A 62,055-nucleotide genomic window follows, 5' to 3' on the forward strand; every position below is an offset into this window, starting at 1 on the left:
CAATGCAGGAGACCCAGGTTCAATCTCTGGGCCAGGAAGATCCCCTGGAGAAGAGGACGACAACTCACTCCATTCTGTAGCCCACCAGAGGAGCGTGGTGGGCTGCAGTCCATGGGGGCAGCAAAGAGTCAGACACGACTGAGCGACTAAGCACACGTGTACACAAGCAAGGAGAACGGGCAGCTCATGTTCAAAAGACTCAAACTCTCTGATGGTTTTCAGGGGAAGGTTTTTAGGGAAAGGGGTCCTAAGATGAATGCTCAAATGTGGAGTTAACGGGGTGATGTTTCAGGAATGTCAATCATCAACCTTCTGGTGGTTCCAACCAGTCTGGCTCTACATGCCAGAGGACAGCATGTCATCACCAGCCTTCACCTGGAGGAGGGTGGGAGGTCTTAATTTCTGCTGAACAACTCAAAGATATGTGTCAGATGTTATCTATATCCCTTCAGAAGGAACTAGGAGTCCAGTGTCTCTTTTTTTCTCATCATTAACTGCTTAAGCCTGTTCTTCCTGGGGAAGGCCCAGGAGACTACAGCCTTTTTCCTACAAATGAGTAAAGAGGGGCATTGGAGGGGCTTTTGTACTGGGAAGACCTCACAAGTTCCTGCTTGGTTTCAATTCCCCCTTTTCTTGATGATCCCCAATCCTGAGGGGAACAGGGCCAGGATAGGACGAGGAATAAAGTTTCCAATAGAAAGATTAATCACAAACTTGGGAAACTGGGTTATTAGGGGAACTCGGTTTCAATACGGCAACATGACAATAGCTGTCCAGTACAGGCAGAGGTTATAACAGGTATTCATTTTACTATTACTGTTAACTATTAAGTTTTTGTGTGTTTTTGAAATTTTTCACTTAAAAGTTGAAAGAGGGCTTCCCTGGTGACTTAGTGGTAAAGAATCCACTTGCCAATGCAGGAGACACGGGTTCAATGCCTGGTCCTGGAAAATCCCACATGACACATAGCAACTGAGCCTGTGTGCCACAACTATTGAGCTTGTGCTCTAGAGCCCAGGAACTGCAACTACTGAGCCCATGTGCTGCAGCTACTGAAGTCTACATCCCTAGATCTCGTGCTATGCAACAAGAGAAGTCACCACAATAAGACGCCTGAGCACCACAACTAGAGAGTAATCCATGATCGCTGCAACTAAAGAAAAGCCTGAGCAGCAATAAAGAGCAAGCACAGCCAATAAATAAATATATACGTTTTTAAAAAATTGAAAGAAAATTTGCCTTCAAAGAAACAGATAATAAATAGTGTTTGCATGTGTGTGTGTGTGTGTGTGTTCATGCATGTCGCTAACGAGAACATGAAACAGGATGAGAATAGGAAAGAGAAAACAAGTCAGAAAGTATATATGGAGATTCCAGTTTTAAATAGGGTGGTCCAGGGACTTCCCTGATGGACCAGTTGTTAAGAATCCACCTTCCAGTGAAGGGGACTCAGGTTCGACTCCTGGACGAACTAAGATCCGACTTGCCCATAAGGCAGCTAAGTTTGAGAGCCATAACGAAGACCCAGCACAGCCAAAATGTAAGAGTCGGACACGACTTGGTGACTGAACAGCAACAACAATATACAGATAGATAAATACAGGATGATCCAGAAACTCCACGCTGAGATGATGTTTGAATAAAACCCTGGAGGGCAGGGAGTGAGCCAGGCTGCTTTCTGGAGGAAGATATGGCCTGCCTGGCAGAGGAGACAGAGGAAGCAAAGGCCCTGAGACAAGAACATGCCTAGCATTTTCCAGGAACAGTAAGAAAGAAAGTGTGAGGTTACAGCAGAGTGGGTTTGGGCACACAGAGTAGGGGACAAGTTCAGAGAGAAGAGAGGGAGGCAGGCAGATGACATAGGGCGTTGAAGCCACTATAGTCGCTATGGCTTTTACTCTGAGTGACAAGGGGAGCTACCATAAGGAAATGAGCAAGGAATGACTTGGACCGACTTGTGTATACCTAAACCGGATGCATTTTACAGGGTGAAGGGGCTATTTATAGCTTCCTTCAGCTTCTCAGAGGAGTCTAGTAGACCACCATAAAACAAAGAGCAGGTGTAATGATCTGTCCTTCAAATCTGTCCCTTTGTTTTTTCAATTAGGCAAAAAAGCTTGTGATCCTTTTCTGCCAGGTTCGGGCGTGGTATTTGCCAAGGGGAACCCGGGGCAGGAGGAAAGGCGAACCTCCCGGGCACACCGTGCCCAAGCTCCAGGATATGAGGTCTCCCAGGCTCGCCCACCTGCCTTTGGCACCAGGCCGGTGCACGAACAGGCACTCGACCTCCACGGGCCCAAAGACGTCCTTCCTCGTCGCGGGGGGATTTGAAGCCTTCCCCGTCCGCGGTCCCGCGAGTTCACAGTCTCCGCAGGAAGGGGAGGGCCCTGCCTGTTGGCCTTGCAGAGGCCCCGCGTTGCCATAGCGACCCCGGCCGGGCTCTGGACGCCAGAGCATGAGCCACAGGCAGTGATAGAAGCTGGAGACTGCGGGCGGCGACCCCCATAGCTGTTTGCCTGGGACTACAGATCCAGACTCCGCCCCCCAGGAGAGCGCAGGTGAGCGGTCGCAGGTGTGACGGGGAGGGGGCGAGCGCCTAACTTTCAGCCGTCTGAGCCCCTCTCGTTCCACCTTCCCTGGTGGTAATTATTGTTATTCAGTATCAAAACAACCCGAGCAGAGTCCGCATACCGCGCTGTAAAACTTTTTTCCTTTTTTAATTTTTATCCTGGCCACGCTGCACGGCTTGCGGAATCTGACCAGGGAGCCCACCCGTGCCCCGGCAGTGAAAGCGCCTAGTTCTAACCATTAGACTACCAGAGAATTCCCCAAAGCTTTCTTTTCCTATCAGAAACTCTATGTATTAAGACCACAGCCTCCTCTAGCGTAGAATCTAAGTTCTTGAAAGTTAGGACGGAGGATATGTTACACTGATGAAGGATAATCATCCAATGATATAAGAAAGTTGTTAAATTTTGGATTCTCTTACAATTCTGAGTAAGCCAAGGAGAAAGTGTCAGCTTGAGGCTAATGTGGCATTAACACCTTTCTTAACATTTGCCAATCTCAACTGTAAGCCCCAGTCTAGCTAAGGCTTAAGAAATGATCATAAAATCTCTTTCTTGGATAAATGTATTGAATTTTAAAGTGAATTAATTTCAATATAAAGACTAATCATGGACCACCCTGATGGTCCAGTGGTTAAGACTTCAAGCTTCTAATGCAAAGAGAGTGGGTTTGATACCTGGTCAGGGAATTAAGATCCCACATGGCCAAATATATATTAAAAAAAAAAAAGATTAATCACAGTACTCATGGTACACGCAAATGGGAGGGAAAAAAAGAAAAACATTAAATTTAGGACCTGAGACTGTTTCCCTCTGTCCAGTTCATGCCCTGGCTGTCTTCCTTGCTTTGAGTGCCTTTCCCAATTCCTGGGCATGATTGTCAAAATACTTACTAGCCAGTACAGTTGGCCAGCTTAGTCAGACTTCTGAAGGTCCCTGCTGTGTCCCTACAGGGAACTCCTTGATGGACAGGGCCCAGTACAGAGTGAAAATGAGGTCCTGGCTCAGGAACTTTTAGGAATTTTAAACAAGTGACAGCAGAGCCAAGACCAAGCACATACCTTTCTAAGGACCAGGTCCTGTGCAGCTATTCAGGTTGGACATCTGTGATGCTGGCCCTGAATGGGTGGATGCCTGGAACACCATGACCTCCGGAAACCTGCTCACTGAGGTCATACTCATTGGTCAATAACTCTGCCTGCTGATGGTTAAATAGTTTTCTGCACTGGGCAGGCAGGGTAGGAGAGCCCTGGTCTGATGGAAAAAACCTAACCAGGCAGACAGGAAGTGTACCCAAGCAGAGGGCAGAAGTCAGAGGTAGCAGGATGATCAATCGTCCTGGTGTGTCTGGGGCTGTCCCAGTTCCAGCTCTGAAAGTTCAATGTCCTAGGAAAGCCCTCAATCCCAGGGAAACTGGGACAGGTGGTCATCCTAGAGACAGTATCTTTAGTTGATGGGCTCTCCTGACAGCTCACAAACCCCTGCAAAGCCAGCCCCTGGGCTTTTCCACCAGAGGCAGGACCTAGGGCCTAAAGTGCTGGATACTGAACCAGTGGTGGTAATGGGATGTTCCTGGGGGCTGTGCCACAGGCTGTCTGCCCACCCAGACAAGGGTGGCCTGGCTAGGTCCCAACTCCCTTGTAGTGTGTCCCAGTGCTCACCACTCCAGCATCCACTCTGATTGGTCATGAGTGAGTGAATGAGTGTTAGTTGTTCAGTTATGTCCTTTGCAACCCCATGGACTGTAGCTCATCAGGCTCCTCTGTCCATGGAATTCAGCAGGCAAGAACACTGGGGTGTGTTGCCATTCCCAACCCAGGGATGGAACTTAGGTCTCCCACATTGCAGGCACATTCTTTACCATCTGAGCCACCAGGGAAGCCCCTGATTGGTCATACTGGTTATTAATGTGACTTTCACCCTCTCCCCAGGGCAGCTTCTTCCTGATGTCATCACAAACCCCTCTGATCTACTGGTTTCCCTGGGTTCCATCCCAAGCAATTGTGCCATCAGGTTCCCTGCCCCAGGGGGCCCCTGGGAGGCAAGGGAGGAGACATCCGAACATCAGTCCAGCACAAAAGAATCCCCCACAAGGGCTGCTCATCTGCCCTGGGCACTCAGAACACACATGACTCACCCCACCTGACCTCAGACAAGTGTCTTTCCAGGAAGTCCCAGGGTCCCAGCATTCCTTGGAGCAAACTGAACCTCTGATGTCCCTAACCCTTTACTAGCACCCTCTGGGCTCCACAGAAGCAGCCAACATGCCTATTTTCAAGTGCCCGCAAAAGTCAGAGCCCCTGTGGAAGGAGTGGGACCAGAAGGCCCAGAAGAACGGACTGAGGCACCAGGTGTTCGCTGTCAATGGCGATCACTACGTGGGCGAGTGGAAGGACAACATGAAACACGGTAAGTGGGGGGCCCTTGGGGGCTCAGGGGTGAGTGTGGGGTCTGGGCCATGGTGGACCACTGGGGCCAAGGAAGCAGCTTGCAGAGCTCACTGGGGATATAAGATATAGCGCCGAGGGGTGAATGCTGACTAGGACCAGCCAGGGGCATCCTCATGCTGGGGCTCTGAAATCCAACTCAACCCTGGCTTCAGGTGAGCAGAGGGGCCAGCAGGGAACGAAGCTGTCTTTAGACACCAGCCACAGACTCAGCTGGGACTCCCAGGACAGCAGCTCATTCTCTACCCTCTGAGACCTGCACTAAGGATGGAGCTGGCTAGCAGGAGGAAAAGATGGCCTCCAGAAACCACCTTGCAACTGGGATTCTGGTCTTTAAGCTCAGTCCTTCAAACCAGCAGGGGGCGAAATAGGACATCTCCCACCACATCTCCACCCCGCAATGGCTGGGGCTCCCAGGGTGGAGTATGGACTCCTTGTGACACAAACTGAGCCCTGAAGAAAGAAAAACAAAGTTTTTATTCAAAAAAGGTGTTATGGCTTCTCTGTCTAGTCTTGCAATTCCAGATTCTTGGCTCTTGGCCACTCTTCTCTCCTGCCTTCCTGCGTTAAGTGCTTGAGTTCATAAACTTGGGTCAATCTCAGCTCCATCAACTGTGACTTTGAGAAATCTACTACACCACTCTGAGCCTCAGTCTCCCCATCTGTAAAATGGGAATAATACATATCTGTTAAGAGATACCATCTATCGAATATGTAGTCAAGGCTCTGTGCAAAAGGGGAACTTCTTGAATGTTCTCTGAGGGCTGAGCACAGCACAGGACATTATTCAGATTTTCCTTGTCCAAGAAGCCCCCAAAAGTTGAACCCACCCCGCACATAACACAACACCCACCCTCAGCACTGACTTAAAGGCCAAGTTTTACGCAGCTGCCTGGAGCTCTTTGTGTGATCAAGGATGACTGCCTGTGTGTTTCAATCTTTGTGGGCAGCCTGTGGTGTGGACAGAGCCCTGGACTAAGAGTCAGGACCCTGAAGTTCTGAGCCTGGCTCTATTACTGAGAGGCTATGTGACTTTGGGTAAGTCATTTTCCATTGTCTGAACTTGGCTGCCCTACCTGTGATATGACCTTGCAGACTGGTATAAACAACTATTCATCCCCTACAGTGTGACTGGACCCTGCCTCAAGGGCAGACATCAATGATAGCATCTTTTCTATTTTCAGGCATTGTCCTAAGTATTATACATATATTAATGAATTTAGTGTCCAGAACAACCCCATGAGATCTTCTTGCCCCCATTTTACAGATGAGGAACCTGAGGCCCAGAGAGTTAAATTACTTGCACTAGATCAAAAAGCTGGGTTTGTTCCTGAGCTACCAAGGACTGAGACACAAGTTGGCACGCATAGGTACTTCCCACATATTGTATTCATCCCTTTGTTTAACAAATATTGGTCACCTCCAACATGCCAGGTACTGTTCTTCTGTGCTGGAAATAGAGCGGTGAACAGAACAGACCAGTCTATGCCCTTGTGAAGTTTGCATTCTCCTGGAAGACACAGACAGTAGACAATACATGATAAATAAGTGAATTATCTGTTATGTTAGGAGTTGACAAGTGATGTGGAAAGAAATAGAACAGGGTAAGGGGTTAAAAGAAGCTTATATTTTTTCAATATTTATTTATTTGGCTGAGCTAGGTCTTAGTTGCAGCATGCAGGATCTTCAATCATTGTTACAGCATATGCGGGATCTAGGTCCCTGATCAGGGATGGAACCTGGGTCCCCAGCATTGGGAGCAAAGAGTCTTAGCCATTGGACCAGCAGGGAAGTCCAGAAGCTTATATTAAATAATTTTAAGTGAGATGGTCAATGAGTAAAGACTTGCAGGAGGTAGGGAGTGAGTGAATATTTGGGGAAGAGTTTTCCAGGCCAGAGGAGAAGCAGGTACAAAAGCCTTGAAGCGGAAGCATAGCTGGTGGGTTCCAGGAACAACAGGGCCACCAGGAATTGGAGGGCAGAATGGAAAATGGGAGTGGAGGACACAGAAGGGGTTGGAGTATAATAGTAGGAGGTGGGTCTCCATGTATAATCAGGAGAATTGAAGAAATGTGCAGAACATTCTCCAGAAATCCTGACCATCTGGTGTATACACTCAGTATTATTAAAAGATGAAGCTGAAACACCAAAGGGGAAAATTTCTGTTTGGGGTTTGCTCTATGGGTTTGGTGTCAGGGCAAAGCACTGGAGAAATAGACCTCTCTTGGAGTTTCTCTGGGTGCTAGGGAGAGGGTGGTCTACGTATGAGGTAGATACGCCTCTCAGGTCTTGAGAACTGTCCAGTCCAGGTGCCCGAGGCCCAGGCAGACAGAGCAGCTGTCTCCCCGCACCGGCCCCATGAAGGCCATATTTGCAGTGCTGGCCCACCTTTGTGTCACCAGGGAAAGGAACACAGGTCTGGAAGAAGAACGGAGCCATCTATGAGGGGGACTGGAAGTCTGGGAAGCGAGATGGCTATGGCACCCTCAGCCTTCCTGATCAAGAGACCGGAAAGTACAAGAGAGTCTACTCAGGCTGGTGGAAAGGCGATAAGAAATGTGTGAGTGGTTCCCATCATGCTCTGGGGTGTGGGCCAGGCTGAGAGAAGCCTTTGCGTGTGTGTGTGTGTGTGTGTGTGTGTGTGTGTTTGTGTGTGTAGGGGGAGCAGTCAGAGAGGCCTGGGAAAAAAGGGAGGGGGATCTGGGGGAAGAGAACAGGGTTCTGCGTGGGTGGGAGAAGGAAGGGGTGGGGGAACCATCAAGACTTCTTAGAACAAAACCCAGAAACAGGAAACAGGAGAGGGCCCAGGGAGGAGCTCATGAAATCCTGTGGCTACAAGAAGCCAGCCAGCCTGTGAGGGGCAAAGTCTCCTCCCCCACCTCCCCAACTCATTTCCTGGCTTTCTTTTCCCCTGGCATCCCTTTCTGAGAATACCCCTTCTGTTGGGACTGGATAAGAGGTGGGGGTGGGGGGTGGAAAAGTGAGAGCAAGCAGAAAGCAGATGCTACACCCTTTGTCAAGAGAAGAAGGTCCTGAGGGCTAGAAGGCAGCCAGAGGCATGCCCCCAACCCATAAACACCTCACTCCTCACCACAGGTCGTGGAGATAGACAATCATACAGTACTGCTATTGAACAACTGCTGTTATGACCCTGGAATACGATATATTGTCGAACTCCACATCAACGTCATCATCATCATCACTATTTTCCTCTCACTGATGAGGAAGCATGCTCAGAAAGGTGCTGTAGGTGAAGTGCCTCACCTGAGGTCACCCTGCTGGCAAGTTGTAGACCCCAGGATTTCATGACTTCTGCTCTCAAAATGCTTCTTGGCCAGTGGGGGACAAAGATCCCCAAATAAATCATTTATATTGTATAATACAGTGCTGGGATTGAGGTTTTCACAGAAAGTCCAATCGAAGTTCACTGAGAATTCAGGGCAGGCTTCCTGTAGAAGGTGACACCATAAGATGCAAGGTGTTAGGGAGTAAAAAAGGAGAAGGGGAAGTATAAAAGGCTGCAGAAGTTGTTAAAAGAAGGAAATATTAAACAGCAAGGTGTGTCTACCTGCAGAGGTGGCAGAGAGAAGACGGCTAGGAGGGGGCCTTGAAGGTTCTGTGGGGGATCAGGATTTTTGAGGAGTAGACTTGGGCTGCATAAGCTAGCCCTATCAGGTGTGATCTGTGGGGACCCCATGGTGATTCTCTGCGGTCACATGATAAGTGCTCATGTTCATTTTTCTGGGGAGAAAGTCCATAGCTTTGATCTCATTGCCAGGCATCTGCAACTTTTAATAGGGTCAAATCATAGCTGGGAAGACAGAACAAACGTGATCAGACAGGCCATGTAAAAGATCCTCCCAGCAGTCATATGGCAGATGCATGGGATGAGGGGGAGAACGGGAGAGTGGAGGAGGAAGATCAGTGAGAAGGGGCGAAATGATGGTGGGCTGAAGGAAGGCGGAAGCACAAGGGTAGCAGGAAATGGAAGACCTGGGTGATTTTACAAAACAGGACCGTCAGCTTGGATGTAGGGCTTGGGGAGGAAGGAGGGAAGAAGCCCAGGTGTTTTGGGTACCAGGGAGGATGCTGGGAGTTCCCAATGCTGTGGGGCCCCGTGAACAAGGTCACCTTCGTGCTTTCAGGGCTATGGGATCCAGTTTTTCGGACCCAAGGAGTATTATGAGGGTGACTGGTGTGGCAATCAGCGCAGCGGGTGGGGCCGCATGTACTACAGCAACGGAGACATCTACGAGGGCCAGTGGCATAACGACAAGCCAGAAGGGGAGGGCATGTTGCGCCTGAGTGAGTGTCCAGCCCCGTCCCAAAGGCCTGCTGGCCACGCCCACTCGGCCACCCCCTCAAGGCACAGTCCTCCGGGCCCTGCAAGGCTGAGCCCTGGCCACGCCCATCGGGCCACGCCCCCGCATAGCCCTGCTCGGGATGGGGGGTTAAGGTGAATGACAGGAGACAAGACCTGGTCCCTGCCCTCGGGGAGTTTATACTCTAAAAAGTGTGCCTAGCAATAAATATAAACAATTAAGACTTTGTCTTTTGGTCCATAGTAATCATAGCCCACACTTAGGCAGCCCTGAGCTCATTATAGTTAGTTCAGTCGCTCAGTCATGTCCGACTCTTTGTGACCCCGTGAATCGCGCAGCATGCCAGGCCTCCCTGTCCATCACCAGCTCCCGGAGTTCACTCAGACTCACGTTCATTGAGGCAGTGATGCAATCCAGCCATCTCATCCTCTGTCGTCCCCTTCTCCTCTTGCCCCCAAGCCCTCCCAGCATCAGTCTTTTCCAATGAGTCAACTCTTCGCATGAGGTGGCCAAAGTACTGGAGTTTCAGCTTCAGCATCATTCCTTCCAAAGAAATCCCAGGGTTGATCTCCTTCAGAATGGTCTGGTTGGATCTCCTTGCAGTCCAAGGGACTCTCAAGAGTCTTTTCCAACACCACATTTCAAATGCATCAATTCTTCGGCGCTTAGCTTTCTTCACAGTCCAACTCTCACATCCATACATGACCACTGGAAAAACCATAGCCTTGACTAGACGGACCTTTGTTGGCAAAGTAATGTCTCTGCTTTTCAATATGCTATCTAGGTTGGTCATAATTTTTCTTCCAAGGAGTAAGCGTCTTTTAATTTCATGGCTGCAGTCACCATCTGCAGTGATTTTGGAGCCCCCCAAAATAAAGTCTGACACTGTTTCCACTGTTTCCCCATCTATCTGCCATGAAGTGATGGGACCAGATGCCATGATCTTCATTTTCTGAATGTTGAGCTTTAAGCCAACGTTTTCACTCTCCTCTTTTACTTTCATCAAGAAGCTTTTTAGTTCCTCTTCACTTTCTGCCATAAGGGTGGTGTCATCTGCATATCTGAGGTGATTGATATTTCTCCCGGCAATCTTGATTCCAGCTTGTGTTTCTTCCAGCCCAGCGTTTCTCATGATGTACTCTGCATGTAAGTTAAATAAGCAGGGTGACAATATACAGCCTTGACGTACTCCTTTTCCTATTTGGAACCAGTCTGTTGTTCCATGTCCAGTTCTAACTGTTGCTTCCTGACCTGCATATAGGTTTCTCAAGAGGCAGGTCTGGTGCTCTGGTATTCCCATCTCTTTCAGAATTTTCTACAGTTTATTGTGATCCACACAGTCAAAGGCTTTGGCAGAGTCAATAAAGCAGAAATAGATGTTTTTCTGGAACTCTCTTGCTTTTTCCATGATCCAGTGGATGTTGGCAATTTGATCTCTGGTTCCTCTGCCTTTTCTAAATCCAGCTTGAACATCTGGAAGTTCACAGTTCACTTATTGCTGAAGCCTGGCTTGGAGAATTTTTAGTATTACTTTACTAGCGTGTGAGATGAGTGCAATTGTATGGTAGTTTGAACATTCTTTGGCATCGCCTTTCTTTGGGATTGGAATGAAAACTGACCTTTTCCAGTCCTATGGCCACTGGTGAGTTTTTCAAACTTGCTGGCATATTGACTGCAGCACTTTCACAGCATCATCTTTCAGGATTTAAAATAGCTTAACTGGAATTCCATCACCTCCACTAGCTTTGTTTGTAGTGATGCTTTCTAAGGCCCACTTGACTTCACATTCCAGGATATCTGGCTCTAGGTGAGTGATCACACCATCGTGATTATCTTGGTCTTAAAGATCTTTTTTGTACAGTTCTTCTGTGTATTCTTGCCACCTCTTCTTAATATCTTCTGCTTCTGTTAGGTACATACAATTTCTGTCCTTTATTGAGCCCATCTTTGTGTGAAATGTTCCCTTGGTATCTCTAATTTTCTTGAAGAGATCTCTAGTCCTTCCCATTCTGTTGTTTTCCTCTATTTTTTTGCATTGATCTCCAAGAAAGGCTTTCTTCTCTCTCCTTGCTATTCTTCGGAACTCTGCATTCAGATGCTTATATCTTTCCTTTCTCCTTTGCTTTTCGCTTCTCTTCTTTTCACAGCTATTTGTAAGGCCTCCCCAGACAGCCATTTTGCTTTTTTGCCTTTCTTTTCCATGGGGATGGTCTTGATCCCTGTCTCCTGTACAATGTCACGAACCTCCTCCATAGTTCATCAGGCACTCTATCTATCAAATCTAGTCCCTTAAATCTATTTCTCACTTCCATTGTATAATCATAAGGGATTTGATTTAGGTCATACCTGAATGGTCTAGCGGTTTTCCCTACTTTCTTAAATTTAAGTCTGAATTTGGCAATAAGGAGTTCATGATCTGAGCCACAGTCAGCTCCTGGTCTTGTTTTTGTTGACTGTATAGAGCTTCTCCATCTTTGGCTGCAAAGAATATAATCAGTCTGATTTCGGTGTTGACCATCTGGTGATGTCCATGTGTAGAGCCTTCTCTTGTGTTGTTGGAAGAGGGTGTTTGCTATGACCAGTGCATTTTCTTGGCAAAACTCTATTAGTCTTTGCCCTGCTTCATTCCGTATTCCAAGGCCAAATTTGCCTGTTACTCCAGGTGTTTCTTGACTTCCCACTTTTGCATTCCAGTCCCCTATGATGAAAAAGACATCTTTTTTGGGTGTTAGTTCTAAAAGGTCTTGTAGGTCTTCATAGAACTATTCAACTTCAGCTTCTTCAGCGTTACTGGTTGGGGCATAGACTTGGATTACTGTGATATTGAATGGTTTGCCTTGGAAACGAACAGAGATCATTCTGTCGTTTTTGAGACTGCATCCAAGTACTGCATTTCGGACTCTTTTGTTGACCATGATGGCTACTCCATTTCTTCTAAGGGATTCCTGCCCATAGTAGTAGATATAATCTGAGTTAAATTCACCCATTCCAGTCCATTTTAGTTCGCTGATTCCTAGAATGTTGACCTTCACTCTTGCCATCTCCTGTTTGACCACTTCCAATTTGCCTTGATTCGTGGACCTGACATTCCAGGTTCCTATGCAATATTGCTCTTTACAGCTCATTATATCCACACTACAATTCTGTACTGGGAGCTGACTGTGGTTCAGATCATGAACTCCTTAATGCAAAATTCAGACTTAAATTGAAGAAAGTAGGGAAAACCACTAGGCCATTCAGGTATGACCTAAATCAAATCTCTTACGATTATACAGTGAAAGTGACAAATAGTTTCAAGGAATTAGATTTGAAAGACAGAGTGCCTGAACAACTATGGACGGTGGTTGGTAACATTGTACAGGAGGTGGTGATCAAAACCATCCCCAAGAAAAAGAAATGCAAAAAGGCAAAATGGTTGTCTGATGAGGCCTTACAAATAGCTGAGAAAAGAAGAGAAGTGAAAGGCAAAGGAGAAAAGGAAAGATATACTCATCTGAATGCAGAGTTTCAAAGGATAGCAAGGAGAGATAAGAAAGCCTTCCTAAGTGAACAGTGCAAAGAAATAGAGGAAAACAATAGAATGGGAAAGACTAGAGATCTCTTCAAGAAAATTAGAAATACCAAGGGAACATTTCATGCAAAGATGGGCTCAATAAAGGACAGAAATGGTATGGACCTAACAGAAGCAGAAGAGATTAAGAAGAGGTGGTAAGAATACACAGAAGAACTATACAGAAAAGAGCTTAATGACCCAGATAACCACGATGGTGTGATCACTCACCTAGAATCCATAAATTTAGCATCATTGTCCCTCCAGACTGTGCCCTGCAGAAGGACTGGGGCTGTGTCTGTTTTCTTCCCCACTGTTTCCCCAGTGCCTGCTGTGTAATAGATACCCTTGGTGAGCACACAAACCAGAACCTAGGCTCCTGAAAACTGGGGAGGGTTAAGGCAGCCACTCTGTCATTCTCAATCCTCCCTGCACCCTGCTTCCACTCCTGATTTTAGTGCGTACCTCCTACTAATAGCCTGCATTTAGTGAGCGCCTGCTGTGGCCCCCACAGTGAAGGAATTCTAAGTGCAGGCTTTCTAAGGCTCGAGTCTGGAACCAGCTCTTACTAGTTGTGGGACCTTGGGCAATTAACCTCTTTCAACTCTCTATGCTTCGGTTTTCTCAATTGTAAAGTAAGGGAAAAATAAAGCTTACCTAAAGTTATTGTGAAGATTAAGTGAGGTTTATATTTGTAAAATGCTTAGCATGACATAGAATAAATAGTAGGCGCTCAGTATCAGTACATACTTGTATAGTAGAGCTCAGCAAACTATGGGCCAAATCCAGCCCCGAACATGTTTTTGTAAATAAAGTTTTGTTGGCACACAAATGTGCTTGTTCACTTATGTATTGTCCAATGGCAGAGGTGACCATCTGTGGCAGAGACCCGCAGTGCTGAAAATCCTATCTGCTACTTTGCAGAAAAGGTTTGTTGATCTCTGATCTGGAGTTTATCCAGTACTTATCTAAGTCCTTTTTGTGTACAGATTCATTTAATCTTTACAATAATTTAATGATGGAGGTGCTAGTCTGATCCTCATTTTACAAATGAGGAAATGAGACAAAATGGCTGCATGACTTGCTTAGGGTCACACAGCTCATAAGTGTCTGAGCTGAGATGTTAGATTTATCATTATTATTTTTACAGCATCACCACCATCCAATTGGAAGTGGAATTGATTCCCAGTTAAGAGCAGGGGCTCCTGGGATGAACAGGATTTGGTTTGAAACCCTTCCTAGTTCTGTGACCTTGAGCAAATCAATCAAATTTCTGGAGCTTTTCAAGTTTCATGTATAAAATGGAATCCTTTATCCTTCACAGAACTGTTTTTGTGAGAAGTGAGGTCAGAAGCAGCATGGAATCCGGCACAGAGTAAGTGCTGGAAATGCACTGCCTGTTAGTATCATTAGCTATATTTTTTATAGGCAGGAAACGATGTCGCTTATCTAAGTTCAAGTAGGTAGTCGAGGTGAGGTGATATGTGAGCCAGGTCTGAAACCACTGACACCCCGGGGCTCTATGGCTTTCTGGTGGGCGTGATGTCTAGCCTGGGAGTGGCAGAAGGTCCAGCCCGGGGTGGGGGGAATGTGTTGGGCCAGCACCCATGACCCCCTATCTTTTCCCCCAGAGAATGGGAACCGCTATGAAGGCAATTGGCAGAGAGGTGTGAAGAATGGATCAGGGCGTTTCTTCCACCTGGACCATGGTCAGCTATTTGAAGGGTTCTGGGTGGACGACGTGGCCAAGTGTGGCACAATGATTGACTTCGGCCGCGATGAGGCCCCCCAGCCTACCCAGTTCCCCATTCCTGAGGTGGGCAGCTCTCTCAAGGATCCTGGGACCACACCCAACCTACAGACAGGAAACAGCAGCCCCCCACCAGCCACACCCAACCTAACTGAGCCCAGCCCAGTCAGGAAATGGACAAGGTTTTGTTTTCAGTCAGGGCATCCCCAGGGAGACTGGCAGTACCCCCACAAAGCAGCCAGCATCCCCAAGGCTGGCAGCAGCCCCACAGGGCAGGCAGTGTCCCAAAAGCTGACAGCCTGGGTCTTCTCCACACTCCTCAGACCAAACCCTGCTACTTCCGTCCAGGTCAAAATTCTAGATCCCGACGGTGTGTTGGAGGAAGCCTTGGCCATGTTCAAGAAGACAAAAGAAGAAGGAGATTGATGCCAGGTGAGAGGCGGGCATGTCAGTCACCCTCTGATGTGGTCTGGGCAGCTCCTGGGCTCTCCTCTGACCAGGAGGGATCAGAGGCAGGACCATACAGGATTTGCCTCCAAAGTCCTGCTGGTCATTTTTGCTTCTTCTTGGAATCTCTCTTCCCTGGGACCTCTGTGGCGGTTCTGTGCATAAATAAGAATCTGTGCTCCCAATGCAGGGGGCACAGGTTCAATCCTTGGTTGGGGAGCTAAGATCCCTCATGCTATCTGGTGTGGCCAAACAAACAAGCAAACACACACCCTCTTTTCCCTATAGACATCCTGCCCAGACCCTCCCACTATGGGCTTATGGGATTGGACTCAGGTGGTCTGCTCACCCGAGTGCTCTTGAGTACCGATGTTTGCCCCGGCCCTCTACTTGACCATCTGTCCTGTGGGGCCTTGTTCTGTGCAGGCCCTCCTGGTGGGGGTATAAGTGGGGTTGAAGAGAGAGCACTGGTACGGCATCTTTGAAACGCCAGCTCCCACCCCTCCTCACCCTTGCAGAGGGAACACCAGCACTTCAGGAGGAATTCAAACTGGAGTCACCCAACTGCTCGGACCGGTGCGGCTCCTGTTGGAGGAGCAAGTGGGGACACACCCTTGGCACCCTCAGAAGACACCTTACTCCTCCCAGCACTGGCTCATTCCTTCCCAGGAGGAGGCCGGGGCTTCTCTCCCCTGCTGGCCCTTCTCTCTCGTTACTGCCTTTTTCCTTGGACCTCATCTCTGAGTGCACCAGAATAAAGGAGGACCCTGGTGGCAAGAGCCGGGTGCCTAGAGTGGGTGGCGGTGGGAGGGGCGGTGATGTGTGTGCAGGGTCCCTTGGGAGGGATTTCACGTGGAGAAGTGAAATGTCCCCATGGGCCACATGGATTTCCCTTGGGGCAAAGTAGGGTGGTGCTTCCAGGTCTCTGATCTCTGATGATATAACTGATCTCTGTCTCATTCCAGAAATGAGACAGAGCCTGCATCAGGCTCCACTCATCACTTAGATTCGGCATTGAAACGTGACCTGGCTTCTCACCCTAACATAGGAGCTCCCAACCTTGGAATCCTGTGGGAGATGTAAAAGCTAAGAATGCCCAGATTCCACACCCAGAGAGCCTCATTTGTTTAGGATGAGGCCTGGGCCTTCCAGAAGTTCCCCAGCTTGACTCTAGTGTGCAGCTGGGGCACAGAACCTCTGACTTACTGGCTTTGTGAATCTAAGCATGCGACCTCAGTTGCCCTGTCTGTAAAATGGGAACCTCAGAGATCTCATGGGGGTGGGGGGGTGTTGTGAGGATCTGCTGGCAGATATAAAAACAACAGATAACATGAGGTTATTGAGGTGAGTTGTAAGCAGATATCCACGAAAGGCTTTGCAAAATTTTGGACATTCCTGCAAGATAAGAGCAACTCTTACGTAACGTTTATGAATAGGAGTTGTGCAGTCAGACTGCTGCAGAATGTGAATCCCAGCACTGATTTCTTAGCTGTGTGTTCTTGTGTACGTCACCCACCCTGTTCTCCAGGTTTCCTCTCATAGTCTGGGACAATAATAGTACTTACCACCCAGAGTTTACTGTGGTACTGGAAGAATGGAATAAGGTGTGGTTCTAATCTGAGGGTGATTCTGTTCCCCTTCCTTCCCTGGGACATCTGGCCAAGTCTAGAGACACTTTCGGTTTTCACAACTGGCAGGGAAGAGTCCTACTGGTACCCAGTGGGTAGAGGTTGGGAACCTGCTGAACATGTTATAATGTAAACACTCCACAGAATTCAACCCAACCTCACTGGTATAAAACCATGAAAGAACCCTGAAATATGTGTTCATAAAGCCCTTGGCAAATGCCCACCACATAGTAAAGGGCTCAGAAAAGTGTTCACTGATATTATTGAGATTCTCTCTGCCATCGAAACCCTAAGCAGGTGGTCTGATCCACAGCAGGGTTCTCAGTCGGTACCTCTGAGGCCAGGAAGCTGAGCCTGGTTGCCTCTGGACATACCATTAACCAGATATAGAGCCACTCACTGCCAGGCCCAGTGCTGACAGCTTTACATGAGTGCTCTCTCATGATCCCTCAATGACCTATGAGATGTCCTGCTATTATTCATGTCATTTTAGAAGAAACTGACGTTCAGGGAGGCTCATAAGTCACCAAATTAGAAAGTGCCTGTGCTTAAACTTAGGCCTGTCTGCTCAGACAGTTGAGAACAGGTGGCGGGGAGAACAGTAGCAATGTGTATAGACTTTTTTTTTTTTTTTAAGAAGTAGGGTGTGTTCTTGTTTATGTATAAAATCTCTAGATGGGATCAAAATATACTGGCAACTGTGATTATCTTTGTGGAGAACTGGGAACCTGGAAACGGGAGCAACAGCAATTTTTCACTGCTGCATTTGAACCTATGAACATATTATCTATTCCAAACATCCAACTGAAATTAAAGACTGTTCTTTTAATTGCCCATGGAGAATCCTATGGACAGAGGATTCTCTGTCCCTCACAAGTTGCCTGTGTTTGAGTACCTGGAGTGCTGGTTACAGAGAGATTCCAGGGAATTCCCTGCAGGTCCAGTGGTTAGGACTTGGCATTTTCAAGGCAAAAAGATTCCAGAGACATACCCAGACCAACTTAAATTGGAATCCACAGTAGGGCAGATTCCAATAGATTGGAAATCCTTTTACAAGCCAATCTGATGATTCCTGAGTTCAGCCAAGTTAAGAAAAGAAAACCAAACACTCAGGAAAAACTCCACCCAGACCACAGGTCTCTGCAGAAGCAGAGAGGTGGGAATCTCAGAGAAGGATGGAAGAAGATGCCCAGGTCTTCTCTGGGGAGCCAGTGATTTTTCACACAGGGGTACCTGCTCCACCCTACTTAGTCCCAGTCAGAGGGCCATCTGGGGACAGAAGAGGGGGTGGGTCTTGGTACATGTGATACAGGATGGAGGCTAGAAGCTGCAATAGGAAAAAGAAGGGCTCCCTTCCCAACTCAGCCCACCAAGCTGCTGTTGGCCACGTCCAAGTTTATACAGAAGGACAAGAGCTTAAGGAAGCCCACATATGTGCATGTGTGCTAAGCTGCTGCAGTTGTGTCCAACTCTTTGCGACCCCATGGATTGTAGCCGGCCGGGCTCCTCTGTCTGTAGTATTCTCCAGGAAATACTGGAGTTGGCTGTCATGCCCTCCTCTTGCAGATTCTTTACCTACTGAGTCACCTCGGAAGCCCAAGGAAGGCCACGCTTTCCTCCATGAACTCTCACTTCATTCAGTCAGAGCACTGTTTTTGTAAAACCACTTTCTATGTCAGGGTTATGGGCCGGACAAGTAACATAGGAAGCTGGGCTGGTATTGTGGTGGGGGCTGTGGCAAATTCATTTCCTGGGAAGAAGGAGCTGCAACTCAGCTCCTGTTCATGGTGGCTCTGCAAGAAGGTAGGCCAGTAATGCCACTGCTGGGTCTTCCAGTTTCTTCAGCAATGCCAGAATCAGCCGATGTAAGATTTCTGGGAGTGTCTAGGCTCCAAGCCAGACTTACTTCCAGGTTTGAATTCTGCCCAATAATTACCCTCTTTAGACAACAATTTCTTGTCATCTGCAAAATGGAGATAAAATTCCTGCCAAAATGCACAACCTGATTATAAAAATGAGGAAAGACCTGAGAATCTAGATGGAGGCTGCATTCTACAAAACCACTGGCTTAAACTCTTCAAAAATGTTATTAAAGAGGACAAAGAAAGGCTGTTCCAAATTAAAGATGACTAAAGAGGGACTTTCTTGACGGTCCAGGGGTTGAGACTTCGCCTTCTACTGCAGGGGGTGCAGGTTCAATACCTGGCTGGGGAGCTAAGATCCCACATGCCTTGGGGACGAAAAAGCAAAACATAAAACAGAAGCAATGTAGTAAAAGCGACCAAAGAGACATGACAACTTATTGCAACGCATGATCCTGGATGGGAAAATCACTGCAAGAGAGGACAGGATGGGGATAAGAGCAAAATTGAAAACGTTGTATCAGATAACAGTATCACATCAATGTCAAATTTCCTGAATTTGATCACTGAACTGTGCTTACGTAGAGGAACGTGCTAGATCTTAGAAGGAAATCTGCAACTAACGCATATGGTTCAGAGGGAAACACATGCTGTCATCCTCACTATTCAGTTTTGGTATCTGCAAATCTGTCTACTTGCTGAGGTCAAACAAGGTGACCCTCTGCCTTAGTTTCAACTCATGCTGTAAACATCTGTCCTTTTCGCAGCCTATTTAGCGACTGGGGGTGAGGGGACGATGGGGCCCCCTGAGCCACCTTCCCCACAGGCCTTTCCAGTCGTCCCAGAGTCACCAGTGGCGCATTGCCATGGTAGAAATGCGCCCAGTGGCGCCTGGTCGCCTGTCGGGGGGCTGCTGACACATCCCCCTGGCCACCACTCACCTCCACTTGGAGAGGAGAGAGGGGCGAGGGGCGGAGGGAGGGCAGGGTTTTGGGGTTTTAAAAGCCCTCATATTTTGATTTCACTATTAAAATGACCCCCAAGGGTAGCAATGAACCACTGTCTATGGTGTTCGGAGCACAGGAAGAGTGGCATGCCTTACGGAGAACATACGTGTGTGTTACAAATAAGTGACAGTGCTGTTGTGATAAGTTCAATGTTAAGGTATCTTTAAAAAATATATTTTAAGAAAGGTGTCTTTAAAAAGAAACATGCAGCGATTTCCCTGGTGGTCCAGTAGTTAGGACTTTGCCTTTCAATGCCCACAGAGGGTGCAGGTTTGATCGATTCCACATGCTGCCTGGCCAAAACACCAAAACAGAAGCAGTACTGTAACAAATTCAGTGAAGACTGAAAAAATGGTCCATATCATCAACAACAACAAAAAACCTAAAAAAAAAAAAAAAAAATGTGACCAGATGCTTGCAGGAACCTAACCCCTTTCTCTTAGGAGCAGTGGTTCAGCATTCAATTAATTCAGTGTCCTGTAACTATAAAACAGAACAACTGTGAATGATAAGAACTGCCTACATAGACATTTCAGTTACTGCTCATGCAACTTTTTCAGATAGGTTGGAAATATCCCAAAATGTTGAATTTTTTTTTTTTTTTTTTTGCTTAGAAGCTCACCTGACTGGGCCACTGGGAGAAACGCCAGGCAGTTCAGACCCAACAAATACAGACACAAGAGGAGGTGTCCCTCATGAGTATATTTCTGTGTTCACACACGCGCACACGCACACAACTGACGCTGAACGGGAAGGGAGGGCAAGACGGAAAGAACAGGAGGCATCCAGGTGGTACCTGCTCGGGGGAGGAGGAGGGACAAAGGGAGCGTTTGTCCCCACTCTGGCTCCCGGTGGTGGCCTCTGAGCAGGAGGTGACCCTGGAGCTGGAAGAACAGGAAGTGCTTATTCTCTTAGAGGAAAGTTTCAAAGTGCAGTAACTTCTCTTAAAAAAAAAAAAAAAGCCTCTTTCCTCCACTTTCTGCGCCCCCTCCCCCCGCCCCGCCCCGACGAAAGCCCAGCCCCCTGCATATGCTGTCCTTGAGGCTGGAGCAGGACAAAGTCATGGGGAAGGGCATAAGGCCAAAGCTCTGAAATGCCCAGCCCAGGGAGGCTTAGGCATAGTGGCTACCCGGGGTCAGGGGGTGGTCCCCTCTGTGGTCTAGCTGGTCCTGCAGGCGGGCAAACTCGGCCAGTTCGTTGAGTTCCTGGAACTGTCGGTCCGTCTTATGGCTGACCAGTGAGCGGTAGAAGTGGACGGCAAAGACGATAAAGATCAGGCCGAAGGGGACCATGATGGTGGTGGAGGCGATGGCGGCGGCCTGGCCTGGGGTGATGCCACCAGTGCTGCTGACGTTGGCGGCCGCCTCGCCGGCTGGGGGTTTGCTGGTGGGCCGCAGCTGGCCTGGCTGCTTTTTGAGGGGCAAGAACTTGACCCAGCAGAGCAGCACGACCTCGGCCAGGAAAAGCAGCGTGCCGATGACGGTGGAGAAGGCCCAGGCCAGCTCGATGTGGCGGTGCATGCGCTCGTGAGGTGACTCCTTGACTGAGTTGAGGTTGTGCACGTTGCTCACGGCCTCGATGTTGGGCAGGATGCAGGTGCTGATCATGAGCGCAAACAGGTGCACAGCCACCAGCACCGTGGTGCAGGCGCTGAAGGCGATGAGCAGCCCCGGAGGGTAGTCGTGCTCAGCGTCCAGTTGTACCTCCACCATTGCTACCTGGTGGGGAGGAGCAGGGAGAGGTGGGCTGAGTGACAAGGACGGTCAAGGCTCAGAGGCTCTCCTCCCATCAGGCCCTGGTCCCTGGGTAAGTCCCTCTGAGGCCTCTCTGAGCCTCAGCTTCTGTTATCTGTATAACGGGGATGACAGACCCACCCACTTAGGTTTGAGAAATGGCAGAAAGTACTGATAAAGAGAAAAGGCTCGAGGCCAGGCTGCCTGGATTTGAATCCCAGTTCTGCTACTCTTGAGCTGTTTATCCTTGGGAAAGTCACTGAACCTCTCTGAGCCTCAGCACTTTTATTTGTAAAATAGGGATATCATATCAGTTCATAGGCTCATTTTAACAATTAAATGAGAGTTCCTAGTACTGGGCTTCCCTGGTGGCTCAGATGGTAAAGAATCTGCCTGCAACACAGGAGACCTGGATTTGATCCCTGAGTCGGGAAGATCCCCTCGAGGAGGAAATGGCAACCCACTTCAGTATCTTGCCTGGAGAATTTCATGGACAGAGAAGTCTGGCAGGGGATAGTCCAGAGAGTCCCAAAGAGATGGATACAACTGAGCAACTAACACTTGCAGTACGTGACAAACACCCTCCAAATAGTAGTCACCACAAATGGTTAAAATGGTAAGTTGTATGTAAATTTCACTATGACTAAAAAAAGAGTTTACATTAATGAAAAAAGGGATCCTCCCTATTGCAGCCACACTCCCACCCCTAAGGAGAGGTTTCTTCTTGCCTTGCTCTGGGCATAAGAGGAGGCGTGGGGTGAAGAGATGAAGGCCCTCCCAGGTCATACCAGGCCCTTTCTGAGAACACAGAGCACCAACCACAAAGGAGTCAAGAGAGGCTTCCCAGAAGAGACGGGCTGTGACAGGGTGCTGCAGTGTAGACTGCAAGCCCTGGGGCCATCTCCTCCTCCGGCCCCAGAACTGTGCTCAGAGCCCCACGGCTGACATACTAGCTGCTCCCCAGTTCCTGGAGACCTGTGGATCTGGGGTTACCAGGGGCATGCTCCAGGCCCCGCCACCTACCTCCTCTTACCTGGGCCTTGCAAATCACCCCCATGTAAAGAAGCCAGCTCATCAGACCTGGGCTGGGAGAAGCGGGTGGTGGGCACACCGCCAGGGGCTGCCTGCCGAGGCCAGAGACTGGGGCGCAAGTGCCAATGGCAATACCATTAAGGAGAATGACCCTTTATAAAGGGTTTGCTGTGTATGTGCCAGGCTCAGAAGGGGGAGGTCTGAGGCTAAAATGTACCCACAAGCTCCATACCTGCCCTGATCCCTCCTTACTCCTGGGGAGGGAATGGGCTCTTTCCTTCCAGCTTTCTTGTCTGTAATACCTGGCCCTGTCTGCTTTCATTTCTTGTACCTCCTCAGCCTTCTGAGGCCTGGAAAGGCAATGTGGGGCAGTAGTTAGGAGCATGGGCTCTGGAGCCAGGCTGCCTGCTTCCAGCCCTGACTCCTCTGCCCTTTATTAGGCTGTGTGACTCTGGCAAGTTCCTTCAACTTTCTGAGCCTGAGTTTCCTCATCTGTGGGGGAAAAAAAAAGGGGGGGGGGACTATAGGGGCAATTCCCTGGCACTCCAGGGTTAGGACTCAGCAATTTCACTGTCAAGGTTTGATCCCTGGTCAGGGAACAAAGATCCTGCACGCTGCATAGCATGGCTGAACTACCAAAAACCCAGGGACTTCCCCGGTGTTCCAGTGGCTAAGACTCCATGCTCCCAACGCAGGGGCACTGGGTTTGATCCCTGATCGGGAAACTAGATTCCGAGTGCCACATGCCAACAGTCTGCATGCTGCTACTAAAGATTCCATGTGTTGCAATGAAGACTGAAGATCTTGAGCACCACAACTAAGACCCAGTGCAGCCAAACAAACAAATATTAAAAAAAAAAAAAAAAAAAAAAACAGAATACTAGTACATAACTCAGAAAGTTGTGAGGACTGAATTAATCCCACATCAAATCCTTGGGCTTCCCTGACAGCTCAATTGGTAAAGAATCTGCCTGCAATCAAACCAGGGTCTCCTGGTTTGGGAAGATCTGCTGAAAAAGGGATAGGCTACCCACTCCAGTATTCTTGGGGTTCCCTGTGACTCAGCTGGTAAAGAATTTGCCTGCAATGTAGGAGATCTGGGTTCGACCCCTGGGTTGGGAAGATCCCCTGGAAGAGGGAAAGGCTACCCACTCCAGTATTCTGGCCTGGAGAACTCCATGGACTGAATAGTCCATGGGGTCTCAAAGAGTCAAACTGATTGCATGACTTTCACTTCACTTCAAATCCTTAGTGCCTGGCCTAGAGTAAACCCTCAATAAAAGGAGTTTTATTAGTATTGTTGTAATTCAGTTAAAAAACTTCACTCCTAATCCCAGCATCTCTATGTGAAACCCCCCTGCCTGGGCTGGGTTTCTATCCCCCAACCTGAGCTGAGGACACTAAAGCCAAATTGGCAAACTAGAGTTTTGGCTCCAGAATCACCACTGCTTCCCCCTGGGTGACCTTGGTCAAGACTCTTCCCTTTGTCTCTGACAAAAGAGGGGATGTGGCAAGATTAAAGTCACCATCTAGAGGTGATTTGGGGTCAGATACTTTGAGAATCTGGTGAAAATACTGGATATTTCTTAAGACACCCAGGTATATATAGTCATAGGGCTTTTCAGACAATTTCAACAGGATTCGCAGACTTTTGTCTTGGAATTCCCACAATTGATGGTTGTATAAACTTCTCAGCCCAGGAGTTTGTAAAATGTTTTAAGTTCACATAAATCTGGGGCAGTGCGCCATGAGGATTTGGGCCATTTTTAGGATCACTGGTGGCCTAAGGCCAATGCTGAGATTTCTTAGCACTTAGGGCATCAGGGCACGGTGGGTTAAGGGTTGTACCCCGGGCTCCCTGGTTTCTGTCCTCAGGCCTGACCATGCTGGAAAAGGGGGGGCACCTCCAGCAGGGCATACCTCCTGCCTCCTCCCCACCCCTGGCACTTCCTCTTCCTGTTTTGGCCTGCTGCCCCGGAAGCTGAAACTGGGGAAAGGACGAGCAGGAGAGCCAGCTGCTCGGCTGCTCTAGGCCCACGGGCTATTGTTTCACTCACCGGAAGTGTCCAGACCCATCAGGTACATGGGGCCCAGAGCTGGGTGCCGATATGCGGAAGGGAGGGGAGGGGGAACAGGCCAACATATACAGTAACCAATCTGTTCCCTTAAACCTGGTATCTCTACCTCTAGAGAGCCATTAAGAGTAAACTGCCTCCTCCACTGGTAAGCTCTCAATGCCACAGGGGTTGTTACAAGGATTCAAACAGATTAATGAATAAAGCCCTTAGCATAAGACCTGGCATGCACATATACATCTATATTACACTTAAATAAAGCGTCAGTGATGGATATATGTAATGTATGGCGGAGTCACTCCGCTATACACCTGAAACTATCACAACATTGTTAATCGGCTGTGTGTGTGTATGTGTGTGTGTGTGTGTGTTAGTCACTCAGTCGTGACCGACTCCGCGACCCCATGGACTGTAGCCTGCCAGGCTCCTCTGTCCATGGGATTTCCCAGGCAAGAATGCTGGAGTGGGGTGCCATTTCCTCCTCTGGGGAATCTTCCCGACCCAGGGACTGAACTCACGTCTCCTGTGTCTCCTGCACTGCCAGGCAGATTCTTTACCACTGAGTCACCTGGGAAGCCCATCAATGATTATTAGCAACACTATTATTACGTTTCCACAAATGAGGTAACTGAAGCTCAGAGAGGTGAAGTCAGCAGTCCCAAGCGTTATTCTGCTGTTGAGTGGAGGACCTATACTTCAGTCTACTTAGCTCTAAAGCCTGTGTGCAAAGGGGTTAACAGCATTTTCCTCACACCTGCTACTACAGACTGAATGTCTGTGAACACTCTAAATACATATTTGAAATCCTAACCCCCAAGGTGATGGTGTTAGGAGGTAGGGCCTTTGGGGTGATTAGGTCATGAGGGTGGCGCCCTTGCAATAGGATTAGCACCCTTATAAAAGAGAACCCCCAGAGACCCCCTCACCACTCTTGCCCTGTGAGAACACAGCAAGTAGTAAGACAGTGTCTGTGAACTAGCAAGTCAGCCCCTTACCAGATGCTGCATTTGTTGGCACCTTGATCTTAGACTTCTAGCCTCCTGAACGGTGAGAAATAAATATCTGTTGTTTATAAGCCACCCGGGCTGTGGTATTCTGTTTTAGCAGCCCAGACAGACAAAGACAATCACCAAGGAGATTAAATGAGGTCTTGACATGTTTTTAACAAAGGGCCAGCCCACAGAAGGTGCTCAATAAATCTCAGTTAAAAAGAAAAACACAGGGCTTAAAGTGGAAGACGAATAGCTCCTGGACGCCCTCAGCTGAGGCTGGTGAGAGCTGACCCCACGTTCTGTCCCCTAGGGAGGGGGAGGGGCTCAGACGCCCCACTCTGGACCCAGTCTGCCTCTTTCTAAGGCTGTCCCTGCTAGAAACCCCGGGTAGAAGGAGACTGTGTGCCCCAAAGCACAGCTGACCACCGCAGCGGGACAGGAAGCACTGCTGCCGAACCATCTGTCACGCCCCAGAGCCAGAACACTGCAGCTGCTGGGACACACCTGGCCAGGGGACTCTAGAACTTCCCCTGAGGTCCTAAGCTGGGAGGAGGGGGTTAGGTAGGCTGGGCAGCTCAGCGTGTGAACCGAGCTCCTTCAAGTAGGAGGATGGGCTCCAGAAGAAGCCCCATCAACTGTGCTGGGCCCTACAGTTCCTGGAACTTGACCACACTAGTTGGCTCTAGGTACTGTCCCCACCTGGGGGACCAAGCTCCATGTCCTGGCACTGTGGGAAGGAATGGCTGACAGATCAGGTCTCCTGATGAGAACTGTTCACAAGCAGAAAAACGACTGCTTTTTTCAGAATGTGTCCCACTTGGGAAATCTCCCCAAGAGTAGGGAGGGTAAAGCCAGGAGGGCCTCGTGGAATCTGGCAGGCGACTCCCAGGGCCCCAGCTGAGTCCCAGAGAGATCAGATCAGATCAGATTGCAAGCAGCTTCGCAAGGTAAATATAGCCAGAGTGCTGGGCCGTTAACCCAAAATAAACAGCTCCCAGCCAGCCACGGCCCTGCTTAAACCTGGACACATGGGTTCTAAAGGGTGAGGGACCACCAGCCCCACGTCACCCTGGTCCGTGGACCTCCAATGCCTCCCTCCCCCACCCCCCACTGGGACATCAAACCTCACCCATGGGCTAAGAGGCGCCTGTGATCCCAAGAAGGGTAGGGCCTGGCTGGCTTTGCCAGGTGTCTGCCCACCACACCCAGATGCCAACCACCTCTCCTCACTCCTGCTGGGCTCCCTGGAGACCCCCTGCCACCTGGCACCTAGAAGGCTGGGACCCTCGGAGGCAGCCCTCCCATGCCTGGCTCGACCCGGGCGCCCAACAGCTGGGAGACATAACTCTGCCTTCCCCAGCCTGCGCTTCTCCTGATCACTCGGGCCGCCAAGCCACAGTCACCCTGGGTCACCCAGGGCCGTCTGAGCATGCGGCCCCCACCTCAGATACAAACCATCTATTAAGAGAGGATTGAGGGCTCCTCTAGGAGTTTACAAACTTTTCTGACCACTACAGCGCAGTATTCCAAAGGTTTCCATAAATAGACACATACCCACTTATAACAGAAACAAGTTTCCCCAAACAATAATTATCTTTAAAGCATGCTAATCCAGTCTACTCTTACAACACGTGACACTTGCGGCTGCTTTCTATTTCATTCCACTCTTCTTCCAATAAAAATTAAAATGCTGGTTGCGACTCACTTCTTGCGAGTCACTAACAGGCTGAAGCTGCAGGAGGGAGCAGAGAACAGGCCTAGTCTTCGTGTTCATCTGGCTAATTTTGAGCACCTCCGGTCTCTATCTCTCAAGTCACCTCTGTTCCAGGGCGCTCCAAGTGAGGATGGGGCCATTCATTCAATCACAGACAATTTTTTTTTTCCTTTGGTGGTGCTGTGAGGGTTATGGGACCTCCGTTCACTGATCGGGGATCGAACCTGCACCCTGAGTAGTGCAAGGGCCAAGTCCTAACGACTGGACTGCCAGGGAACTGCCCTTTCGAACTTACTGAGAACTTTTTTCTCTAAGTTTTTCTGAGAACTGACTATGTGCCTGGAGGATCTTGTGGCTCTGCTGGAGACAAAGAAAGCAGGAAGACAGAAGGAAGAATCCCTGCCTCAGGGCGGATGACAGGCACTGAAGGTGTAGGCAGGTATTTTCCCATGGTGATAAGCAACGCTCCTCCATCACTGCACTTGCCAAACACGTTCTGAAGATGTAACGACATGTCCAGTTTCCTCCACTCTACTTTCCTGCTTCTCTAGCTTCCTCACACTTCCCTTGTCCCTCCAGGGGCCTCAGGAAATGAATGTTAAAGGAATAAATGAAGGTCTGAATTGACCCAGGGTCTCTAAAGTGCCTGAAGACAATCCTATGTGATCCACTGGAAACCAGAAGACCATAGGAGAACTCTCATGACATTCCTTTTTTAGCTCATCCTTTAAACTTTTCAATATTGTCTTTACTTACTTTAGTTCCCCAACCAGGGATTGAACCTGGGCCCTGGCAGTGAAAGTGCTGAGTCCTAACCACTGGACCACCAGGGCAGTTCCTATGTACCTTAAAATAATTCATTTATTTTTTTAATTTTTATTTTTTGGCCATGCTGTGTGACTTGAGGGATCTTAGCTCCCCAACCAGGGCTCAAACCCGCAACTCCTGCAGTGGAAGCACAGGGTCTTAACCACTGGATCGCCTATGTACCTTTTAATACTCACGCTTTACTAACAACTCATATCATACATTACCATATATCTATGTATGAATACTAAGTCTAATGTTGACAATATTTTGAGTGAGGTGTGCACTCAAAGTGTTGTTGGAGACCATCACCTAGACCAGGGGTCGCCAAACTGGCCTGCAATGTACTTTCTGCAAAGGAAGTTCTATTAGCACATAGCCACGCCCACTCACTCGCCTAAGGTCAGTGACTGCTTTCAAGCTGGAACAGAACTGAGGACAGGTTTCCCCCGTAATGTATCTCTGAAACCATTCACGAGCTGAAATGGCCTAAAGGGACGGAGCAATTACCTTAGGAAATGTTTTCCTAACATATGCACAAATAAACTGAGATTAAAGCACTGATGCTCACAGACACAGCTCAGAGCTCTGACAGCTTGATGCCGAGATGCTGAGTGTGATTCCTGGGAAAGGAGCTTGGTGGTTATCAGTCTTACCCCTCAGGGCGCATGCTGCCTCTATAACTGCTAGCTGCAAACCAAATGCTGCATGCTATTTTCAACTTTCACCATTTTTTGGTAAAAGTAAAAATTCTCTTTGGGTTTCTTTCAGGCTAGTGAAAACAGGTACAAATGCAGGTCTTCTGTAAAATCGAGGAGGTGGAAAGTGAACTTGTGAAAAGTGGGGGGGAAACCTGTAGTTACCACTGAGACTGTGTGGCCAGCAAAGCTGAAAACATTTACTTCACAGAAAAAGATGGCCCATTTTGGGTTAGATCAATGCTCCTAAAAAGGAATGTCAAACCACGGTGCCAGAGGATTCTCCTCTGAAGAGTTTGTGGTTCTATCAGTTTGGGGCATTCCCTTCTGGGAAGCATGTTAAAGGCCCCCTGAGAGGAAGTTCCACCAGAGAGAAACTTGCTCTTGTTTAAATTTTCTCAGAAGTTTTAGGGCTTCCCTGGTGGTCCAGTGGGTAAGCCTCTGTGCTTCCACTGCAGGGGACATGGGTTCAATCCCAGACTGGGGGACTAAGATCCCCCATGCTGCACAGCCTGGCCAAGAAATTTAAAAAGTGCAAACTGTCACAGTTTTTATTAATATTATTAATTAATTAATTTATTGGCAGCACTATGTCCTTGGACTGCAAGGAGATCCAACCAGTCCATTCTAAAGGAAATCAGTCCTGAATATTCATTGGAAGGACTGATGCTGAAGCTGAAACTCCAATATTTTGGCCACCTGATGTGAAGAGCTGACTCACTGGAAAAGACCCTGATGCTGGGAAAGACTGAAGGCGGGAGGAGAAGGGGACGACAGAGGATGAGATGGTTGGATGGCATCACTGACTTGACAGACATGAGTTTGAGTAAGCTCCAGGAGCTGGTGATGGACAGGGAAGCCTGGCGTGCTGCAGTCCATAGGGTCACAAAGAGTCGGATATGACTGAGCGATTAAACTGAACGTGGCATGTTGGACCTTAGTTCCCTGGCCAGGGATCGAACCTGCATCCCCTGCAGTAGAAGGGTGGAGTCTTAACCACCAAGGACACCCCATAAACTGTCACAGTTTTATTTCTCCAAGGGAACTCCTTCCCAACACTGATTACCACAGTGTCACCTTGGGAAACCCTAGAACTCTCCTTCACCAGCCCTGGACCCAGAAACCAGCAGAGCTCAACACAGACCCTGGCTGAAAACCCCAGACACGTGCACAGGCACTTGTGAAGTTTTCCAAAAGGCTTCTCAGCTAGGCAGGGAGTGCCTTTCCCTTGGGGCATTTAACAAAATTCCATTTATACCGACTCAGCGTACAGAAGGATCCATCTGTAAGATTTCGAAGACCCAGTTTTCAGCCAGCTACATGGAACGTGGCGAGAGGGTGATTGAGTGGAAAAGGCTCCAAGTCAGACAGACCATGGCTTGAAATCTACTAGCTGGATGATCGCAACCTCTGTGAGCCTTTTAGTTTCCTCATCTACAGTGCATACCCTTAAGGACTGTTCTGAGGATTAAATAATAAATGGAAAAAAAAATGGTCCAGGCTCATGCCTGGTGTTCAGTAAACAGTAACATCAACATTATTCAAGAATTCATCAAGGGACTTCCCTGGTGGTCTAGCAGTTAAGAATCGGCCTTCCAATGGCAGGAGACTTGGGTTTAATGCAGTACCCACATGGTGTACTGCAACTAAGACCCAACTCAGCCAAAAATAAATAAATGAATAAACATATTTAAAAAATTCATCATGGAACTCTTTTGCTCCAAAGTCTTCCCTGGCGCCCCACTGCCTATATCAGAAGGCCTTGCACTGTCTAGTCTGGAAAGATTCACCTTCCTCTACTATCCCCGGACATGGCTTCAACTCCAGCCACACCAGACTCTCTGCCTTTCCTTCCCCAAGACCTTATCATTTCTCATCCTTGTAACTTTGCTCCTGATGCCTCCTCTGATAGAGGGTTCTTTCTCAGCTCTACTCTACCACCCTTAAGGCTTAGCTGGAATCACATTCTTCTAAACCAGTTAACGCTCATAAAAGCAGTCTCAGGAATTTCCTAGCAGTTTCAATGCCGTGGGCCTGCAGTTCAATCCCTGGTCAGGAAACTAGGATCCTGCATACTGCTTGGCCAAAAAAAAAGTAGTCTCAACATTATGGGAACAAGGGTGAGCGAGTTTCTGTCACACCTGGACCACGCTTATTTTAAGTGCTTTGCAGATACAAATGAACCATTACACTGACCCATTGAGGTTGCTTATTGCTATTACTTCCATTTCACAGTTGAGGAAACTGAGGCCCGGAGACATTAAGCAACTTCCCCAGCATCTCTAAGCAGCACAGTTCTAAGTGGCAGAGCGGGGATCTGGATCCCACTCAAGCAGTCTGGCTCCAGGGTCTCTGTCCTTTATTTCACTCTACAATACTTGAGCCTCCCAACTCAGTCCTTCCATCATTCTCTCTGGTGCTTCCTCTCCCGCAGCAGTGGGGCTACGCCGCAGTTACAGGGCCTAGAAGCTTCCCAGCCAGGTAACCTCAGACAAGTCATTCACTGGGCACTTACCCTCACTTCCCATTCTGAAGCTCACAAGACATGGTTCAAGGAGAGTACTTAGCAGGTGTCAACCTATTCCAAGATCCCAATCAACAGTGGTAATATTTACCACTAGTACTTAGCACCATGAGGAGTAATACTAATTTCTTACTCATCTCCATGCCCCCTGAACTCCCAACATGTCACAGAGGCTCAATAACATCTTATGATTTGAGCCCTTCCTTCCAACTCATTTTCAGAGAAATGCCAAGCTGCTTCTGAGCCTGCTCTGGAACCTGGGAACAAAAGGGTGCTGGCAAGCAGAGAACTTGAGGAGGCAGATAATCCAAAAATAATTGATCCCAGGTCATGGAAAGCATTTTGTTTATGGCAACAGGCTGACCTTCCCAATTATCTTCTGCTTAGGCTAACATTACAGGCTGCCCTCCCCAGGAAACCAAGACTGTTGTGTGCACGCATGTGCACTTGCCATAGCCCCCAGGGGACAGGGTCAGGCCGAGGCTGGCTGCCTCTTGCTGAGAGGTAAACTGAGGCAGGGGTGGCCTGAATCACAGCACCCTAAGCTCAAGGAGCACCTGCAGGCTGCTGATCCTCTGCTACATCCCTGGGCCCTTGGTTCTAGAGTCTGGATGCTGAACCCAGACAAGGTGTGCTATTTCCAGAAGCTCCATCAGGAGTGGGATGCTTGTCTGTAGACCAGAGAGGGCCCACCTAAGGGTCCATCATCAGATCCTGACAATTCCTCAACCCTTTGTGGGTCCAAGTCAACCTTGTAATGACTCTTCATGCAAGTCCATGGAGGAGCAGAATATGTGTTTCCTTTGCACACACGAGAAAACTGCCCCCAAAGAGTAAAGGCACTTGCCTGAGGTCCCATTGCCTATCCCCCCAGCACATCAGGGCAGCTGTCCAGGCCTTTCCGCCCAGGAAAGGGGAGTCTCTCCATGCCCTCCAGGCTCCTGGGAGACCTTCCCTCAATTTCACCTTGTGTGCAGCTGAGTCTGGCAACCTCACCAACTCTCTACCCCTTGGAAATCAAAGGTCACATCATATCGCTTCTTCTGGGTTTCCCAGTCTCTCAGAAGGAAGCCCTCTGGGGGCAGGAAGTTGGTTGTGCTGACTCACAGGCCAAGGGAGAGTAGTCCAGGAAACCTGTTCACTCCGTTTCCACAGCACCTGTCTGCATGGCACCCCTTTCTCTCTGAGGCTCATTCACAAGGCTGAGTGCCTGTGGTGGGGGGCAGGGTGCAGGCGGACCTGCCCTCTTGAGCCCTTCTCTCCACCCTAATCCCATCTCTCCCCCTTGTTTGCAGGCTCAGGGCAGATGCAGATACTCTCTCGTTAAGTGCCTTCCCAGAAAGGAAGTGGGCACAGGATTCAGCCTTCCCTGCTGGCAGAACTTGGGGGATTTCATCGCTGGAGCCAGGAAACCTTCTCCACCCCAACTGGGTAGCATAAAGGTCCCCAAGAGACAGTCTGGTTGAGTCAAGGCCCACCAAGTGCCGCCGGCCGCCCCTGCAGCCTGACTTCCCCACACTGTTTTTAGCAAGAGGAAGAGGGAGGTGACATCTGATCAGAAGGCCCGGCTTCTAAGAGACGACTCAAGAAGGCAGAAAAGCTTCACCCGTTGCCTCCTCACTGCTCCTGACATGGGAAGGGGCCTGGGCAGCTATGGATTTACCACCCCAAGAGAAACGGGAACAGGCACCCCACCATCTGAAACAATTCACTGCTGTGAAGAGCTGACAGCCGCTGTTGTCACTCCCTTCCCCCTAACTGTAACATTTTATTTTGCTCAAGAGAAGTTTTTCTGCTCTATTTCTCATTCCCTACAAGGCCTGGTCCTAAGAGGTCCCTGGCAGGACGGGGCTCAGAGCTCCATACACCACAGCTTGCATAAGTGTCCAAGAGAGTTCTGCATACCAGCCAACCTGGGTTCAAATCCTGCTCCAGCAAGAGAGCTGTGTGGCCTTGGGAAGGTCCCACACCAAAATTACCTCCAAGCGCAGTGGAGGACTTAGTGCGTCAGTTAGGGCATCTACACTGTGCAAAGCACCTGGTGGGTGCTTGGCTAAGTGTCAGCTGTTCCTAGAATTTGGGGCTGATGGAACAGAATCCTTTCCTATAGACCTAAACTAAAAACTAGAGTGACACTTCTTACAAACACACACATTCTATTCTTCCCTCTCAAAGGCTTCCTTGATTAAATTTTTTCAAAGAAAAAATTATTTATTTGGCTGCGCCACATCTTAGTTGTGGCACATGAACTCTTAGTTGCAGCATGTGGGATCCCTGACCAGGGATCAAACCTGGGCCCCCTGCATTGGGAGAGTGGAGTCTTAGCCACTGGACCACCAGGGAAGTCCTCGATTAAATGCTTAAAGTCAGAGAAACTCCTGAGAAGCAGCCTTCATTCATCAATTGAGGAATTAATCAAGGCCCACAGAGGGATTTGTCCGAGGTTGCACAGGCAGCCAGGGCAGACTCAGGAAAGCGTGTCCCCTACCTCAGACAGCTGGTCTTGCCATTATGGCCCCGGGTGCTCTAGGCCTGCTTAGAGCTTCTAAAAGGTTCTCACTCCTTGCATCACCCACGACTTTGTGGAGCCCAGGGAGAGTCCCAGACACACTCCCTTCCCAAGAAAACGCAAAGGGTGCAGCCACTCCCTCCCCCAAGGTCAAGAGCTTAGCTCACTCACCAGTGAGGCAAGAGTGCTCTGGGCTAAAAACCTTGGGGGAGGGGGGCAGACCCCATCCATGCAGGCTGAGGTCAGGACTTATTCTATAGCTGTCCTGGGAGCCTCCAGGATTCCCAGCCTGAAGGCATCCTCAGAGCCACTTCTCAGTCCAACCTGCAGCCTCCCCTACTCCACCCGCCAGAGGCTGGTTCTCACTCCAACCCAGCACACAAGGGGGTGGGGGTGGGGGTGGGGGCGGAGGGGGGAAACTAATTACCCCCAACATCGAAAAAGAGCCCATTCAACGGGAACATGTCCCACCCTCCTCCCCCACACCCAGTGACTCAGTGGCAAGTTTCTGGAGCAGAAACTGAGGGTGGGGAGTGGTTGTCAAACCCCGAGGCTGAGGCCCTCGGAAAATACAACAGGAGAAAGGGTATCAGGAAATCCCCTCTACTAGATAATAAAGGAAGCTGGCCAATTCCTTCTGGCCTCAAGTGTGGGGGCACTAGGGAGATGGCTCAGGGGTCCTTCTCCTCCCAACCTTCTGACACCTGCTCCCAAAGAGATCAGACTACTTATGTCAGTTTCCTTTCCACTTCAACATGCCTGGGACTCTTCTTACATCTACGTCGAGCATCCTGCTGTTTCTCTCTTCTCGCGGCATCAAGCTTGCCCATCTGAGCCCCCCAACCCTGGACATTTGTATGATACCCAACCTCCCACTTCGGGTGTCACTTGTTGTCCGCCTCTCATGTCCAGCACCTCCGGCCCTCCCAGCGTCCACGACAGCTTTCTCCCAGCTCTTCCCTTCACCCTCAGACCATCTAGCCCTCCCAGCCAGCTCCCCTGTGCGCCCCGTCGGGGCTGTGGGAGGCAGCGGCCAGGACCTGAGAGGGGGCAGGGCAGGGCGGCCAGAGCTCACCATGGCGAAGCCGGAGAGCAGAGCCGAAGTCCGGCTGGAGGCTTTGAGCTTGGCGCGGCTCAAGTAGAGTTTGCGCCAGGACAGCGCCTGCATCGAGTGCTCGTTGAGGCTCATCACCTCGGAGTAACTTTGGCCGATCCAGTCCGGGTAGGTGACGGCGGGCGGCGGCGGCGGCGGCGGCGGCGACCCCGGGGGCTCCCCGTCCCCGCTGCGGCGGCGGCTCCGGCGGCTGCCGCTGGTGCTGTTGCCGCCGCTGAGGGGAAGCTCGGGGCTGTTGCTGCTCGGGGGCGGGGCGGGCTCCGGATGCATGGAGCACGCTGCAAAGGCGCGGGCCGGCCCGGGCGCCTGCTAGGGCAGTGGCCCCCACCCCGCGCCGCACCTCCGCCTCCGCTTGAGGAAGCCGCCGCCTGGCCCCAGCGCGGGTCCGGCCTCAGCCGGCTGGCGGCCAAAAGCAAATAGCTCGAAGAAGCTACTACAGCACAAAGTTACAGGCCCCCGGTACCTTGCAAAAGCCCGGGGTCAAGCAAGCGTCCCGGATCCCCGGGCCCGGACCCTCAGCGAACGACACGATTGGCCGCCGCCTGGGATAATTTGCATGCGCCCCGCCCATCGAAGGTGGGCGTGGTCAGTGTAAGTCATGTGATTCGTCTCTTCGGACGGTACCGCCTACAGTCCCTGGCCAGGCGCCTTCAGCGCCCGCGCCTCTTCCTGGAAGCGCTTCAGCCCCCAGGCCTCTCTCTGTTCCTGCTGCCTGCGCCTCCCATCTCCGCAGCTGCTCTTATGGCCCTTCTCCCAGAGCTCGGACTCCTGGGTCGGGCCACCTGAATTCACCTCTGGTCGCCTCCTGAAGCCTGTTTCCTCCTTGGAATAAGGTGACTTAGGATCTGCAGGAAACAGCAGACTGTGATGTAGACAGAGTTCATTCATTCTGTGTATTGAGCGCCTCAGTTCAGTTCAGTTCAGTCGCTCAGTCGTGTCCGACTCTTTGCGACCCCATGGACTACAGCGCGCCAGCCCTCTCCATCACCAACTCCCGGAGTTTACTCATGTCCATTGAGTCGGTGATGCCATCCAACCATCTCATCCGCTGTTCCCTTCGAGGATCCTCCAGCCTTTAATCCTTCCCAGCATCAGGGTCTTTTCAGATGAGTCCGTTCTTCGCATCAAGTGGCCGAAGTGAGCGCCTCCTGGGTGCTATCACTGTTCTGGGCACTGAGGGTCGGGTGGTGAATCAAATGGACAAAATCCTCTGCCTTCGTGAAGCTTACATTCTAGTCTAGTAGCAAGGACACGCAAACACCAAGGAGTAAGTTGTAATAGTTTAGAAGATGATAAGTGTATAGAAAAATAAAGCAGATCAAAAGAAAAGAAAGATAAAGCAGACAAAGGGGACACAGGTAGTGTGCAACGGCATTTTTTTTTTTTTAGGGCTGAGATTTGTGGTATGTTTTGTCCCATTCGTTCACTTACAGTTCACTATCCTCTGAAACAAGCTGGGGTACAGGATAATAAGCCCCTTCAGTAAGTTTACTGTGCACCTATTAAGCATTAGGCTGAGGGATTCCAAGAAAATAGTAACTTTCATGGAATCTTATATATTAGTGAAGAGAATAGGCAGTCACCGAACAAAGTAAGTTCACATTTTTCTGACTTGGTCACTTTTGAGCTGAGACCTGAACCAGCAATGCAAAGAAGCAGGGACCTGCTTTCCTGGGGCAGAAGGGAATAGCAGATAACAAAGACTCTGAAGCAACAATATCTCCCTGTTGGAATATTAGGAGGCCAATTTAGCTACAGAATAATAGAGGGGAGAGGTGAAGTGGGGCTAGAATACTGAGGTAAGAACTGTTCCCTAGGGTATCAGGCTCCAGGAGGGCAGGGACCGTCTCTGTTGGTTTCACAACTCTAGCATCTAGAGGGTTGCTTGGCACAGTGCTCAGTAAATATCTGTTGAATGAATAAGTGTGGGAGAGACAAGAATGAGTGAAACTTATAATTATCCCAGAGTCAAGTCACAAGCATGCAGCATTCCAGGTCAGCTATGTGAAATTTAACTCTTGTCACCACTAGAGGGCAGCCCTCCACTCACCCACATTATGGGATAGACCTGAAGGCCCCCTCCCAAAAGCCTCTGGAATTCTTCCAGAGACCTTTCTCTGTTTTTTATGAAGACCAGGGAACTTGGAATTTGAAATCTCATCCCACTGGGCTTGTTTCTTTGCTGGCCTTTGTACTTGTCACTTCTTTCACTTACCATCTGTGTCTCAGCTCAATATCACCTCCAAAGAGGGACCTTCCTTTTCTAAAGTAGGCCCCATTTCATGTTATGTCACCTCACCCTGTTTTATTTCCCTGATAGTTGTGATCACTACAGTATCTGAAATCACCTAGTGTATTTATGTTCTGACCTGTTTGTGCCCCCCAACCCGCCCCTCAACAAATGAGTGTGCTCAGTTGCTCAGTTGTATCTGACTCTTTGTGACACCATGGATTATAGAGTCCTCTGTCCATGAAATTTTCTAGGCAAGAATACTGGAGTGGGTTGCCATGCCCTCCTCCAGGGATCTTCCCAACTCAGGGATCGAACCTGCATCTCTTGTGTCTCCTGCATTGGCAGGTGGGTACTGGTTCCAAATTGGGGAAGGAGTACGTCAAGGCTGTGTATTGTCACCCTGCTTATTTAACTTATATGCAGAGTACATCATGAAAAATGTTGGACTGGATGAAGCACAAGCTGGAATCAAGACTGCCGGGAGAAATATCAATAACCTCAGATATGCAGATGACACCACCCTTATGGCAGAAAGTGAAGAACTAAAAAGCCTCTTGATGAAAGTGAAAGAGGAGAGTGAAAAAGTTGGCTTAAAACTCAACAGTCAGAAAACGAAGATCATGGCGTCTAGTCCCATCACTGCAAGGCAAATAGATGGGGAAACAATGAGAGATGAAACAATGAAACAATGAGAGATGGGGAAACAGTGAGAGACTTTATTTTCTTGGGCTCCAAAATCACTGCAGATGGTGATTGCAGCCATGAAATTAAAAGATGATTGCTCCTTGGAAGAAAAGCTATGACCAACCTAGGCAGCATATTAAAAAGCAGAGACATTACTTTGCCAACAAAGGTCTGTCTAGTCAAAGCTATGGTTTTTCCAGTAGTCGTGTATGGATGTGAGAGTTGAACTATAACGAAAGCTGAGCACTTAAGAATCGATGCTTTTGAACTGTGGTGTTGGAGAAGACTCTTGAGAATCCCTTGGACAGCAAGGAGATCCAACCAGTTCGTCCTAAAGGAAATCAGTCCTGAATATTCATTGGAAGGACTGATGCTGAAGCTGAAACTCCAATATTTTGGCCACCTGATGTGAAGAACTGACTCATTAGAAAAGACCCTGATGCTGGGAAAGATTGAAGGCAAGAGAAGGGGAAGACAGAGGAGATGGTTGGGTGGCATCACCGACTCAATGGACATGGCTTTGAGTAAACTCCAGGAGTTGGTGATGGACAGGGAAGCCTGGGGTGCTGCAGTCCATGGGGTAGCAAAGAGTCGGACACGACTGAGCGACTGAACTGAATTGAACCATCTGGGAAGCTATCTGAGAGCAAAGTTCTCCTCTCTTTAAATTACTTCCTTATCACCCATGGCCTCTCACAGGAACTGGCACAACAGAGATTCCCAAGAGGAACAGGTTTAATGAAAAAGATAATGAGATGGTCTTGGTTCTAAGAGGCTCCCCCTCAGTTTTACAGCCCCACTGGAGCCTGAGTGGGGCCAGCAGGTCTGCAAGAGAAGAACCTTGAAGCAGGGAGGGAAGATTTGCTGACTAAGAAGGAACCAAAGGACTTGTCAATGGCAGATCGGCCGAGGGCTTTGGGGTAGGGATGAGGCCAGCTCTCCCACTCTCCTAATTCTATGGAGTTTGAACCCCACCGCCACATGCACAGAGCAAAAAAGAAAAAAAAAACCTATCAAGACTTGGGTTGTGGGTGGATGGGGTGGGTATCTGGGCAAACCCTGCTTCCTGTTTTAGAATCTTAGAGCCCTGAAGGGTCAGTGGTTAATAAATTTTCTCCCAGGTGGGCTGGTGGCAAAGAACCCACCTGCCAATGCTGGAGACATAAGAGATGCGGATTCGATCCCTAGGTTGGGAAGATCCCCTGGAGAAGGAAATGGCGACCCACTCCAGTATTCTTGCCATGGGCAGAGGAGCCAGCAGGCTATAGTCCATCGGGTCACAAAGAGTCAGACACGACTGAAGCGACTGAGCTCACAGCGCATTAGAGCTAGTTGGGGCCGTGAGATGCACCCCATTCCAAACCCCTACTTAACAGCAACTGATGCCCCAGAGAGAAAGCACGTTACCAAAGTACACCAAAGAAGCCAGTGGAGAATCACACTTGGAACCCGGGCTGCCCATCCCAGGGGTGCCTCCAAGGACTATGTGTGGCTCCCTCTAGTGGCTACGGTGTGTGTGTGTGCTCTCAGCCTTTTGGAGTTTTATCTGAAACAGCCAAATAGAATTTTTCAATCAACTCTGTGTATGTAGGTATAGAGATCCAAGGGACTACTGCAACCTGCTTCACCACTGTGGCCAATGGATACAGCCCAGGGATGGCCAAAGATGGTATGAGCTGCCTTGGGAGGCAGCAAACTCCCACATGGCATAGGGTAAAAAATAAAATAGCACTTAAGTAGTACTTACCAATGACAGGGAACAGACTGGTTCCAAATAGGAAAAGGAGTACGTCAAGGCTGTATATTGTCACCCTGCTTATTTAACTTACATGCAGAGTACATCATGAGAAATGCTGGGCTGGATGAAGTACAAGCTGGAATCGAGATTTCCAGGAGAAATATCAATAACCTCAGATATGCAGATGACACCACCCTTATGGCAGAAAGTGAAGAAGAACTAAAGAGCCTCTTGATGAAAGTGAAAGAGGAGAGTGAAAAAGTTGGCTTAAAGCTCAACATTCAGAAAACTAAGATCATGGTATCCAGTCCCGTCACTTCATGGTAAATAGATGGGGAAACAGTGGAAACAGTGGCTGACTTTATTTTTTGGGGCTCCAAAATCACTGCAGATGGTGACTGCAGCTATGAAGTTAAAAGATGCTTACTTCTTGGAAGGAAAGTTATGACCAACCTAGATAGCATATTAAAAAGCAGAGACATTAGTTTGCCAACAAAGGTCCATCTAGTCAAGGCTATGGTTTTTCCAGTAGTCATGTATGGATGTGAGAGTTGGACTATAAAGAAAGCTGAGCTCAGAAGAATTGATGCCTTTGAACTGTGGTGTTGGAGAAGACTCTTGAGAGTCCCTTAGACTGCAAAGAGATCCAACAAGTCCATCCTAAAGGAGATCAGTCCTGGGTGTTCATTGGAAGGACTGATGTTGAAGCTGAAACTCTAATACTTCGGCCACCTGATGTGAAGAACTGACTCATCTGAAAAGACCCTGTTGCTGGGAAAGATTGAGGGTGTGAGAAGGGGATGACAGAGGATGAGATGGTTGGATGGCATCACCAATTCAATGGACATGAGTTTGGGTAAACTCTGGGAGTTGGTGATGGACAGGGAGGCCTGGTGTGCTCCAGTTCATGGGGTCGCAAAGAGTTGGACATGACTGAGCGACTGAACTGAACTGAACCAATGACAGACACCATTCTAAATTATGTATTAGTAAATAGTTTATATATTATAAATAAATATGTAATATAAAATATACTTAAAATAACAGAGTAATTGATAATTTATTAAATATATTAAGTATCAACAACCTCAGACAAGCAGATACCACTCTAATGGCAGAAAGTGAAGAGGAACCAAAGAGCCTTCTTGATGAAGGTGAAAGAGGAGAGTGAAAATTCAGTATCAAAAAACTAAGATCATGGCATCTGGTGTCATCACTTCACAGCAAATAGAAGGGCAAAAAGTGGAAGCAGTGACAGAGTTTATTTTCTTGGGCCCCAAAATCACTGTGGAAGGTTACTGCAACCAAGAAATTAAAAGATGCTTGCTCCTTGGAAGAAACACTATAACAAACGTAGACAACATATTAGAAAGCAGAGACAGTACTTTGCCAACAAAGGTCCGTATAGTCAAAGCTATGGTTTTTCCAACAGTGAGAGTTGGACCATAAAGAAGGCTGAGCACAGAAGAATTGATGCTTTTGAATCCTGCTGGAGAAGACTCTTGAAAGTCCCTTGGACTGCAAGATCAAACCAGTCAATCCCAAAGGAAATCAACCCTGAATATCCACTGAAAGGACTGTTGCTGAAGCTGAGGCTCCAATACTTTGGCCACCTGATGTGAAGAACCAGCTCACTGGAAAAAGACCCTGATGCTGGGAAAGATTAAAGGCAAAAGGAGAAGAGGGCAGCAGAGGATGAGATGGTTAAAGAGCATCACGGACTCAATAGATATCAATCTGAGCAAACACCAGGAGATAGTGGGGGCTTCCCTGGTGGCTCAGACAGTAAGGCGTCTGTCTAGAATGTGAGAGACCTGGGTTCGATCCCTGGGTTGGGAAGATTCCCTGGAGAAGGAAATGGCAACCCACTCCAGTACTCTTGCCTTGAAAATCCCATGGACGGAGGAGCTTGGTGCAGGCTACTATCCATGGGGTCGCAAAGAGTCGGGCACGACTGAGCGACTTCACTTTCTTTCTTTCTCTGGTGGCTCAGACAGTAAAGAATCTGCCTGCAATGCTGGAGACCCAGGTTCAACTCCTGGGTTGGGAAGAGCCCCTGGAGAAGGGTATGGCAACCCACTCCAGTATTCTTGCCTGAAGAATTCCATGGACAGAGGAGCCTGGTGAGGACCCCATGCATCCACGGGGTTGCAAAGAGTCAAGACTGAGTGACTCACACACGCATACAGGCGATACTGGAGGAGAAAGGAGCCTGGTGTGCTGCTGACCATGGGGTTACTAAGAGTCGGAGTCACAACTTACTGACTGAACAACAACAAATATCTATATTATCTTAGTAAATGTTTTAAAAATGTTTAATTATTTTGTTATTATTATTTTAGTGTATTGAATATATTAAATATATTGAACTCAAAAATTCCTTACATTTTCATATTAATATCACCACTTAAAAATTATAGTCCATTTACAATATTGTGTCGGTTTCAGGTGTATATCATCACTTTGTAGATGAAAAAAAAAATGCACAGAAAGCTAGTGAGTATTAAGTCAGTAAGTCTCTAGAATCTGGGGTTTAAGGACCACCAAAGTGACTCCTGTTTCTGCATCAGAATCTCCAGAGGTATTCTTTTTAAATGCAAGTTACTGAAACCTACCCAAGCAGTTTCCTTTTAGCTAGTTTTCTGGGTAAAGTTTGAGAACCACCACACGAGACAAGCTTCAGTTTTAAATACTTGTAGTCTTCTACGGAGGTTAAGGGTGACTGTTGCCTTGGCCAGTCCGTTGCAGTGTGACCTTGTGCAAACTTAACCTCTCTGAGCAAACAACACTCTTAGCAAAAAGAAAAATTACAAATACTTATTCATGGACCCCGAGTCTGGACACCCAATCACCACCACCAGGCACATTTTTAGAAGGGGTAAATCTGATGCCCAGCTGAAGAGGAAATCCCTTGCCCATTCCTGCCCAATCAGGCCATAAAGAATTGCCCACTTTCAGTTTGAAATAAGAGCATTTTGTCAGAGCCCATCATGGATGCTTGCTTCTATTTCCTTCCCCTATCTCTGCCTTACCTCTGACTACTCTTGAGGTTTGAAAGCCCTAAATTAATAATAATAAAAGAGCCATAATTTCTTGAGCTCCTGTCTTTATAGACCCGTGCTTCTATACCTCGGGTGATAGGAAGTACCCTCCTTCTGTATGTTTTTTTTTTTTTTTCATTATTTGGATGTGCCACTCAGCATTTGGGATCTTAGTTCTCCTACCAGGGATTGAACCCATGCCCCCTGCATTGGAAGGTGAAGTCTTAACCACTGCACCACCAGGGAGGTTCCCTGTACAGTTATTTTTAGTAGTTCAAGTTTTCCTTCTATGCATGTGACTCCCTCTAGGTGTCACACAGAATGTGTGAAATCCCTCTGCTGCCCACGCCTGGTGCCAGCTCCACAGGACATCAGGAAGGCGGCATTAGTGCGTGATCCTGGGGCTTTGAGAGTCAAAGAACTGGGTGATGGAAGGAAGCAGGGGACTGGATATAAAATTCAGATTTAGGGTTTGTGTTGATCTCAGAATGGTTCTCGGCACCCGAAGCTCAGAGACCATGTGCAGGGGAGCCCCTAGCCCACTTTCCTGCCCCTCAGGTCCTGAGCTTTCAGGGCTCACTCTCCTCCCTGGGCAGAAGCCATCGCTGGGACTGTGTGTTTGTGCTCATGCCTTTTATGGCTAGTGCTTTTTGTGTCCTGGCTAAGAAATATTTGCTAGTCCCAAGCTCATAAAAATATTCACCAAAACATAAGAGTTTTAAAAAATCTTGGAGGGGACTTCCCTGATGGCACAGTGGATAAGAATTCACCTGCCAGTGCAGGGATTGACACAGGTTCAATTCCTGGTCCGGGAAGATCCCATATGCCACAGAGTAGCTAAGCCTGTGTGCCACAACTACTGAGTCCCTGAGCCTTGAGGTCATGCTCCCCAGCAAGCCACCATGGTTAGAAGCCTGGGCAGAGCAACAGTGAGTAGCCCCTGCTCACCTCAACTATAGAAAGCCAGGGCAAAAGTAACAAAGACCCAGAGTAGCCTAAATAAATAAATAAAAATTTTTAAAAAGAAAAAGCCTGGGGACTTCCCTGGTGGTCCAGTGGTTAAGACTCTGTGCTCCCAAGGCAAAGGGCCTGAGTTTGATCCCAGGTCAGAGAACTAGATCCTACATACCACAAGCGAGACCCGGAGTAGTGAAATAAAAAAATATTTAAAAAAAAAAAAAGCCTTAGAGGAACTTCCCTGGTGGTTCAGTGGTTAACTCCATGCTCGCAATGCAGGGGGACCAGATTCAACCCATAGTCGGGGAACTAGAGCCTGCGTGCCAACACTGAAGATCCTGAGTGCTACAATTAAGTCAGCCACAACCAAATAAATATATTTTTTTAAGTTTTAAAAGATAAGAAGCAAGTTCCCCATTGAAACGCACGGACCATTCTGTCAAAAATCAAACGATTATATGTGAGTGTCTGTTTCTGGATTCTCTATTCTAGTCCATTGCCCTATTTTCTAATATGCCAGTATATACTCTCTTGATTACCTTTAAAATAAGTGTTGAAGTTAGTTAGGTTAAGTCTTTCAACTTTGTCCTACTTTTTCAGAATGGGTTTGGCTATATTAGGTGCTTTACATCTCGCTATATATTTTGGGGTAGAATGTGGGGATAAATTTTGGAATACAAACATGACTTTGGAAGTCATCTCAATCTCTTAAAGGGGTGGGGTCTTCCTGGAAATCTAGCAACCATTAGAAAAAGAGGAGTGGGAGTTCCCCGGCTGCCCAGTGGTTAGGACTCAGTGCTTTCACTGCCATGGTCCTGGGTTCAGTCCCTGGCCTGGGAAAGAAGATTCTGCAAGCTTCTCAGAGCCACCAAAAATAGGAAAACAGGACCAACAAGGTCACATTGAAGAAACAGAGCACCTGTGTCAAGGACGGTTATGAGTTAAATTACGTCCCTCTCCCCACAAAAGAGATGTTTAAGTTCCAACTCCCAGTACCTCAGAGCATTATCTTATTTAAAAACAGGGTCTTTATAGAGGCAACCAAGTTAAAATGAGATCATTTAATCATAGTAAGCCCTGATCCAGTATGTGTGATGTGTGCTTATAAAAAGAGGAGATTTAGACACACACAGTCTCAGAGAAAACATGATATGAAGAGACACAGGGTGAAGATGGCCATCTACAAGCCAGGGAGTGCCTGAGACTTCCAAAAGCTGGGAGAGAGGCTTGGGTCAGATCTTTCCGTGGAGACTTCAGAGGGATCATGGTCTTCTTGATTCCTAGATTTCAGACTTTCGACCTCCTGAAATGTGAGGCAATAAGCTTCTGTGTTCTTGGCTGTCCAGTCCATGATAGTTCACCCTGTGTGCCTGTGTTAGTCACTCAGTCATGTCCAACTCTTTGCAAACCCATGGACTCTAGCCCACCAGGCTCCTCTGTCCATAGGATTCTCCAGGCAAGAATACTGGAGTGGGTTGCCATTCCCTTTTCTAGGGGATCTTCCTGACCTAGGGACCGAACCCGGGTCTCCCGCATTGGAGGCAGATTCTTTACCATCTGGGCCACCACGGAAGCCCCTACACTAGGAATGCTCATATATGTACCATGGACTGAGTTGAGGAGGGATCTTCAGTCACCCAAGGGACTTGAGTCCTAATGGGTTTATCATGGGGCTGCAAGTGTGTTCAAGATGTCAGCAGAGGGACTTCCCTGCTGGTCCAGTGGCTAGGAATCCATGATCCCAATGCAGGGCACCCAGGTTCAATCCCTGGTCAGGGAACTAGATCTCACATGCTGCAACTAAGATCCAGCACAGCCACATAAATTAAAAACAACAACAAAAAGATGTCAGCAGAGATTAGAGAAAGTCATATGGGTTTAGGAGTCCCTTGATGTGAATCCCAGCTTTGTCAGTTTATAACTGTACCCCTTTGGGCAAGCAACTCAACCTGAGCCCCACCTGTCAAATGGGGATAGTAATTAATGGGATTTGGCAGAAAGGGTTGCTATGAGTGTTCCACGAAAGAACATTTGACTGGCAATCGGCATAATGCTCAACAAACGGTGGTTACTATTTTTTGTTTTGGGGATGTCCTGTGCTCAAGGAAAGAGAATTGTGTCATTCCAAACCAGATGAATTGGCTAGATGGTGAGTATTCACGAAAGGTAGAAAATCAATGAGAATCCAAGCAGGAGAAGCAGACACTAGAATAGGGGAATGTATGCATTCGTTTCCTAGGTAATGGAAGAACCATGGACGCAGGCAAACAGGGGAGGGTGAAGAACCTACAGATTAGCAACACCAGGAAGGTCAGGACCACCCCTGGAGTTGGATGGACAGAGGCGGGGTGGTGCTTCTGGTACCCAGGAAGGACCCGAGTCCCCAGGTAGAAGCTGGACCCACAGTGGCACTGTCTGGTGGGAGGTAGAGACACAGGAAATGCAGCTGCTCCCGGAACTATTTCCAGAGACAGAGAGAGGGGGAAAAACCCTGGCTTCTCCCTTCTTCCCGCCCACTAGGCTCCTATCACTGCCTCCCATTGGTTGATCTATAAAGGAAGTCAGCTCTTTTGGCAGCCTGCAGAGGTTGGCCTCCCAGTGATAGAGCTAAGCAGAGGAAGGGCAAGGAATGCATCTGAGGGCAAACAAGCCCAGGCCCAACACTGGGGAGCTGCTGGAGTTATAGTTAATCTCTCTAAGTCTCAGATCTAGAAAATAGGGATAATGATAGGAATGATTATCTACTCACAACATTGCTGTCTGCATGAAACAAGGTATCAACAATTTCCTGATGGTCCAATGGCTAAAACTCCGAGCTCCCAATTCAGGGTCCCAGGTTCGATCCCTGGTCAGGGAACTAGATCCCTATTGTTGCAACTAAGAGTTTGCATGCTGGAACTTCCCTGGAGGTCCAGTGATTAAGATTTGACCTTCCAGTGCAGGGGGTATGGGTTCAATTCCTGGTTGCGGGAACTAAGATATCACATGCCTTGTGGCCAAAATAAAACAAAAACAAACAAACCCAAAACAAAAAACTACAAAGAAGCAATATTGTAACAAATTCGATAAAGACAAAACAATGGTCCACAACAAAAATCTTAAAAAAAAAAAAAAAAGTTCGCACATGCCACAATGAAGATGGAAGATATACGTGCTACAATTAAGACCTGGTGCAAACAAATATATATTAAAAAAAAAATCCCAAGATAACACATACAAACAGTTGAACCTGGAGCCCAGCACATAGTAGGGAGTAGCCTGTAAATGTGAAAATTGTCTAGTTAAGTGTTTTCTGCTCAGAGGATGAAAGGAAGGAGGAAGACAGAGGTCTGGGAAGAAACTCAAGGTAGGAGAGCCGTGCTAGTGTTAGTGATATTTTTATCTTGCAGATTTGTCCATCTGTCATCTCTCCGTTCTAAGCTGGTGACTGTCAGTCTCCTTTTAGAAACCCTGAGTCAGGGCTCCCCCTGAGTTCAGGGTAGAGTCTCCACTCTCCTTCAAAGGGACTTCAATCCACTCAATTTTTAGCTGCTGTCTGCCTCCTGCAACTGTTGCCAGACTTTCCTCGCCTCCCCCAGCCTGGGGGCTGAGCTGTTTCCAGGATCTCTCTTTGTATAATTAAAAAGAAAAATAGAACAGCCAATGTTGCCAAACACGTATTTAAAGTGACACCCTGGGTTCAGGGAGTGAAAAATAAAAACGTTTAAGGTTTAGATTAAAAGTCTCCATACCCAGCTGTCTCCTGACCTTGGAATTTCTCCTCAGCCTGGCCGCCTTTAATCCCCTGCCCTGGCTTGTAAAAGCCTTTTAGACTGAGGGCATTTATTTCCCAGAGAACTATTCCAGCCTAATCACACAAAAATGCCCAGCATCCCAGGCACAGACTGTCAAGTGCAATGCGGTTCTGTGGTTCTAGAGAACCCTCTGGAGAAGTGGAAATTGGGGTGCTGATCATCCTTGGAGTCACCTCTGGGTCCTTGCTCCCCCTTGCCCTTTTCCCACCACATATAATCCATCAGGAAACCCACATTTTCTTAAAATCTCAGCTCTTGTGCCTGGCATCGCCTCTTCCATCTTAACCAGACTACCATCATTGCCTACCGAGAGGTCTGCAGTAAACTGCTCCCTGATGTCTCTGCTTTTAAAGCCATTCTGTAACAGCAACTAGCAAAATTTTTTAAAAAACAAATCTGAGAGCCTTCTCTGGTGGTCCAGTGGTTAAGATTTTGCCTTCCAGTGCAGGGGCTGTGGGGTTAAATTCCTGGTTTGGGAACTAAGATCCCACATCTGTGCAGCAAAGCAAAAAAAAAAAAAAAAGAGAGCATTTGAGTGATGACGGAAAGCAAGGCAATGTACATTTATTAAATATCTACTGTATACCAGCTGCCCCAAATCAGTGCCTGCGTACACAGTAGTTCAATAAATGGCTGAGTCATTGAATGCCCTCAAGGAGCCCCTAGTCTTCCTGCTAAAATGCCTATAAATAAATAACTCTAACATGGAAAGAAGGCTATTATGTGGGTGTGTTCAGAGTGCAAAGGGGCCCCTTATCACCTTGTACTTGTGGGTACCTTTACCAGTCTTATCTTCTCATCTGGGAACTAGCTTTTTGAAGGTCAGGTGGACTCACCCGTCACTCACTTGCCTGTCCATCTCCTGGGCACCCAGGAAGGACTTTGCCTCTACTATGTGTTCAGTCATTGCCTCTTGTCTGATTACTGCTGATTCTCTACTGGCAGTTATTCCTTTATTCAGCAGGAGGACAGCAGCTGGAGGCCCCTGACAGGTTACCCACCCTCCTATTTGGCCTGACTTTTCCGGTTATCAGTGAAGGATTTGGTCTTCCTCCTTGGTATAACTCCTTGCATGGACTTCTATATAAATCTATTCTCATAAAAATTCACGCAATGGGTAGAAATTGTTGAAGATTCAAATCCTCACCACAGTTACAAGGCTTTGCCTGATCTGCCACTTTCCATCCCTCTTTCCTTACCCCACCTTTTTTAAAAAATAGGGGTTAAATATTTATAAAATTTACCAGTTTAATCATTTTAAAGCATACAGTTCTGTGGCATTAAGTACATTCACACTTATGCCCCCCTCATCGACATCCTTTTCTTCTTTTTAAACAATAATTTCAGATGTCACTATGGGACTTCCCTGGTGGTTCAGTGGCTAAGACTCCAAGCTCCTAATGGAGAGGGCCTGGGTTCGATCCCTGGTCAGCAGACTAGATCCTCCATGCTGCAAAGAAAGAACCCACATGCCACAAATAAGATCTGACACAGCCAAATAAATAAAATTTTATTAAAAATAAGTCACTATTTACTCATTATTTTTTATTGGGATCTTACATTTAATGATTAGTTCATTTAGAACATTTATAATGTACAAAGATAGCTTTTTATAATGTACCATTTTGTTAAGAAATAGTTAATATGGGATTTGCCTAGTGGTCCAGTGGTTAAGACTCTCTATGAAGAGGGCCTGAGTTCAATTCCTTGTCAGGGAACTAGATCCCAGGTGCTGCAAATAAGAATCAGCACTGCCAAATAAATATTTTAAAAAACTGTGCAGTCTACTACAACTGGAACAATACAAAGATTGGCATGATGCCTACACAACGATGACATGAAATGCATATCTGTGAAATGTACCATTAAAAAAGGACAGAAAGAGAAAAAAACAATACCAGCAGAAAGAACCCTAACATTACCAGCATTTCTCTGAAATTCTCATCCGCCCATCCCAGTCTCCTCCTCCTTCTTCCCGAAGTAACTACTTTGCTCAGTTTGGCCTTTATCCTTAATGTGTTCCATTGCTTTTCTATATACATTGTTTACTTTGGCCCATTTCTGAAATTTATACAAAGTTCAGAACTTTAGCTTGTGCCTTTTTCTGCAACTTGTCATGTGATTCAATATTTTCTGGTCAGAGTCATCTTGTAGACACAACGAGTGCTCTAGGCCATTTTTTCCACTGCTGTGTAGATTCCACCTTACAAGGTGCAGGCCATAAGCTCCTTCAGAGCCCTTAACCTCCTGTCTTGGATAATTTCCTTTCACCACTTTTTCCATCCTAACCATTGATTACCACATTGACTGATTTTGTGCGGCTCTGGCCAAACAGCCTCTATCTGGGGCTTTCCTGTGTGATACTGAGGGCCTCCTAGGTGCTCACACATGGGTAATCCTGAAGAAGGAGGGTGTTTACCCCACAGTGGGGCAAACCTTTGATCAGGAGCTAGGAGATAATTCCTCTCCCTTCTTCCTCTCCCCAGAACTGTCCTGAGTTGCCATGGTAACTATGGCCTCTCTTTGGTACCCTTGTTTGACTCTTTCCCTGCCTCACTCCCACTTTTCTGCACTCTTTCTCCTTGGGAATGCGCTCCCCCAAAAAGTAGACTTTTGATTCAGACTCTGTATATTGAGGAACCCAAGAAAGACATAGCTGCAATGTGTCCACTTCCCTGTCGATGAACATGAGTTGTTCCAAGTTTTCCGAGATTGCATACAATGCAGCTGAGGTTACCATCCTTGGTCATACTTCCTGGTGCATGTGTCTGTTTCTCTAGAATGTTCCTAGCATGGAACTGCAGGATCATAGGCTACCCAATCCTTCAGTTTTGTCAGATATTGCCCAGTTCTTTTTTTTTTTTTCAAAGACTTTTTATTTATTTGGCTGTGCCAGGTCTTAGTTGAGGCATGTGACATCTTAGTTTCCTCACCAAGGATCAAACCCGGGCCCCGTGCAATGGGAGCTTGGAGTCTTAGCCAGTGGACCACCAGGAAAGCTCCTCAATTAGTTCTTGAAGTGCCTACTTATTTTTCCAGTTTATTTCATCCCTAACCCCCATCCTCAGCTCACTACATTTGGGTCATACGGGCCTTTTTTCAGTTCCTTTACCATATGTACTCCATCACGAGGACTTCGCATCTGCTATTTTTCTCTGCTGAGAACACTTCCCCCACACTCAGCCTAACTCTTGCCTCAGAGCTCAGTTCTGGGCCTCACTTCCTTGGAACAGCTCCCTAACTTCCTTCTCAACCCCAAGCCAGGTCAATCCCCTTCTCCCCCCACCCATATTATACATCTCAAGCCTCATATACTTCTCTGCTGTGACCCACTTATCAGTTGTGATGTTCCCCTGTCTGTGCAACTGTTGGTACAATCTCCATTTTGCTAAGTTTCACTAGTCTGAAAGTCATGACCACCATGTTTATTTCAGCTCACTACTCTATCTCCAGCACCCAACACCATACCTGGCACATATTAGGCAATTGATATTACTGTTTTTTTTTTCTTCCTTTCTTGAATATTTATGTACTTATTTGGCTGTGCTGGGTCTTAGTTGCAGCACTTGAGAGCTTTAGCTGTAGAATGTGGGATCTAGTTCCCTGAGCAGGGATCAAACCTGGGCTCCCTGCATTGGGAGTGCTGAGTCTTAGCCACTGGACCACCAGGTAAGTTCTGATTATTATTCTAATAGATATTCTTTGTTCTCACTCATGTTGGAGCTCAGGGTGTAAATTTTTCAGCATGTTTTAACATTATTTGCCATCTACTGGGGGCCAATATCAGAGAAGGCAATGGCAACCCACTCCAGTACTCTTGCCTGGAAAATCCCAGGGACGGAGGAACCTAGTAGGCAGCAGTCCATGGGGTCGCTAAGAGTCGGACACGACTGAGCCACTTCACTTTCACTTTTCACTTTCACGCATTGGAGAAGGAAATGGCAACCCACTCCAGTGTTCTTGCCTGGAGAATCCCAGGGACGGGGGAGCCTGGTGGGCTGCCATCTATGGGGTCACACAGAGTTGGACACGACTGAAGTGACTTAGCAGCAGCAGCAGCAGCAGCAGCAGCAAGGGGCCAATATCATGGCCCACTAAGCAAAATCCCATTCCTTGAGCAACTAAAGTTTAATAAACATTAACTGAGCTTTCTGGATCCTTACCTATTTTAAGTGCTTTGGAGCTAAGTACTTAGAACTATTTAATTGGCTCAGAATTCATTTCTAGTCTGAATGTTACTATAATCACCTTTTTCTTTGGCAGTGCTGGGTCTTTGATGCTGTGTGTGCGCCTTCTCTAGTTGTGGTACTTGGGCTTCTCATTGTGGTGGTTTCTCTTATTGCTGAGCACGGGCTCTAGGGTGCACTTAGGCTCAGTAGTTGTGGCTCTCGGGCTTAGTTGCCCCGATGCATGTGGAATCTTCCCCAGGGATCAAACTCATGTTCCCTGCATTGGCAAGCAACTTCTTAACCACTATACCACTAGGTAAGTCCCTGATGACCATTGTTTATTGAACACTTACTATTGTTTATTGAACACTTACCAGGCACTAAATGCTTTGCATTTACCATCTTATCCTATCCTCGCAGTGTACAAGGGAGGGAGTAGTATTATCTCTATTTTACAGATGAGGAAACTGAGCCTTAAGGTGAAGTCACTTGTTTCAGGTCACACATTTAGTAAATGGTGTGGACAGGATTTCTCAGCCAGAGCACCTAACTTCCTACTGTGATGTTAAAACTTCCCGTTCCAATCACACTGCTTTCAATTAGATTTCAAAGACTGAGTTCTTAATCATAATGGTAATTAATGATCGGTACCACTATAGGGCATTTATTGACCACTAATCACTTTATATCCCTCTATTCATTTATTCAACAAATACTGAGAACTTACAACAGGCCAAGCTCTATTTGCAGGGCTGGGAGTACAGAGGCAAATGAAAGGAGAAAAAAACTAAACAAAATAAAGAAATAAACTATGTGATAGAAGTGATCAGTCTACAGAGCATATGGAAGCAGAATAATGAAACACGGAGTGTTATGACAGTGTTTCCATGATCTCATCTCATTCCTCCAACGATCTATTATTTTTCCCATTGTACAAGTCATAATGAGATTCAGAGAGGTGAAGTCACTTTCCCCAAAGGCACACAGCTCATAGGTTAAGTCAGAATTCTGGAAAAATGTAGGAAACCATCCTGTACTTTTTACTGTGCACCTACCGAGTGTGTAGGATTGGAGACAAAAGGAGCATCAAACTTTTCTTCTTCTTTTGCTGCATGGGGGATTTTCCTGGTGGCATGTGAAATCGTTTAGTGGCAGCGTGTGAATCTCGAACCCAGGCCCCCTGCATTGGGAACGTGGAGTCTTAGCCACTGGACCATCAGGGAGGTCCCAGGAGCATCAAACTTTCTTCCAAGAGTTTAAGGTCTGGCAGGTCAGTAAGTTAGGCCAGGTGAGTGGAGGACTCACAAAGCAGTACTCAAGTGTCTATGCCTTGCCCAGGGCAGATGTGATTGCTTTTGGGAGGCACTGATGCTGAGACTGAAGTCAAGGCTCAGGCTGACAGATCGATTTTAGAAATCAGGAGCAGAAGACCAAGGCTGCCTAGCTCTTTGGGGGGCTGTTGTTGACCCAGAGACCCATCAGCCTTGTCCCGGCAGCTGGCTCTGTGCCCTGCCCCCTTTTGCCCCCGGTCTCCAGCCTCCAGGCCATCAAGAGATCTAGAAAGTGGCTACTGACAGAGTGCTACCACACCCTCCCCACACCACACTCACATGCAAATAGGCCTCCTCTCCCAGCATTATTAGCTTGATGGGCCTTCCAGATAGATGGTGAAGGTCGGGGGTCTGGGCGGGATGCCTGTTTGCAGGCCCCAGCTGCAGGTGTTGTTGATAGCTGGTTCCCTACCTCTAGGTGGCCCTGCGACTCAGTTTCTGCCCAGCAGATCTCATGAACCCTGAGCTTGTGAGGCAGTCTGGAATACAGAAGAGTGTGGGCTTTGGAGCTAGAAAACTGTACAGAGCACTGTCTCCCCCAGGCCACAACCCTGTACAGTTTGTTACACTTTAAAAGGGTCTCTCAGAGCCCTTGCATCTTCTTCAAACAGGTACACTTTAAGGTTTAGTTGCTCAAGCTGAAAATAGACATATTGTGGAGTTGGCCGAATTCATTCATTCAACAAATGTTTGGTGAGTATATTTTATGAGCCAAGCCATAAGGGCTGAGGATAAGCAGTGAGTAAGACCAAGGTCAGTCTCAGCAACTTCCTTCTTTTTTGGGGGGTGGGGATGGGTTATTAAATTTATTACAATTTATTAGACTGCTAAATTAGATAAAAAAAAAAACTGGTGACTGTACAACAGGCTTATAAACACATATCCTTCGGGTTCCACTAGACAGACATTATTTGCATTTATTTTTTTATTGGAGTGTAGTTAAGTTTCTGCTGTACAGCAAAGTGAATCAGTTATACACACACACATACGGGTGGGTGCTCAGTCATGTCCTACTCTTTGCAACCCTATTGTAGCCCAGCAGGTTCCTCTGTCCATGGGATTCTCCAGGCAAGAATACTGGAATGGGTTGCAGTCTTCTTCTCTGGGGGATCTTCCCGACCCAGGGATCGAACCCATGTCTGCTGCATTGGGAGGCTGACTCTTTACCATTGAGGCACCAGGGAAGCCCATAGATATACATATATCCACACTCTCTTGGATTTCCTTCCCATTTAGGTCACCACAGAGCACTGAGTAGAGTTCCCTGTGCTATTACAGAAGGTTCTCATTCAAGAAGAGACTTCTTTCAGTAAGACAGACTAGACCATGAATACGTGAGCAGTGTATTATAATAGTGAGAAGTGTTCTGGATGAGAAAGGGTTTGTGTTAAGGTAAACTGGGCCAACTCACCTGCTGTCAGTTTGTAACTGGCGAGATTTCTCTCTTCAGGCTGAGGCTAAGAGCCAATGGTCCATCTTGTTTCAGACCATCCTAATGTCACTGGCACGAAAGACCTGCTTTTGGCCATGAATAGGACTTCCCCGGTGGCACTAGTGGTAAAGAACGTGCTTGCCAATGCAGAAGACAAGAGACGAGTGTTCAGAATCCCTGGGTGGGGAAGATCCCCTGAAGTAGGAAATGGCAAGCCGCTCCAGTAACCTCTCGAAAACTCCATGGACAGAGGAGCCTGGCAGGGCCACAATCCATGGAGTTCCAAGTGAGTTGGAGAAGACTGAGCACGGCACAGGAGCAATAAATAGGTGTTGCTGGGTAAGGAGGAGTGTTTCCTGTAAAGTCCACTCTGGATGAATCTAGGAGGCACTCAGTGAAGAACTGGTGAATTACTGAATGCCATTTCAAGGAGAGTTAAAAAGCCACTGATTCCATCTGCAAAGAGTGGTATACTATGGATCGCTAGGAAAAGAGAAGATCTTAGCACTTTCATTCCTAGCTTTGTGGAAGATGAAGAATTTGGGGACTTGGAGAGGCATGTAAGGGATGCTGGACTTCCATTAAACACTGTTTTAGAGTAGGTGCCGGCACTGTGCTATCTTTAAGATACATCAGTGAATGAGGGAACAGAAGCCATCTAGTCTGATTCCAGGAGAATAAATAAGGACTATTATATTACAAATAAGAGGAGGAGTGCTGCCAGGAGAGAGTGCTCTGAGCAAAGGAACCGGCATAGGCAAAGGTCTGGAGGAGAGAAAGCAGGTTTATTCAAAGAATTCAAAGTAGTTTGGTGTGTTCAGACTTTGAAGGAGACCTATTGGGGAAAGAATGTTGGAGAGAAAATCAGGGCTGATGCCTTCATCTCAGGCTGCCTTCCTCTTGGGGGAAAACTAAATTTCTTCTTTTAAAAAAAAATCTTTATTTGGCTGCCTTGGGTCTTAGTTGCGGCACACAGGATCTTCACTGGGGCCTGGGGAATCCTTTCAGTTGTACCATGCAAGGTCTAGTTCCCTGACCAGGGATGGAATCCTGGCCCCCTACATTGGTAGCAGAGAGTCTTAGCCACTGGACCACTAGGGAAGTCCCCAGACTAAATTTCTTGATTCCACAACTAGTTAAGAGTTATGAAGTCCAGGTGGTTGCCTTCATTTTAATGCAGACACACCGTTTATTGACCACTCTGTTCCAGAACACTGGCTCATTCAATCATCATATGAACTCTTCAACGTTTGGTATCCTGATTCCCCCCCAACCCCCACTTTACAGATGGGATAACTGAGGTTCAGTTTGGGTCCTTGGTCCAAGTCATGTAGCTCATGACATTTGGGAATTTGGAATGTTCCTTTATGTAAATGCTTCCATTCTAGAAGTTGTTTTTTTTTCCCCCCACATGAAGTATCGCATGTAAAAGCTTTTTTTGGTAATAGAGCCATGCAAACATGAAGCATTATTATTAGTTTTGCTGGATTTCTGGCTCCATCCAGTTCAGCCTGCAGCATTCAAGGAGCCCAGGAAGGGGCAGTAAATGAAAACCAAAAGGCCCAGTGGTCTCTCTTAAAATTCCCCCTCATCTATTCTGGTTTCCTCTCTGGGGCACCTCCAGTTATTATCATCAGCCAAACAGAGTTTGTTTCTCATAAGTTACAAGATGTGGGAGGTTAAAAAAAAAAAAATCAGCAGCATCAACAACTACAAAAAACCACGCAGCAGCTTGAACACAAAAAGAGTTTGAATTTTGAACAAAGGGCAGGGTGAGACCCTAAGTAAATGCTGACACATCCTCTCTCCAGCTGTGAACTGGGGGTCTGAGAGCTGCTGCAAAGGTCATCTGTCTCTACATCTTTGGGCAGGAAATGCAATTCAATCCTCTCAATGACTGATTGCTCTGTAAGATTAATGGAATCTTTCCAACTCTGGTCTCTGTTCTGACAGCACAAAAGTGAATCAAACTCCTCTCTCTTCCCCTCTCCTCTTACTAAGCAAGGTCAGCTGATTCCACACTTTAAAAGTTCAAAACTTTTCTCCAGGAAATTTGTCCCCGGGTGTTCCTCTGCAGGGTGAAACTCTTTCTTCTGGGGTGAGAACCAAAGGTGGAGCTTGAAGGCCTGGGGACCTTTCTAAGCTTTTCATCTGTCCTTGCTTCATCTTTCAAAATAAAATGAATGTAAAGGGCATGGTTGTCCCTGAAAGGGTTAACTGCCAGCCCGGCGGTCCAGCCCTCAGCAATTGGCAGCCAATGACAATTTAGCATGATGAAGTAATGCCAGAATTTTGATTTCCATTGGTTAACATGCTTGTCCATAAATCCAAAGATGCAAGTTTTGAAAGTATCTTTGAACTTTTATGACTCTCTTCCTGGAGTTAACCCCTTGATTAACTCACCTGTTATTTCCAAGTTTCCTTCTAACCTTCAGGAAGGAAGAGATACTATGTAGAACTCTAAGCACAAACCTGTTTTCCTCAAAGGATCAAAGCCTGACACTCAGGCCATGTGTAATTTGGCCATGGTTTTTCTTACTCAGATATTGCAATCCACAAGGACTGAGGAGCCAAACAAAAACCCAAACACACACAAGTCTCTGGGAACTACAATCACTTTAACTGTAATAGTGTGGTCTGTTGTTCCAGAGTATTTATTAAATTGCAAAAGTGACCCCAAATATGACAAAACTCTAAGATTTTGTTTGGCAAACAAAGATGCTAGATACACAAGTTCTTCCTATATTTATTTTCTATTCCTTTATGTTTGAAATATCTGATAAATTTAACAGGGCACAATGGTTGTTAAAAATGCAAATAATTAAGTACAGACTCTATATAACCCCCTCAAAACTCTGTCCTCTCCTCAGAAATGATCAAACAATGAATGGTTTGTTGTTCTAGTCAAGCCTTTTTTTTTCTTTGTTTCTCTCTTTCTTTTGCATGTCTATACATTATAGTTTGTTTTAACATAAATGGGATCATTACAGGTTATTCTGTGACTTATTATGTTTCTTAACCAATCTTGAATTTTTCTGTATCATATGATTCAGACTTATCTCATCCTTAAATAATATTTTAGAATGAGGCAGTTCTACAGATAGTATACGGAAAGAACTCCAACATTATATTAAATGAAAAAGGAAGGGGAAGGACAGTGTGTATATTTGTGTGACACAATAATAAAAGAAAATATATGTAGAGGTTTTGTAACAGCATAAACCATTTCTGGGAGGATGCCCAAGAGACTTGCTAAGTTTTCTGGGGATGGGAGTGTGGAGAGGAGAAACTAGGAGTGGAAGAGAAAGAAAGCAATTTTAAAACAATTTTTAAAGAGTGGAACATTTCATAAACACAGAATTTATCAGGTGTCCTCCACCTAGATTAGGAAACAGAAAATCACTAGTACCTTTCACTCTTCACATTCCCTAGCCCAGAGCGACTTTCTTCCAGCATTTTCTGTTAATCACTCCTTTGCTTTTATTTATGCTTTACCACTTATGTATGTATAACTAAATAATATTTTTTTGGTTTAGATTTGCCTGATTTTGAAACTCATAGGCAAAAAATCACAAATAAAATGAAACTCAATCTTGAGTATGTAATACATACAATTTTATACTATGCATAGTATAAAATTCAAAAGATAACATATAAAATGAAATCTATAAGGTTCAAAATCAGGCAACACTAAAACTTATATATGGTAAAGATTTCACACTGTACCAAAGAAAAAGTATTTTTGTCTTTTCCAGTTCTTTTCCCCATTTAAAAGTTGTATTTCTTTCCAAAGAAAATTTTGCACATATAAAAAAATGTAGATATATATTCTCTTTGGTTTACATAAGCGGTCATCACAGTTTGGTATTATTCTGCACCTTGTTTCATTTTAATGTAAGGATATCATGAAATCATTTTACATCAGTATCTATAGTTTGTTATTGTTTGGTTGCTAAATCGTGTTCAGCTCTTTTTGGGACCCCATGGACTATAGCCTGCCAGGCTCCTCTGTCCATGAGATTTCCCAGGCAAAAATACTGAAGTTGGTTGTCATTTTCTTCTCCAGGGGATCTTCCCGACCCAGGGATAGAACCCACATCTCTTGCATTCTTTATCACTCAGCCAGGGAAGCCCTATATACATAATATATATGTATGCATATATATATATACATATATATATAGCTACCTTGTTCTTTTTAATGATTTGATAGCATTTCCTTGGGCATACAAATTGTACAAGAATTATTTAATCAGTTCCCCAACTTTCAGATCATTTTTAATCTTTTCCTATTACAAATAGGGCTACAATGCATTGCATCTTTGTGTTTTGAGTCTGACTGTCGGGTATACATCAGGAAGTAGTCATCCATTTCTAAGGCCTGTACCTGAGAAGTTTGTCAGATCTGGGCAGGTGGGACAGTTTTATATCTTGCTGGCATCCCCAGGGGCCTCTGGTGCCATGCTCTTAGCAGGCACACAGAGTGGGTGGTTTAAGTGCTAACACTCCATTCATGTTGCACAGATGGCTCCTTCTAGAAAACCTCTGTAGATAGCCCTGACCTCCTCCCCTAAAGACAAATTCTGGATTGTACTCTAGAGTTGCACTGTCCAGTAAGGGAGATACTATATATAGTTATTTAAATTTAATTAAAATTAAATAAAATTCAGCATTTAGTTCCTTAATCCCACTATTCACATTTCATTCTGAAATTTGGGGAACTGATTAAATAATTCTTGGACAGTGCTCAACAGCCACATGTGGCTAAAGGCTTGTCTGTTAGCACAGACATAGAATATTTCCATCTTCGTGTTCTATGGGACCACCCTGCAGGAAAGACTAGATGGAAGCCTCTGGGCTCTGGATTCCTACCAGCCCAGGATTCAAAACCCGTCTTTGCTATTTTGCAGCTGTAAATTGTGGGCAAGTGACTTGACCTCTCTTTGAGCCTCAGCTGTAAAGTGGGCAATTACAGACCCTCTCTCAGAGAACTTTGATGAGGATTCCAAGAGATAGCAAAATGTGAGAGCCTTTGCTCAAAGACCGAGTAAGCTCTCAAAAATCAGGAGCTATTATAATGATACATGAATATGACAGCTTCAGTTTCTAACAGTGTGAAAAATCCTAGATTCTAGGGGTTCCATCCAGTATCAGTCCTTCCTGACTTGTTTGGGAAGCTGGCAGCCCACCTCTTGCCCAGTCTGGAGGAAGAGGCTACAATTGGAGCTGATTTTTCCATCCTCGAAGTCTTTAGAGCACAGAGCTGCTCAATCAATCTTTGATGAATGAAGAAATGAATGAATGGGGCCAACACAGCCAGGATCTGACTGGGCCTTTTGTAAGAATGAGCAAGAAGGTCCAAAAGTCATTATTATTTTGTTTCAAATACAACTGACCTGGTCTTTTTTTTCCTGCAAGATAAAAACAAAACAAACAAACAAACAAAAAAAAAACCCCCTCTCCTGGGGAATCACCTTACGCTTCCCTTCCCTCTCACCTACAGTCCACTCCTCTGGGACAATTAGCCAGGGAAGGAGCTCAAGGGTCTTGGCCCTTCCCCCTTTGGCCCAACATAACCTCCTCCCCCACTTTGAGCAAATGCCTGGAATTCTTTCAACAGGAGGACAAAGCCTTTCATCTGCCAATTACTGATAAAGGGAAAATGCAAATATTGCTAAGGAAGGTGATCCATCAAGGGCCCAACATTTATGGAGTGACCACTTAAAACCAGGCGGCAGGGTAGGCACTCTGGGGGCATCAAAGGGGAACAAACCCCTGGTTGGTCCACTCTTTTCTCTGGTCTGTGGTTTCCTGGTGGTTTGTAAAGGGACAGGATTAAATTAGGTGACTACCCAACCCCTTCCCACTCTGACAGGCCAGGAACTCCCGATCCGGGTGATATATGGACTCAACTGTTTTTACACTAAGGTGTCCGCCATTGGGTCTTCTCTTGACACCAGCTTTTGGGGATACTATGAGACCGACCACATGGGGAGACAGAAGGGTCTTCGGGAGGAAAAGATAATTAAGATAAAGTGTTTTGCTTCACACTTTTGCTTTACTGCACTTAACTCATGACCTTCCAGCCCACTGCATGATCAGGGAAGATACCCCTGGAGATGGAATGGCAAACCCATTCCAGTATTCTTGCCTGGAAAATCCCCATGAACGGAGGAGCCTGGCGGGCTACAGTCCATGGGGTCGCAAAGAGTTGGACACGACTGAACGACTTCACTTCACTTCTTCATCTCATTATGTGGGAGCAGTTAAGAGGGGCAGTATCCAAAAGTGGATGTGATGGCAGAGGCAGACTCCAGTTTGAGCCCCAGCAACCCCATTTATAAGTTGTGTGATCTTGAGGGACTGGCTTTCCCTTTCTGAATCGCACTTTCCTTATTTGCAAAACTATTTACCTTAAAGGGTTCTTAAGTGGAAAAAGCAAATAAAATAGTCCCTGGTTCTTGACACAGGCTAAAGGCAAAAACCTTCCCACCCCCATTAAGACAAGGTGGGCAATTTCAGTTTGGAAAAAATTTTGATGTTTGCCAGTTCAGTGGACTTGGATTAAAACAAACTTCAAAAGTAGTCTTTGGAGGGTGGGTGGAAAAAGATACAGAAAGATAGGAGAGGAAACTTCAAGGTGAGTGAGGGGGGAGCTGTCTCATAGGGTGACCAACACTGAGCTGATGGTTCATATCTGATTGCTGATGGAGAAGCCACTTCCTCTCCACTTATCTGTCTGATCACTGTGTTGACATGAGGAGGATATGAGGGTAGAGCAATCAACCAGATTCAAAACTTCTCTGAGCCTCGGTTTCCCATCAGCAAAATTATCTGCTCCAACTATCCCACAGGGCTCAGGAAAGAAGTAAAATTTAAAAAGGATGGGAAGTTTTTCTTTTTTCAAAGCCACCTATGAGCAGGTATGAGGCTCCTTTCTTGTAGCCCTGGTGCTTCCTTATCTCATCACGATCTTTACCTTCAAGATCGGGCCTAGTTGGGCTGGAAGAATGTTCAGGGCCAGTTTTTTCTCACAAAGTCGACCCGACTGTTGTACATGATGAACTTACAGGACAATACCTTTACCCTTCTAGTTTGGGGAGGTGGGCACAGTGAACTAGGTATGTCGACAGCTAAGTATACCCAGATCTAATGACACCCCATATATATATATACAGAAGGTGCCCATGCCTCCGCCAAGAAGCACTGTAGGATTAATCAAGGTGCACCCAAAGTTCCCTGGGCCTCATCCCAGCGCCTTGCACCTTTCCACCGACATTTCTCCTGTAACCCGCCAATAAGGGCTTACCCTTCGCGTGTTTGCCAGCTGCGTTAGGAGGCGCCAGATCCGATTCTCTCGGTAGTTCACTCCTGAGCATCTATTTCCTCTTCTTGGAGAGCGCAGGGACCTTTAAAAAATGTCCAACTTCTCTTCTAGGGCTTCTCGCCTAGTAAAGGACTCCACAGACGCGGGCAGAATGAATGAATGAAAGGCAACGTCTTCCGGTCAGCTCGGGTCTGAAAAGGCTTTGGTCTGGCTGTATTTCCTGTACCTGTGTGTATGTGGATCCTTTGAGTCCAGTAGTTTAAAAGTTATGTAGTCCGTACAGGTATGGAGCTGCGCTAATTTCTTCCTGAGCCCCCAAATGCTTCCTCCGTGTGGCCGATCCGCTTACGGCTCTAGAGAGGATTTCTCCCCCCCTCTTCACCGCCCCCCAAAAAAAGACATAGCAGAAAAGAAAAAAAATTATATATACACAAAATGCTTTGAATTTGGGTCAGCCACGTAGGTAACGAGGTGGGGTAAATGAAGGAAGAGGAAGAAGAGGGGTCGCCCGTGGGAGCCGTGGGCGATGGGGGCAGGGATTAAGGTGGGAGGTCGTTTTCGGGGGTGCCAG

At 47.2% G+C, this 62,055-nt stretch overlaps 2 protein-coding genes and 1 long non-coding RNA gene across 10 annotated transcripts; 1 reads left to right on the plus strand and 2 right to left on the minus strand.

Annotated features, from left to right (window-relative positions):
* The first annotated feature begins 2,421 nt into the window (after positions 1-2,421).
* MORN3 (MORN repeat containing 3) lies at positions 2,422-17,545 on the plus strand. 8 transcript variants are annotated; one of them, XM_040250722.1, is made up of 7 exons: positions 2,427-2,558; positions 4,821-4,976; positions 7,417-7,574; positions 9,160-9,319; positions 14,518-14,702; positions 14,985-15,068; positions 15,602-15,860. In XM_040250722.1, exons 2-6 carry the CDS (start codon positions 4,832-4,834, stop codon positions 15,060-15,062), a joined length of 726 nt encoding a protein of 241 aa, XP_040106656.1. In that variant the 5' UTR covers positions 2,427-2,558; positions 4,821-4,831; the 3' UTR covers positions 15,063-15,068; positions 15,602-15,860. The 8 variants fall into 8 exon arrangements, 7 of the variants coding, with proteins under 7 accessions (XP_040106652.1, XP_040106656.1, XP_040106653.1 ...); XM_040250723.1 differs by having other exon boundaries at positions 2,440-2,558; positions 4,847-4,976; XM_040250718.1 differs by lacking the exon at positions 14,518-14,702 and having other exon boundaries at positions 2,422-2,558; positions 4,802-4,976; positions 15,602-17,545.
* Positions 5,474-16,730, minus strand: LOC120871103. Its single transcript, XR_005722950.1, has 3 exons — positions 16,649-16,730; positions 6,435-6,524; positions 5,474-5,676 (listed from the first exon to the last, which is right to left on the minus strand). It is a non-coding gene; the product is annotated as an uncharacterized LOC120871103 (long non-coding RNA).
* Positions 17,546-20,263: 2,718 nt separating the features above from the next.
* ORAI1 (ORAI calcium release-activated calcium modulator 1) lies at positions 20,264-35,252 on the minus strand. Its single transcript, XM_040250729.1, has 2 exons — positions 34,740-35,252; positions 20,264-21,298 (listed from the first exon to the last, which is right to left on the minus strand). Exons 1-2 carry the CDS (start codon positions 35,046-35,048, stop codon positions 20,693-20,695), a joined length of 915 nt encoding a protein of 304 aa, XP_040106663.1. The 5' UTR covers positions 35,049-35,252; the 3' UTR covers positions 20,264-20,692.
* Between the last annotated feature and the right edge of the window lie 26,803 nt (positions 35,253-62,055).

This window comes from Oryx dammah, unplaced genomic scaffold (assembly GCF_014754425.2).
Source record: "Oryx dammah isolate SB20612 unplaced genomic scaffold, SCBI_Odam_1.1 HiC_scaffold_12, whole genome shotgun sequence".
Classification (NCBI taxonomy): domain Eukaryota; kingdom Metazoa; phylum Chordata; class Mammalia; order Artiodactyla; family Bovidae; genus Oryx; species Oryx dammah.

Excerpts from the sequence above, each read along its gene's own strand:
- MORN3 (XM_040250718.1), top strand. The coding sequence starts at position 4,832 with ATGCCTATTTTCAAGTGCCCGCAAAAGTCAGAGCCCCTGTGGAAGGAG. Across the intron at positions 4,977-7,416 it reads GAAGGACAACATGAAACACG|GGAAAGGAACACAGGTCTGG; the intron begins GTAAGTGGGGGG and ends TTGTGTCACCAG. Across the intron at positions 15,069-15,601 it reads AAGAAGGAGATTGATGCCAG|AGGGAACACCAGCACTTCAG; the intron begins GTGAGAGGCGGG and ends TCACCCTTGCAG.
- ORAI1 (XM_040250729.1), bottom strand. The coding sequence starts at position 35,048 with ATGCATCCGGAGCCCGCCCCGCCCCCGAGCAGCAACAGCCCCGAGCTT. Across the intron at positions 21,299-34,739 it reads TGCTCTCCGGCTTCGCCATG|GTAGCAATGGTGGAGGTACA; the intron begins GTGAGCTCTGGC and ends CCTCCCCACCAG.